Raw genomic sequence first — 72,089 nt, 5'->3', positions numbered from 1 at the left:
CGCCCCAAGAAGGAACAAACAAATATCAAGACGAAACACAATAGCAACACCTTTTTAATACTTGATAATGGCAATACTTAAAATACTTGTCCATAAAGTTCTCCAGATGCTCACATCTTAGACGGCTCCTTACTACGCTTTTATTCGAGCACCTTTCAAGTTCTTTTTTAAAGAATTAATCCCGTTTTTGATACAATATTTAAACCGTTCAGTATAAAACGAATAAAACAGTATTCTCATAAGATGTAGGATTTAGTCTCCTAAGTTCAAAGGTCAAGGCATATCATAAGATGTAGGATTTAGTCTCCTAAGTTCAAAGGTCAAGGCATCAAAGTAAGAGGCACGGTCTAAAATACTTCTAGCTATTATCATCATTAAAAACAAAATTGCCGAGAACTCGAACGTAGTCCTTACACTTACAACAAGCAAATTAAATTTAACGATGTATATATTAACTTTTCGGCTTATGAGGGGACTATATATAGATAAGAATTATAAAATCCCGATACTCACAAATAATCGAACTTTAAAGTGGAAAAGACAACACTGCGACAGACCCAAAGACAGTACGGCCCATGAATAACTTTTTTATGTTTCTGGGGATAACAAACAAAAATGGAATAAATTGCAGATTCCGGCAGTTGGGATCTGAACGGATTTACTTACTTTGCTGAACAATTTGTAAAAAAGATGTTCCAACTCTTCTTTTAGCAAATCATACTTCACATTTACCCTCAAATTACAGCGAGCATTATAGTTCATTTAACTGGCAAATTACCAGTTGATCAGGAGGGTTTTCCGGAATATTGAGCTTAATAATTAGGAGGCAGAGGAGTCGACTAAATGCTCGTATAACCAGTTGATCAGTTTTTAGGAACAGTGCATTTAGCAAGATTAGTCTCTCATTTTCACTCGTTGGGAAATTTCAATATAAAGAAATAATTCTCTGATGTATTTGGGATGGCGCGGTTTTCGTTACCGACGAGCAGCAATAACAGAAGCCTATTATGACAGAAGCATATAGATAGCTCTACCATCAATGAATTAAAATAAAAGAAACACTGTGTCCCGGAAGCGGTCAATGTTCCTAAAAATACAAAAAACCTGTGTCCTCACAGTTTTCAGCGTAGTATGAAATATTTAATGGATAATGAGGTTATTCCTTCAAAACTTTGTCATCTGAACTTAAACACCTGCCTAAATTCCTGCGTCTTATGGAATATATTTTGTATTCGTTTTATACTGAACGGTCTGAATAATGTATCGAATACAAGATAAATTCTTTTAAAAAAAAAACACACTTTAAAAGTGCTCGAATAAGAGGCAGTAAGGAGCCGTCTGCGATATTAGCATCAGGCGCATTTTATGAACAATTTAATTATTCTCATTATCAAGAACCGTATAAAAGTCTATAGTCACAGTTGGCTAAAATGAGAGAAACCTAGTTGCTTTATTCTCGCCATATCATTTACTTATTGATCTTAATTGAATTGTCATCCCTTCACCTCATTGGAAATGTTATAAATAATTTCCAAACGTTTCACCCGTTAACTTTGTTGCCATTTTTAAATTCCATTTTCAACTGAAATGGGATGATAAGGAGTTTTTCCATCTCTATTTCAAACAGAGATGCAAATATGACTAATATATTAGACAGGGCAGCACTGTATCAAAACTCTGTAATATGGTCATTCGCGATTGATTATATATTAGTCGTGATGATTCTGGTCGATTTTCGGCATTTGAAGCCCCAAAAACTAGGTACACAGATCAAATAAGTAAAGGTAACTGAATGCTTGAATCTTTAAAAAAAAACTTGTACCGGGCTTACTAAAAATAAAACAAGAGATACATTGGTATATTATTGAAAATGATTAAACTTGTCACCAAAGCTTCATTTAACTTATTCAACAAGTGATATGGAACGGAGATATAAATAAAGGCATACCAAATTGTGTCAATCTAAAGCGTTATCCTGCTGGTTGATAATCGGCCGTTAAATCCCAAAACACAATCGGTTCAGCAAAACTATTATGTCATAACTTCAAATGTCAAACTGTAAACATAATTTCATTATTTTTTTCAATTGGACCAGCTTTAAGATTTAGCGAAACAATCGTGACAAGATTTGGCAGACTGATAAACGGACAGACATCTATAAAACACTATGTATCCCTTTTTTCAGACCACCCACGGTGGCACCCTTTAAATTCTCCGTACTTCACATGTTAAGTGCATCGTACTGGCAATATCAAAGAGTGTTATTGAATATGTGCCGTCCTCACTCGAAATTAACGTTATTAATATGGCAACTTCTCATGTTCCGAGTGATAGAACTATGAGTAATTACATTGCTCTGACGGGGCCGAAAGGCTATGCCAATCATAGTGTGTCAGGATTGATTTTGCTAATAATCAACAATAAATGTCTCCTTTTACCAAAGATTGAAAATGTTCTGTTTATCTTACACTTATATAATTGAATATGTTTATGCGTTTGGAACAACGTCTACAATTTCGTAAACAGTTAGTTACGTGTTGTGTCATTTGCTCCGAATGCAATGTTCAAATGCTATACGAGCTTGAAAAGTCCACCAAAGCTACGGTGATACTAATTTAATCGGTTTAGAACTTTACACAGTATACAAGTTCAACATAATATACACATGGCTCAGAAAAAACTCACATCCCAATACCTATCCTCGCTGAATTGTTGCCCCTCTCATTAAATTATGACGTCCTATATGACATCCGTAACACGCTTGTTTAATCCGAAATCGAACTTATTCAACTAATACACCCATCAATGTTGTTTTTTTCGCCGGAATGGGATGAAGTGCTTTTAAGGCAAAAGTTCTTTGCAAAATAATCCGACCGCCGCCAGACCACTGGGCTTGAAAACATTTGCCTGACGGTAATGTTTCTCTTTCTCTTAATTTACAATACTCTATTCCAAATCGAGGAAACCATGCTTGAGTCATTGACCTCTGTGTGGAGTTGATGTGTATCCATACTTCAGTACGCTATTGACTGCGTTTTCCAAATTTAAGGACGCTGAACCGATGCAGTGTTTTCTCATAGTTAAGTAGGTTTACTGCTGCGATGATACGCTGTTTTCTCATATTTTAATACGCTGACAACTATGAGGACACAGTGTTTTGTATTCACAAGTACGTTGAAATCTGCCAGGACAAAGTGTTCTTCTTTCATTTCAGTACGTCGATGGTAGATATATGATATTGTTCTGTGATAATAGGGCTCTTGTTATTATTGCTCCTCGGAAACGAGAACCAATGTCATTACGAATACACAATAAAACGATTTCTTTCTGTTAAGATTCCCAACGAGTACAAATCCGAGTCATTACGTTCTTACCTTGTAAGATGCACTGTTCTTTAAAACTGATCAACTGGTTATACGACCATAAAATCGACTCGTCTGCTTCTGTTTTCAGGTTGTTAAATGCAATGTTCCAGAAAAAACTGAACATCTGGTTATTTGCCCATTAAATTGCGGGTAAACGAGACGTACGATTTGCTGCGTAAATATACCATTAGACGGGTTGGATGAAATTATCTGTGAAATAAGTAAATCCTTTCAGATCCCGACTACCTAAATCTTAATAACAATGATATTTGGTTGGGTATCCCCAGAAATATAAAACGGATTGTTAATTGGTCTGACTGTCTCTGAGTCTTATGAGTCTCTTTCCTCGCCTGACTTGGTCACATTTAAAGTTCGGTTATTTGTGAGTTTCGGGATTATATAATCCTATTTATATTTAATCTTACCATAAGCCGACAGTTATTACATCAATTGGCATGTTTTATTTGCACGTGCTACGATCGGGTTTTCAAGAGATTTTTTTCAATGCTGATAATAGGTATATTAGACAGCGCTTCTTATTTTGATGCCGTGAACGTTGAACTAAACAAATTGAAACCTACATCTAATTGAATTGCTTTTATTCCAAGTTTCTGGTTTGTGATTGTTTGTCTGTGTGATCTATGTCTTTGGCGTTTACCCTGTGTCATTAAACGGGGTTAATGTTTAAACTTTCGGCTACTGAGCTTTCTGTAGTTTTTCATATACATATTTAAACTGAACGGTCTTACTAGTAATGGAATCATCATTATTATTCTTGAATGAAGAAAAACTGTAAGTAATGCTCGAGTAAGAGTTGACGTCGAATCGTCTAAGATATGAGCATAATGACGAATTTTATGGGCAATGCTATAATTGCCATTATTTAGAACAAGATGTCAGTATAAAGACACAATTGGCAAAAGGGAGAGATACTGCTTTACGTTGTTTTCGCCATAAACTACACATATTGATCTTAATTGAATGGTAATCCTCGCACCTCAAGGTTAACTGTATCACTGTGAACATGTCTCTTTTATGTCGTTTTATATTTTTGTACGACTTTCAAATATGTGGTCTATGTTAATTGCAGTTATCCGCATTATAGTAATACTACCATGTCTTTTTAACACTAAAATCCAGAGATATTTTCTTTCATCATTTAAAACATAAATGCAAAGAGAAGGAGACTGATTTTATTTGTTTTCAAGTATTAACAGTTACTGTATACTCTGCTCGATATTTGTTTGTTCCGTACTGGTAAGTAGATTGTGAAAAATAGAATTTGAAAACGAATCAATGTGGTATGGCCTAACGACCCAAACTCATAACCATGTATTGTAACATTGACTTTAACAAGAGGAATTTCGATAGGGGCTCTGCACATTTTCTTAATGACGTGAATAATTTTAACCAAAGCTTCATATCAATTATTTAATAGGTGATATGGAACGGATATAAAAATAACATAATATCGAAGTGTGTCTTTATCAAGCGTAGCCTGAATGAGAAGAACATATCACCAAAGCTTCATTAAAAGCATCCAATAGATGATATGGAGCGGATATATAAATAATGACCTACCAAATTGAGTCTATGCTAAGCTTCGCCTTTGACAAAATTATCCAACAAATGATATTGAGTAGACATTTAAATAATATCATACCAAACTGATTCTACGTGGGTCGCCATATTGAGGCTAACATGTGACCAAAGTTTCATTAAAATGCTTCAAATGATATGAATCAGACATAAGAATTAATGCATATCAAATTGAGTCTATGAAAAGCGTTAACTTGCTGGCATTCGGCTTTTAAATTCCAAAACAGAATTGTTATAACAAAACAAGTCCGTCGTAATATTCGATCTTTAAGCATACTTTCATTGTTTGTAAAATGACCAGCATTAAGTTGTATCAGAGTAATCTTGACAAGATTTGTGACAGAGACAGTTCGACAGGCAGGCATCTACAAGACACTATGTACATAATACCCCTGTCTCACTTCACCCACTGTTGTCAGAATCCCCGTCCGGATGACCTGTTATGGGTATTGTACTGGAAACATCAACTAGTGTTATTAATTTGGCAACTTTTCATGTTCCGCGTAATAGAACAATGAGTAATGGCATAGCTCTGATGGGACCGAAAGGTTTTGCCAATCATGGAGTGTCGGTATTGATTTTGCTTGTTATAAGCAATAAACGTCTCCTATAATCAAACGGTGGCCAGTTTTTTTTGCACATATACATGAATGTTAACATGGAAATGGAACAAAATTTGGCATTTCGCTATACTGTTTTTTACTTATAGTGTCCTTTGGTCCGATGTAAAACTCAAATTCTATACTAGCTTGATATGTAAATCAACGCCACGGTTATACTAATTAAATGAGTTAAGGTTTTACAGATTACATCGCCGCGCATCGCTTAACATACATTATAACGTTCAAATGTTTATACACGGCACAGAAAATACCAAATACCTAAATACCTTACCTTGCCGACTTGCTCCCCGTCTTATAAAATGTTGACATCTATCCTCGATGACAACTGCAAACAACGTTTGATCCGAACCCGAACCTATTTAATTAATGCACCAATCCATTTTTTGCCATGGATTTTTTTGGAGGGGGGAGGATGTTAATTGCTTCAACATCTACATTCGTTCTTTTATGATTTTCTGTTCGTATGAAATTAACAACATGGACATACAGCCTCATCTATTTCTGCAGATACATTCTGGCCCAAATGACACAAAACTATTTAAGTCAAATCTCTAACTCAATTCAAACTCATCTTACCACATAAAACTCCTATTATATTTGAAATTTCACTTCATTTTACCACATAGAAATCATATTGTATTTGAAAACCTTACTGATATGAAGATTGTGTCAATATTTCTAAGACATATTCTAGAGCAAACCATATACTTGAGTTATTGTTTAAATACAATGAATTGTACTTGAGTAAATTTTTTGCTGTAAATAATTTCCCCTTGGAATCAATTGTTATTGACATATTCTTTCCTTTTAAAGGCGGAAAACATATACGACGTTTAATTACTTTTACTAAAATGTGGTAAAATTAGTCTGAGATTGAGATTTGACTACAGTATATTTGTGATATTGGGCCTGGTCTTCTCCCATAGCATCTGTTTAAATCATGCCACTGAACGAACTGAAACATATTTTAAAAACAATGAATATATTATATTTGATGAAGCAGATGTACAAATTCTTGAATGTTCCATGCAAATAAAATGATTCAGTCCTACAAGATGAATGTTTATCGTGATTTGTAACTATAGTAAACAATGACAGACATCTACATTGAACTATCCCCTTGTATTGGGAATTAAATTCTTGTTCAGTCACTGAAGCATACGATTTACACATACGCCACGTCTGTAATTGTTCTACAAGACCTGTTAAACATTTGGGAACTATTGTTAAAATCCCTTGAGAGAAACATGTCGGTATAGAAGGGACATCTCTATAATCAGTCTGTCTGCTGAGAGTGTCCGTAAATATTAGAAGAAGATAAAGAATACTGGATATTTCCCATACGCGACGTTAATTAATAAGGAATCCTTATCTGATTTGTAAAGTGCTTTTAGTTCCACAAGTATTTGCAACCTTTTTCACGATACATTTTCCCAATTTGTTTTACAAATAAAAACGAACGCATAAATAGCTGAAAATTGCTTGAAGATCTGTTTAACTATCGGTTTATCACTCAACATTAATTTTGAAGCCCAAATGCAATTAAACGGTTTCAGTTTTCTTATGAACCATTTAAGTGATTAAATTTAAACGAATATGTTAGCGATACGAATAATAAAACATGTCTTAAACAAATGTGTAACAGGATTGCTTAAGGGTTAACGCTCTAAATGAATGAGAGTCCAGTGCATTACACAATACATGTATGTATTGCTATCCTCAATATCAACGTGAAAATCATGAGTAACAGACTTAAGGTTAAGAAACCCTTAACAAGTCATACGAATTCCCTTTTCTTCGATATTAACATCATTTACTCACGAATTCACGTTATTCACGAATTCATGAAATGCCATTTCAACATCATTAGTTCATGACTTCACTTATTCATAATTCCAAGATTTCACCCTCATGCATTCACGACTTTGTTTTCGATTTCAACTTCTCAATTGCACGATAGTAATTGAAAGATTTTACAATTCCACGATTTCAACTCATATTTCATTACAATATCAGTTCGGTGACAAATGATGCTGACAGCAGTTGAAATTACAAGCATGTTATAAAAAAAATGCAATCGAAAGAAAAACAACAACGCTGGTCAAAAAATATGTCTGGATATGTCGTTTATGTGTCCTGGGACCGGTTGACGCAGCATACGTGCGAAAATGTGACTTTATTATAGCTGAAAGTTGCTAGTAAAACAAATAGTCAAAATAACGCAATAGCTTCTTGGTATATTAGAGCCAAGAATGGGATGTTCAAGTATTACTCAACAAAGGAAAGATAACCTTAAACATTTAGGTCATCTGCATAGCTAGCTAGTACTCTCGAGCTTTCTTTTATACTAACTGACAGCCACTAAAGCCCCTCAATACGTAATGCGCATTTCGGAAATACATGCCAAATCGTTTATCATTCGTACATTTTATTTTCAATTTCCAGTTGTCTGAGAGTAGACGGGAATAAATGTAAATTGTGAAACTATGTTTCCCCGTATTTAACAGAGTTTGTGAACTAATTGTTTGTTAGGTCACAGGTGTTTAATCAGATGTACAGATGTAGTGTTCATTTGGCCTCATGGTTTATACAATCTTACAGTCATTATCATACTGTTTAAATATATAGTATGATGTTGTCGTTCCGGCTGGATTCATTAGGTGATTTCTGTATATAGTTAGCTTTGAAGTTCTGCTTGGTAGTGATGACATGAAAGCAAGTACAAATGAAGTCATCGTACTAGGTTCTGACCCGTGTATATACACTCAATGTAGCTAACAGGCTGCCAATGTGCGTACAAGAACCATGGGTCTGGCCAAGGACGTTAAAGGTAAACCACCAATCGCTTCAATACTCTAGTGTCTTCTAGTTGATGCTTGCTCCGATTAGTCTCATATGTTTTATTTTGCTGATATTTATAAATGTTGGGAATAATTTGAGATTGCGTACTCATAAAACAGTGAACACCTGATTCACTGACCTTTTAAAGGGTGTGACCCCAACAATAATCAATTCAAATATTAAATAAAATAATTCATTTGTCCTTGTTATATTGCAAGTGAAATTCAGAGTCTATCGTTGAGTATCTTGACTCCTTTAACTGTGTTCCTATAATCTAGATCAGCGTTAGCAGTTTGGTTACTGTGTTTGTTCCAGTATTTTTTTATTGTATAATTGAAACTAAAAAGGGCCCTTGATTGCTTTTCTGCATATCTCATGACGTAAATACCTTAGTCAATGTAACTACTCATAAATGATTCCTTTAATGTTATGTTTAACATGAGGATGCTAACTAAAATATATGAGACTTACAGTGTATAATGAATGTGGTGTTTATATGTTTCTGCCTTAGCTGTTTTCTGTTAGGCTCTTGCCGTGCGCTCCTAAACCTTTGTTTTTAATTTTCGACTTCTGGCCTTGAACCTGTGGTTTTCTATGTATTATTGCAATTTAAACGAAAATTTGTGGAAAATCATCCATTGTTACTTTTTTAGTAAGAAACCATTAACATACTTATAATAATCATAATACAAATCACAACAAACGAAAATGTACTCTGTATTTGATTCTTTGTTAATGGTATCATAGAAAGATGTTCTGTGAAAATTATGTATTTGTAATTGTTCGTCGTCGTTATCGTGAAGACTTCACATCCCTCATACACACGAAAAATATGTCTTTTGGTGAGAGAAAATTGAAGCCATTGCAGTCTTACCTAGTAAGTGCACTGTTTCAGAGAGCTGATAACTTGTTGAACGCGAATTAAGTCAATTGTTCAGAGTTTTGAATTATACGGATAAAAAACGACGGACGAAATGTCATGTAAATTTATGTCAAGGGAATGGTTGGGACTTTTTGTTACATATGGCTCTCTCAGCATCTGTAAAATGGTATAGTATTCGATGTTGATGTCTGTTATCTGAATTGGCAGTCATTTTGATTTTCCTTCCATATCCCCAGAACTGTAATGGACATGATTGGGTCTGTCTTTGATTCTGTTGAAAACAAATTTGTTTCTTATTTCTTTTCAGTTTTACCAATAGCTTAAGGAACGAGTGTTAAATATATAATTGCTCCTATATAGCTGAAATTGGAATAGTTCAAGAACATTTCATTATGCCGCTAGAAGTATTTTAGGCCGGTCATCATACTAAAGAACTTCGAATGACTTGTTGTATCATGAGTTTTATCATACAATTCTTTTTTATTCATTTTTTACTGAACGATCTCAATACCGTTACCAAAACTAGCTTGAGAATATATGAATATATAATTTTAAAACTCGATTTTTTCTATGGCAAGATGGCTGCATCATATCTTTCAGGATTTGACACAGGTGATGCGGTCGTTGAATACTTGAAATTATTGATTAGTTTTGGTGTCAGTTTTACCTTTTACTTTATTGTTTTTAAGTTGATGCTTCCTCCGATAAGGCTTATCTTTACAATTTTGTAATTATTGATAAAAAGTAGAACAAGTGAGAGGTTATGTGCATATGAAATAGTTAAAACCCCAGTGAAGCTCACTGACCGTTCCAAGGCGGCTATCCCGTCTTTTATTGATAAAGCTGTGTGGTCTCTTTGTGGTGTTTGATCGTTTGTGTCTTTCGTTCTGTGTCATTTGAAATTTATCATTGTGCCTCTCAACAAGGTTTTACCTGAATGATTTACCACTAATCGTGTCCCTGTAAGTGACATTTTATTAACATTTGTCATTGTAAACAGAAACACACGTTAAAAAGACTTAAGATGGAGTAGATTTATGAACTGTTAAAATATATGAAAATACTGCTTATTTTATGGACAACATAAATATTGCCTTACTCAAGAACAAGGTAAAGGTCATCAGACACAGTTGGCTAAACGTAAAAAGGGGCATATTGTTGTTATTCTTGATTGTCATTGTTTTATCACATCGCTTGTACGCTAAGTCCAGATAAAATATATCAATTAATTTGAAAAGTTTCAGGACTTTTTGAACACCTTGATATTGACTGGGGTTAAGCCCATTTAATGAAGACAACGTTTTTTCCATTATTTAAACAAGATGGTTTGTAACATCAAAATTGGCGCAAACCGCTTTTACTGGAACCGAAATTGTCGAAAACGGGTATAAACACATATTTCGTTCTGAAAGTAAGCACGCATTTTAACCGAAAGAGATCAAAATTGGACAAGAAAAGAAAAATCCAAGACCAATTTAGCTCGTAATGTTTTTTCGTTTGTTTTTATTTTTACGGATTAAGGCTTGAGGCTTGTTTTTAATTACAATATTGCCATGTTTACAGCAACGATAAAATGTTTAGCTCTATTGAAATAACTTAAAATTAAACAAAGTTTATACCGAATTCAATAAGCATTCGCTCTAAATATCATGTGAAAGGATAGATTATTATGCAGCAGATCAAGATCGAAGTAAAATGGATAATGACCTAAATGCAAGTAGAAGCAAATACAGATTAAGGCTATTTCAAAGCAGGACAATTTCAGGACATGCTATGCGTGGGAGAACTGTTGATATTGGACAAATGAGTCGTGAAACAAACCCTCTAATGTGATGCTGGCGGCAATAAGGACTTGCTTGGGAAAATTTCGCCTTTTATTTAACCATTTACTGTCAGTGCGTGAATTTTATCCGACTTAAATTGAATAAATCTGAGACTACTGTGAAATGTTTTCGATGTCATTTCTTGAGCAGATATAAGTGTCATTCGTGGTATATAATAGAAGTATGTGTTGCATTTAAATATGGGAAAACATAAAGATGCTCGTGTGAACTATCTTAGATTTGCTTGTATTTTTACTTTCAACAAATATTGCATTGTTCAACAAAATTCCGTCAAGTTGAAATTTTGGCCAATAATTTCAAACATATCTTAAATATTTCACACGTGTAGAAACAGAAAATAGCATAGTATTTTATAGCATAAGAAATAAGGTCATAACTTTTCTGTCAAGAAAATTAGTTTAGAAATAAACGTCACTTACTTGTTTGTTTACATCAATTTTGACCAGTATTTACCCATGTGAAATCTCTGTTAAAGTCACGTGATTCCTCACCCTGAAATTATAACGAAGTATAAACGGAGCATACATAATAGAAATAATTCTGGTTAGAAATGAGCTGTAGCAAAGATATTTAACTAAAACAATGAACGGGAGAAAGTAAGAATGAACATGTCACAATCGCTGTCTCTATGTTAAATTGGAAATTAGTTTATAGTAGGCATACGTTTGATTGGTTTTGGTATTAAAATGGTGTTGTTGGATGTATGGTGCTGCGTTGTGTCGATAGATAAATGTTTTTCCTTAAAATCAAGGACAGTTTGAATGTAACCTTCATAAATACATGTGTAAATCAGATGTGTCTGGGACAGATGAGAATTGACAAACCTACCAGGCAACCACTGTTGGTATCAAATTGTTATAACGTTTTGTTCATGGGGACAGGGATCAAGTATTTGACGGGGAAAATTAACGGGTTAATACATTTTTGTATGGTATTCTCAACAGTTTATATGTTGGATACAGAATTCAGGTGTAATTTAGCAAGATTGTCATTGTGTGGTTTGTATTTCTTTTGTGATCGAAAAACAATTTAGGGAATATGCGTTAATGAATGTTGTCCAATAAACACTAAAAGGTGACCAATATAACAGGTCATGGGCTTCAGGTATGGATCAAACCATTTGATAACCTGAAATCTTAATGTTTCAGACATAGTCAGCAAGTCTAAAAAGCATGTATTTGCCGAATATGCTGAGCACATGGAATACAAGGTCTTAAATTTATTGTAGTACGCTGGTCGGTGTGAGGACACGGTGCTTTGTATTTCTAAAAACTATGACCTACTATCACTAGTATCAGGTATTCTGCAATACTTCAAAACTCTGGCCATCCGAAAGCGTTTCTACATTTTAAATACACTGACCGATGCGACGACATCTTACCTCCTCATAATTATGTTGGCTGATCGCTGCTAAGACACTCTGGTTATAATATTTCAACGTGCTGATCAAGGCGAGAACACAATGTTATATATACTTAATTGCGCTTATCGCAAGCCAGGCACGGTGTTTCCTTGTTTTTTAGTGAGCTGATGTGAATTGCATCAGATGTGCACGTGGTGATAATGAGTGTTGACAGCGAGACCCGTCTGCATCCAAACATTACACGAGACATATGCCCGACGAGGGGAAATGCACTGTTCCTGACCACTCATCAACTGATAATACGTTCATTACGTCAATTCTCCTGGGGTGCGTTTCAGAGACGATCGTTAAGGCGATCGTTAGGTGATTTTGGTAGTACGACCAAAATCACCGATCGGCACCGTTTCAGAGACACAACGTGCACCTGCTTTATCGTTAATTTTGCTCGTAAACCTACGACCGGTAAGAGGCACTCGTTAACTTAACGATCAAGATGGCGGATGAAGATTTTCTCCATATCAAAGTATACTTTTACTTTTTATCAACATTTGAGAGTTTAATATTGCGTGTAGCATGTTCGCTGGTGTGGAATTTTCAAACTATGTCTAAAAATAGCTGAAAACAGTATGAAAATGTTCTATTTCCGCCGTTCTGTCAAAAAAGGATTTTAACTGTAGAAGATGTAAGTTTTTTGTTATATCTGTGTAGTATGATGATATTGTGTACATCTAAAACATGGAATATGATGAAGAATTTGATTTGGTTTCATTGCTGTTAAATATGTCATGTAAAACATTTTCTTAAATTTTTTCTATTTCGGATGGTTTTTAATTCGGATAAATAAATGCCTGTACATATTTTGTTGTAATATTACCGGCCTTTGTGGCATGTAGTCAGTGAATTATTGAACAGTGTTACCATTTTATCATGTCATGATATAACATAATTATTTTTTCTTATTTTTACACATCTAAAACTGATGCTAAATATGTAAATATACTGTACAGTACTGTAAATGGTACCATTTGATGCCAAGTGTACAATAAAAACTGAAATGAAAATTGCCAACAGTGTCATGGTCTTGGTGGAAAATGCTGTGTTCTTCATTGACATCTGTTTAATAATGGTATGGAAAAGGGAATTAAATTTTAATGTTGGTTTTATGAATAATAATGGAGGTATACATATTCAACATTTGAACACATTGTCATAAGGACTTATGTAGAAACTAAACTGCAAAACCATATTATGTATCTGCAGTTAATGCACAGGCTATGTACAGATGCTTATTGATATTCTATGTTTTCATTTTTTAGTGTTTTTACTTGTTAAATATTTGTTTTAGTTAATTATTTCAGGCTGGTGATAGAAAACTATCAGGAATGCTTCAAGCTGGCAATGGAGGGAAATGTAAAAGTAGGTAGGAAATGATAAAATGCAAAAGGATATTAACCAATGTTATGAATAATACAATAAGATGAATTTTATATTGATACAATGTTGGGCATCTTACTTTGAGCAGTTTATTGGTTCAACATACTTGTTATTTAACTTATATGAACAGTAAACAAGAAATAAAATGTGACCAGAATGGTGTTTTTCATGTTTTCTTAAAAACCCTACTTATTTTTTTTTTTAAAAAGACAATAATTTTCATAAAATATGCAAACTATTTCAGTTGAAATATGGGAATGTAAATTATGTGTTACTTGTAGTTTAACCATTAAAAGGAGTTTTCAAAAATGTATTATAATTATTGTGCTGTATTAAACAATATTTTGTAACTTTTTGCCTTTTCAGGACACTGAGATATCACAAGGTTTCAAAGATCTAGAATATGCTCACAGTCAGTCTTCCAGATACTCACCTTAAAGGTTCCAGTGTGTTTTAGGAGTCTTTGTCAGAACAGTACTTTATACCTACATACACTGGAGATACCAGACCAAGCAGATAATTACAGATATATTGACACAGAATCTGAAATTAATTGCATATCCCAACACAACATAAGACTTTAAACTGTTAAATAGGCGATGGGGCATTTGTGTAACCTTCATTATTTGAAATGAAATTTCTTATAGTATTTATTTTAAGTTTGACTTTGCATTTAAAAGCCATTAGCATTAGATTTTTCAAATATATATATATATATAAATTCAACTGTGATGTATATCCAGTTGTACATGTTTGTGAATTATATAGGATTATCTTAATGATACATTTATTCAAACTTATGAATATATAGAAAACACACTACCATGGCTGATCATGTAAACATTCATACTATCTTTTTATAGAAATTAAGTGAATCTTTCGATATTTCTGAATACATTTATTTTTTACTTTGACTGGCTCATTTATAAACACAGAATGCTACATAAAGTGTATACTCCAGTGTATATCATAGCATGATTGAAATAGATAATAGATAATATTTGCATGAACCTCTGAACACTTAACCACTATTGCAATCTGCACCAGTTAAGATACTTTTTGTTGAATAATGTGTTTTGATGAGACGAGCTTGTAAAATAGCTGTATTTCTTTTAGTAATTTTGTGTATTTGAAGCATGTCTGCAAATGTAGACTTTATCATTTATTTTGAATGGATCTGAAATGCTGTTTATTTAACTGTTATTACAACGATTGACACAATAAAGATGGATTTATGAATTGTCTTCATACAAAAAACCCAACCAGTCAATGTATTTTCGAACTGTTTCCCAATACAATAACTCTTAGTCACAGTTTTGGTGTGTATGAACTTTACGCGTTTTCTGAACTAAGGCCGGTTGTTGATGATTGGATTCATCATCATCATCATCATCATCATCATCATCATCATCATCATCATCATCCACCGCACCAACCACAACCACCTTCACCACCAACTTCACACCTGCATCATCATCCACATCATCAATCATCAGCAACATCTACGCATTATCATCTCGTCATGAGCATTGTCGTCATCGTCACATCATAATTAGTATCATTGCCGTCGTCGCATCATCATTATTATCATCATCTAAGTCGTCGTCGTCGCATTATCACTATCGTTGTCATCGCATCATCATTATAGTGTCGTTGTCGCATTATTATTATTAAATCATCATTGCCGTTGTCATTGCATCATCGTGACTATCATCATCAGCACCATGCTGCACGTTTGCATTTACTTTACACAACGCATACTATAATATTTCACTTATCAAAGACGAATTTAAAGTAAAATCACCAGCCTGAAAAAAACAACGTAATTTGTTGTTGTCCAATTTTCATAATAATTACACAAATATTAAAATGGGCGTCGGAACCGCCACTGCCTCCATCACCAAAAATCCCGGATGACGATGTACTTAAGATACAATTGTAACATAAATAGCACATGGTTAATCAGAATAGAGACCACGAGTTTGTATCATTTGTGTTAATCATTATAAAAAGGAGAGTTTCATTAATTGATTCCATTCAAGAGATTATCGGTATTATTATTATTATTATTATTATTATTATTATTATTATTATTATTATTATTATTAAAAAAGACAGGTGCGCTCATCAGGTCAAAGTGACGTAACGACATTTAACTTCAGACTGGGTCACTCGCTTTAACGCTGTGCTTTATCGTTATTTTTTTACGTACGACCGGAGAGTTTACGAGACGTTTCTGAAACGCCTTTATGATTATCGTTAAGTTGGTCGTTATTACGATCGTAAATTTACGATAATGGCAGATCGTAAAATCTATCTGAAACGCACCCCTGATCTCTATGGTGAAAAGACGAACGATATCGTTACAAGAGTTGGAAAATCATAGTACAAATTGCGCTGTAAAATAAATCCTTCCTAATGGAAGTTCTTTGCGACTACCATTTATCTGAATTGGCAATCACTTTGATTTTCTTTAGATATCCTCAGAAACATTATGGGGATTATTCATGAATCTTACTGTCTCTTTGACGGTCGCTCAGTTTTTAGTATTGTTGAGCTCATAACTTCGTATATGATTCTTTTGTCAATATCATAATTTCATGTTCAGTACAATAGTATTGGCTATGCATTTCGACCATTGAACTTGAAGATGACATGCTTTGCTATTATTTCATCAGCTTAGGTTTAGTTATTGCAAAATGATTTAGTAATATTAGATAGGGCTTTTAGCAGTTATTTGAACTGTTCTTAGCCAAGACGTATTAATCATCTTGGACAACAAGTACATCCTTCTATTAGATGGCTTTAACTCGTTAATGCCACTATCATCCGGATTATATGCAATAAAAACATTATCTTCCATTGTCTGGGCACGATATAAATGTCCATGTAAGAGGCAAAAAAAATCTGCCAACAGTAAGTCATTCGTGTTTGTTTTTTTAACTTGATTTTTCAAATGCAGTAACATCAATAACATATAAAAACAACAACCGCAAAAACAAAAACAACAACAACAACAGCAACTACAACGACAACAAAAACAACTTCTGCAACTTTATATAGTTGTAACATTATAAAAAAGCAAGGATTGTATTACAGACTGACTTATATGCTCAATACTTATATCCTTGGTGTGGCAATTGGAATAGTATACCGAAATAAATTTACATGCGAACTGTATTTCCTAATTGAATACATTTAAAAAGTCAATAAACTTCAAGAGATAAAATACATGCAAACTATTGATGCTTCATACAAGCTTCCTTTAAAGTCGGAAGTTAATTGGCAGCATCGCACTTAACCAACCTCTCCAATTACCAGTTTTTTGTTTAAAAAATGCTATACTCTATACTGGCAATCAATGCAGAGTCATCACTGCCACATCACAGAGCAAACCATGGCTGTTTAAAAGTTTGCCTACTTCAGTTTGATACAACTCGTATACCAGTAATGGCATAAACTCGCGACTATGAAGCAACATTGTATGTTAATAAAACGTTTCTTCCCTGATAAATGTTGACGAGACAAATCACGTCAATAATTTATAAATGCTTTAAGGATGATAATCATTTGGTTGCTGGATCAGTATATGTCCGATATTTGTTCTTTACTGCTCGCCTGCGAAGTATTGAGCATTTCTTCTGCCTATGGAATGTATCATGGAACATTCTCAAGGCACGGATAGTCAAATGGTTAAATATGATGTTTTTATTGTCTGAACCTTTTGAAGCCACTAAAACCTTGTTATATATATAGGTTATATTATGAAAACGAAAATGGTACATTCATAACGTCTAATTGAGGTTTAATTGAACACAACATTGTTGGCAAAATGGTTGACCATGTTGGTTTCTTAAATAAACACGTGTTGTGAACTTATTATATGTATTGAAAAATATCTTTAAAGTTCATGTTAAACTTACTCCTGTGGTGACTGGCTAAATAAAAAATCGTGTATTGGAAGTCCCTTTCATCCCATTCTTCTTTGGAAGCCCAAATTCGAAATAAGGTAACATAGTAAAAATGAGGACCGAGACCAAGGCAAAAGAATGACAAATGCCCAAATAGACAAATCAAAATAGGAACATAACAAAGCAGGACAATTCCAGGAAATACTATTCTAGTAAACGCTGTTGATATCGGACTTGAGAGCAGCTTAACAGGACCTAACGTGATACAGGCGGCGGTATTGGCTATCAAAGAAAGACTTACTGGGGGAAATGCGACTTTAATATCAAGATTTACTGTCAATGTGTGGCTAACTATCTTGGACTAGGTTGGCATTTTGATGTATCATGTCTTAAATTGAACTTTGTTCAATTAGCTCGGGATCACGTATAGGTACGGTGCATTTGAAAGAAAACGAACGAACATTTAAATCACTATATTTGAAAAAGTATGGAAATACATACGAAGCAAATATATTAAAAATAATACGAGTCATAAATGTGACAAAACAAAGTTATGTGACGTAACAGCCACAGAACTCTCTAAGTGTTCACTTAAACTGTTGGAAGTCTTTAAGTTATTAAACAACAACCGTTAGAATGTCAGTTTTTTTATTGTTCCACGTTCTTTCTAAGTATAATAATAAGTTCTAAATACAGCATGACATTTAAGGTAATCCCACATCCTAACTGCCGTTCATTAAGGACCCAAGGCCGCTTGCCTTGCCTAACCCCTCTCTGTTTTTACATCCAAAATCATCTCTCTTATACTAATTTGTGGTCTAAATATGACAGCTTTACAGCCCAAGGAATACACGTTTTTGTAATTAACATGACCATTTTGTACATTTGTACCAGGTCGGCTGTCAACCACTTTCATACTCAAATGACAATCAAATATGCCCTACATTACTAAACATACAGTATGTAGACACATATCCATTTAATTAAATAAACGTATTACGTCACATTCGTCCCTTTTTTATCAATATTTTTAAGAAAATCTTTGCTTCAACCCCCAAACAATGGTTATAATTGAATAGATAAATAAAATCGTAAGTAAATATGTTTCTCAACCCCAAACAGGTAAGTTAAAAAAAAGTAATTCCGACAAAAAAAGATACGCAAAAGAAAATCTGTGCCTAAATCTCAAACAATGATGATCAAATTGTATAGATATGTAGATACGTCCCTTTTTAATGCAAGATTTTCTTTTCGTAAGCAAAAGAAAGTAAACGGACACCATATTTGTCAAAATTTCTGACATAATATAGATTAATTGGTAATTAGCCCTCAGGTAATTAACACACATAGTTAACAATTAGTAAATAACACTGCAGATTGAGTCCAAGTAATTAACACTGACAGTACTGTTGTCAAATTTGGTATTTAGTCAATGTTTTATGTAGCGCTGCTTTTCATGTTATCATTCTGAAGACAGGGAATCATCGTTGTTGTTGCTGCTGCTGCCGTGTTGTTGTAGCTGTAGAGTTTATAGCCAAGGGGTTGTTTGATTGTAGAATGTCCCCACCGACTCGAAATGTTCTGCCATTATACGACTGCTAACTCTTGAAGTGTACTTATATAGATGTGTGCAAGTGTTCATGTTATTGAAGATACTAACGATCTCAAGTTGGTGTTGTCCATCACACAGGAATCATCACGGTCCTAAAGACTTGATCATGTGACGTCAAGCCGAGCACAGGTCATACGAGAATGTGTGCTTAGCTCCTCTGGATATTCCGAAGTGTAACCAATTGGTTAGCACATCACATACGCAATACCAGAATATAGTTCGATCCTTTATGAAACACCGATGACCACTTAACACAATATCGCCACTAGGTATATTATCTCGATATCCGCTGAAGAAGTATATTGACATTGACTGTTCGTATCACGTGACATATTACCTGTACTTCTAAAACCTGTCATTGACATAGGTGTTGCTATTACCATGAACTTAATATTTTCAAGCAGGCTTATATTTTGAAAGTGGCCCCATTTATAATTAATTACTGTATCTGCGTGTAAGTGTTTTGTATGTTAGATTTAATGAATGTTTGTCCTAAATTTTCTGTGAACGTTTTATTTTCATGAACAGCGTTTTGATCTTAATATTCAGAACACATTTTCTTTTTATGCAATATTTTACAAAGCTTATATGTTACCTTTACCACACTAAAACACCCTTTCATTCAACATGTGCATTAATTCCGTTCTGTCCTGCTTATCAGCAGATATCTAACACAGTTATTTAGACCCAGATTGAAGATTCGGTATGTTTATCATTTGACAACTTTTAATTTCATAATTATTTCATTATTTTAAAAAAACTAATACGTAAGTGATTCAATTAATTTATTAAATAACTCACACCCTAATGTGACTTCATAGGAGTCCAACAATTTTGTTGAAATTCAATATCTTGAACATATCATCTCCAATCACTTTTAAGAAACCTGGTCTTTCTTGACCACTATCTTTGTACAACTTTGTACATCTTCATAGTTATAAGAAAGCTAAACTCTAGCTTAACATGTTACCATCATGCTTATCATCTGATAACTTACAACTTTATATTTGATTCATTAGTTTTACCAAACTAATCTGTGAGTTACTTAAATAATTTAATTAGATTACTAACTACCTAACAAACAATTTAATTAGTGATTTCGAAATTGGAAATTACTTGCCGTATTTAGGCGATACACTTTATTTAATGACATCTAAGAAATTACTTTTCGTTTTGTACATTTGTACCAGGTCGGCTGTCAACCACTTTCGTACTCAAATGACAATCAAATATGCCCTACATTACTAAACATACAGTATGTAGACACATATCCATTTAATTAAATCCTAATTATATCTTAAATATAACGTATTACGTCACAGTTAATAAACGGGCACAGTGAATGGTTAAAAAGGATTATGACAGTGAGAAGATTGAAAATGGCTTAATTGCTTTTCCTGTGTTAAAACTGAAATCAGTTATTGTAGATTTGAATTTAGGTTGCGTTTGATAATGGTGGTGTTTGATGTATGGTGCTGCGTTGTGTTATCGGACTGGCAGAATGGATAGAGTGGAAAACGGTATACGAGACCTCGTCCTCTGCCCCTCAAGGTGAGCACTCAAAAGTTCTGGAAAGGTAGCACTCAATACTACATACTCTAATTTTGGAACAAAACTGTACATTTTAATGCAGCGCAATTTAGACGGATGGACGCAACACATACTATACTTCAATTATGACGTGGTTCAGATTTAGCGATTAAGTGGAAGTCTCTATTAACAAAAATAACATTTTTTTTATGTTTTTACGTGTCGTCATTTGATGACTTTGAAAACCATTATACATGTTCTTTTTGAAAAGTACAATTATGAATTTTTATGGAATACGTGTTCCTCTCTGTGACACATATGAAACTATTTTAACTAAAAGTTACAATTAGCGTAAATGTAAACGCTACTTTGCTTTGCACTACCTCGTTGCCCAACCCATCTTGTTTTCGTCCCGTCATAGAAACTGCGAAGCCGTATCCCAAAACATATTGAACGTTGTACATACCTGTGCAAACAGTGGAATTTAATGACAGATGTAACCTTTAACAACTTCTTACGTAAATCCATTTTTTCTGCACGGTAAAGGCAAGCGTCCCGGCGAATGAGAATTGACAAACCAAACAAGCAATCACAGTTTGTTCCAGATTGTTATTGACTCTTGTCCTGGGGGATTGATGCTTTATATTAATGTTGAGTTATTACTCTTTGTGTCTACTTTTCATTACTTATATGTTGCAGACTGAATTCAGATGAAATGTACGCTTGCCATTATATATTTTGCATTCCTCATTTAATGTATAAAATATTTAGGCAGTATGTTAAAATTGTATGTTTGCTGTACGAACAGTTAATGGTATGATGTTTTTGTTCCGTTAACGTCTCTATGTGTTTGATATTCAATATTATGGTAACTGGTAGGGCATGTCATCCAATTCTCTTTAGAAATATTGTCACGAATGCTCGGAAAGATTCATGCTTGAGTCCGTCCCCCTGGTAGAAACCAGTACTGACAAGTGTTCATTTTAAGAGATCATTTGCTCTTGCTTGGGATCACACGCATGCTTCCCTTGGCGAAAGCGAGACACCTTTGCCACTTGACAACCTCAACGATTCAGGCGTAGTCAAGAAGTCTTATAAGTATGACTTGTTACCGAAAAACGTGCTGAACACTAAGATCACATCGTGTTTTCTTTATTTCACTACACTGACCACACCGACGGGATGGTGTGTTGTCTGTTCAAACACACTGGCCGCTGGGATGAAAACGCTGTTTTCTTATGTTTTTATGACACAGTGTATTGAGTACTTTATACTGTTAACCACTGCCGGGACACGGCGTTTACTTTCCTTTCAGTGCGCTGTTGATCGATCGTCTGAAGCTTCTTTGATAATACAGTTTAGTTGCAGTTGCTAGTTGGTAACGATAACCACCTCATTTGAGACATATGTCCGATGAGGGAATATAGGAGACAATATTGTTTATCCTGGTTATATGCACTCTTGGTGTCAACTCATAAATTGGCGATACGTCCATTACATCGATTCCTGAATTATTAGTGAAAAGAGACGGACGAATTATATTAGTTGGGACATCAGCAGAAATGGCTCTGTATAATCAGAACATCATTCCAGATGGAGGTAGTGTGTGCCAGTTATTTGAATTAGCAATTACTTTGATTTTCCTTATATACCCCCAGACTAATTAGAAGGAACATTAATGGGTCTCTGTCTGTCGCCTGCTTCGTATGGCAGGCTGTAATCTGTTTTAAGATTATGATTTCTTGTACGTTTATTTTGTCAATACCCTTAATACATTGACTAAGTTATATTTAGTTTTATGTTTGTTGAATGACATTGAATACAGTCGACTATTTAAGAAAATGAGGATGAAATCTAGAAATATTTTAGACATGAAGGATCTTAACTGATTCATTTCATCCTGTGTTTAATGAAACATTTATTTTGTGGCTATATATAATCCAATAGACTGACTTGCCATCCTCCTATTTTATTTTATGAGTTCTAAATTATCTCAATTTTCCTATTTTCTTATTTTAAAACATTGCAGGACTTAAATTTATTAGCCATGTGATGCATCATTTTCAGCACCATAGTATTGACTTTGCATGTTTTACCTTATTGCTGATATTTAACGTATATTTCTATCAAAATATTAGTAAGTTTGATTAAACAAAATGAAAGATTATCTGCACTGGTGCAAACCGCAATGACTAAAACTCAAGTTGTCGTCAACCTTATACCAATTTTAGGCATGAAATACATCACCCTTCTTGTATATCTGGGTGCGTAATAATTGCCCCTAGAAGATAATAGTCTGTGTTGGAAAAGATATTTTTCGTTTCGTTTTTCGTGTTGTTTTGTTCATACCGATGGACCTCCTATGTATGAGATTATGTAATTAAATTAAAACTGAAAACCGCAAGCAACGCTTAAAACATATCTGAAAGTCCGTACAATATTACATTATTAGATTACTTTTGTGCAGAAAATAACACAACAATAACATATTACCACTAAATTGTTGACATTTATTGTATACGCCGTGTTCACAGTGTTTTGAGCCGAGTGTTGTTTTCATTCAATATTTTAATATATCCACAAGCTCTCGTGCATTTGCACTCTTCTTTATATGAATTATTTTGTCCCAATCTGATTAGACAGATCACATTAAGGGGACCATTTTTAACGTCATGATATTGAACTTGATCATTCAATTATACATATTTCAATATCCAATTATGGTCAATAACAATAGACAAGTCTTATTCATTGTTTCTATGCAGAAAATTCAGTCAGCTTTTGAAATTGTGAACATCAGTAAAAGGATCAGAAATAAATATAAAGCAAGCAAAGGCATAGGTTGATTATATATTTTCGATTTTGTGGATGTATGAACTTTCATCAACAGTAAATCAATCAAAATATAGAAATAAAAATTATGTTCTGTTGCCCTTGACATCACATGTAATGGGTTGTGCAAAAGAAACATATAGAAACTGTATACAAAATTAATATAACTATAAATATCTTCATCTCACTGAAATATTGAGATTTTTCTATTTCTGATAAAGTCACAATGCTGATGCAAAACCTTGATGTAGTGTCTGTGACGCTGTAATGACACAGACAACAACTTCTCCCATTATTTATATTTATATTTCATAAACCTATACCGGTCTGGATGGAGATGGTTACAAAAAGTCCTAAAACATACACTATATTATAGTATTTCTTTGTTATGGTATACCAATGTCAGGAACTGGAACGTATTTAGCCTTTTTAAAATTATTTTCTTACCAAGATGTTAAATAAACTGAGAGTGATTTCAGGCCATGCATGAAAGTCTTATGATGCAATCAAACTAATAAGGTGATATCCGAACTTTGGATATAACATGAAACGAAACGTGTTTGTTTTGATATACTTCCTTTGAAAAGGGAAGGTTTCTTAGAACGTCCCTCGTGACATAACCATTTGTATTTGCAAACGGCGTCGCCCAGAATATTAAATTGTCATGGAAGCGTCTCATTGTTTATGTATACCAGCTATAAACAACTATTTGTCTTTTCGAACTTGCCAACATGTTTTATACAATAGCTCGTCATCCAAGGCCATACACACTCAGGGAATAGAGCTGCCACCAGGTAGGAACGACACCTTCATTCGAATTGTAATTGCTAATGGTTTTTTAAAGCTTTTAACAGATAAATATTCTAAACTGTTTGGACACATGTAATGAATTGCGATAATCAGAAAACCCGACTGGACAGACATTTGTGTCTGAAATAATTATATTTTACATATGTTCTGACCGATGGACAACCTAGGCGAAGCAATTTGGCATGATTAGAGCTAAAGGTTGCCCGTAAATTGCCAATAAATCCGAATGTCTTCAGGACAAAGCAAGGACTGTTTCAGAGCGAGGGCTGTCCCATTAAATCGTAGACATTCCTTATTTCTAAAAAAAAACTAATTAACTTATGGTTGACAAAGTTCTCTGACGTTTTATACATCATCTTGGGCAAATATACAAGAAATAACACTACAAAGTAACAATAAATAAAAAATCTACAAAACATTTAATAATTCCATGTACACACAATCGGCTCAAGCCGACTTTATAATTTTGGCGGTAGACGTCATGATAATGTCTTCTCAAAACCTTAATGTGCGATACACTTATGGTGGCGTCTCACCCAATTCTCATAAACGTTCATGAACCAGTCACGGTCTAATGTGCGATTGAATGTTTGTATCGCATGGCTGATTTCAGTTCTATCATTGAATCGTGTTCTTCGCAAAAATGTCTTCAACTTATATGCGAAATCCAAAGGCGCAAGATCGAGGAAATATGGTGGATGGATAGCGAACTGGAACCCTAACACATCGATGTCTAATTGTCTAGCGGTATGGCTTGGGGCGTTGTCCTGGTGCAATACTACGTTTTCAAAACGCATGCATGGGATCTCGGCGTACCGTCTGGAATAAGACAAAATAAATTCCTTAGTTTGATGAATAAGTGTTATAAGAGTTTTAAATATGTGCCACTATTATTCAAAATCAACACATACGAATGCATAACAAAAAATACTTTTGAATGAAAACCTTTATCGTTTTACTAAATAATTCATTTATGGAAACTTTTAATTAATGGTTACTAGATTGTAACCGTGTATTTTATAGCTGATAACGCCAAAATATTAAATGATTGGTGAATGCTAAAAGAGTCACTGCGATCTTCTATTGTCTAATAAGGAAGAAATACCGTGTTTGCTACACCTCTCATTCAAGTTTAACACGGTATGCTTCATAATAACAATTGTTTTAACACTTATTCCACGTGTTTGGTATATTAAAACAATTGTTTTAATTGTGGTTAATTTTATTTGGGAGTAAGAGTGCATCTTTAACAAAATTATCGCGTATAGCCGATACGTCATTGCATACATTGCATAGGCAAGGTCGAGCATTCACGAATCTTTTTAATGCTGGAAATGGCTATAGTAATGACAACTTTCAGCGACTTGTTAAAGGAGATGGCAACGTATACAATTGTTTTTAAAATGAAAAGACTATCAAACCAAATTCATTCGCAATGCATTAGGTTTAAAAAGCAAGGTTAATATGTATTGCGGAAGGCGGCAATTTAAACATGTCATGACATAACCTCGCGAATTATGAAAATTTAATAATCATAAGAAGACAACATGTTATTTCTTAATTTGCTAGTTTCTGTTTGCTATGTGATAGCATTACATAAATAATACAACTGTAAGCTTTAACTTGCAAAGAAACACGTTTATTATTTTACTTGAAATATTTTGGTTTAAAGAATGGCGACTAGCTACTTAAACTCCATTTATATTCATGAATGATTATGAAACTTTAAAGTACCCTAGAATTTCCAGATTCGAGTTCTTCCAGTGTTAAGTTCAGATAAATCATCCGTTCAAAACCATCTGATCAGAACAAAATAAGATTGCAGCTTCCTTTAAATGCAGTTTTTTATGGAAATATTTAATCTGCAATTTAAAACATACAGATCTGCATATTGTAGCAAAAGCAAACAAAAAAGCTGAAGCAGGGAAGCTTTTAAAAATGACAATCTGGCGCATTTCATGGACAACATAATTATGACCATCCTAAACAACATCTTGTCATTAGTCGGAGCTTGGTAAAAGGAAAGATTTTTTTGTCTCTGTAGCACACACACATAGTGATATCATTATTGAATTGTTATTCTCGTATTTCATTGCATCACAATTTAGTCATGCTAATAAACTCGATTTTGTTATTTTCAAACCTTGAAGTCTTACATTTGGTTGCCATGCAACCTTCCCTTTCCAGCATTCTAATGTACTTTTATTAAACTTGCAGATTGCTTCTCCCATTTTTAACATTTTATCTTCAAGTTGGTTTGATGACCCCAGACATCAACAGCTAACTGCAATTGTCGAAAACAGATTAAATCAGGGAAATTGTAAGTTGTTCGGCTACTGTTCCTTATATTAAACATTGAACTATTACTATTGACAACATCGAACACATCTTTCCTCTTATCTGTCTGGACGTGTTGTAAATGCTCAAAAGAGGATACTTTTGGACAAAGAAAAGGTCCAGCAATACAATCACGACTTATCAATCAGCGCTTGTCTGTGATGTTTGCTATAACCGTTTCTTCATTGATATATATTTAACATTAGAATTACATGTCGCTGCTCTAAGTGCTTTAAGCGTAATAATCAATTAGTCTGTGGTTCCGAATACGCCTGTTTTTGGTTATATTCGGCTCACAAGCGGTATTCATCTATGCAGATGTGTTATTGAACGCAGTATTTTTAACATGGTGGATGTATTAATTGTCCCATTTTATGGTATTATCTGCCATGGTCTATAAAATAATTTTATAAACACAAAAGATCCGTTATATTTTATTGTGCAGATCATTGTTAAAACAAAATGAATGGCATTGTTTTGCAAAAATAACAAACCTTCCGATTACCATAGAAATACAAACCACACAATGACAAGCGTACTGTAATTTGCATAATAACATTAACGAGAGTGGAAGCGAAGCTTTGGCATGTTACACATAATAAGATTATTTTTAGCAGGACATTCTCTGCGTGTGTGGGATGCTGATATCGGACATGGGAGCCGTTCAACAGACCCTTTAATGTGAAACTGGCGGCGGTATTGGCTTACAAATAAAGACTTGCTGGGGAAAATGCGCCTTTAATTTCAAAATTAACTGACAATATGAAAATATTTATCCGGCTCAAATAGAAAAAATATAGGAAACTAGTGTTGAATATTTGATGTGTCAGAAATTCGTGCCATTAGATCGAAATCATATATGTAGGATGCATTTAAAAAAGATATAAGTTGTTCATAAAACGAAATTATTTTATCAAAGGCGTAGTATATTTAGGTTTTTGATAAAGGTTGGTGGGTCATGCCGAATTTTTGTTTTCAAAATAATCGTATGTGTTTCTGTTAATGCACAGTTTGGATATGCGGATCAGTACATGACATCGTGACATATAATATATTTCTAGCACACCTGATAGGTATTTCCGGTGAATTTAGCCGTGCTGGAAAACTCCATCTGACACCCCCCCCCCATGCCAGATGAGTCACGCGCTGTGACGTAATAATTTCAATTTCTTTTATAATACACTTTATGTAATCATAATTATGAGATTTAAATAGATGAGTTCCATTAACATTAACTTTACAAAAATAAACTTTAAAAAACAAATCAAAATAACCTTTAAAAGACGTGATGTCGAAGGAACTTATTGACGTATGCAGTGAATACAAATTACTGCGCGTCATGACGTCAGTAAACATCATCGCACGCGCTTTTTGGTGATACGTTCAAAAATGCGCTTTTTTTCTGTATTTTCTTCACAAAAAATGTAATTTAATGTATGCTAGAAAAAATATCTGTCATATGTGTTCATTCTGGATAGAAAAATCCGACCCTCGGGCACGCTGCGTAGCCGGTAACGAGGCTTGCCGCAGGTGCCCTCGGGTTGGATTTTTCTATCTTCTAACATTTATCTAGACAAAGTGTGGCAGGGAAAAAATGTTCATATATCTAAAAATTAGGCAGGCCCCGAAAATAAATACGAGTGAAATTTTGAAAAACCTCTTAAGTTGGATGAGAAATTTGCATATCTCTCCTTCGGCAAAAGTTTGTTATTTTAGTTTAAATACTTATGTTATAAAAAATGGCGATAAGCTTCTTCCACCTAATTAATATTTATAAGATTTAGCGAATACTTTAAATACCCATGTTTTTTTATCGAATGTTGTGATGGATTTGAAAACTTCATTAAGTTCTAAGTTCAGTTTAATCTTCCGTTCAATCAGATCAATTAAGGATTGCAGCTTCTCTGAAATAAGTTTGTTTATGGAAATAATCCTCCTTCAAGTTAATACAGAACGATCTGAATATTGTAAAAAGAGACAAACAAGAGCCGAAAAAGAAGTGAAGATCTTTTAAGATATGAGAATCTGGCTCATTTCTTGGCCAATGTAAATATGTCCATCCTACACAAGATCTTGCCATAAGTCGACGCTAGATAAAAAGAAATAAACCTATTTGCGTTTTCCCACCATAGCACGCACATTTTGAAATCATTATTGAATTGTTATTCTTGTATCTCATTTTTAGTCATGCTAACAAACTCAATTTTGTTATTTTCAAACCTTGCAGGGATTACATTTCTTGGCCATGACATCAGCCCTTTAAATGTTATAATATTGGCAATGCTCTCTTTCATCGCTAATCTAGTACATAGTCTTTTCTCTATTTAAAAAAACAAAACTTAACTGCACGTTAGTTTGGGAACATCGGACAGGGCAAGCAACTGTAATTGCCGAGAAAAGGTTAAATCAGGATCATTGTAAATTGTATGGCAACTGAACGTGTCCCTGTAGTTTACTGTAGCATTATTTCTACTGAAGGCATACGACACATATGTCTTCTTCACTGTCTGGACGAATTATAAATGCTCAAAATGAGAACACTTTTGAAGAAAGAAATATTCCAGCAATACAATCACGACTGATCAATCAACGCTTGTGTATTGTTTGCTAACAAAACGTTTCTTCATTGATAAATATTGACAAGATGAATCACATGTCGCTACTATATGTGCTTTAAGTGTTATAATCGATTGATCTGTGGAGTCGAATACGAATAAGATGCGGCTCACAAGCGAATTGTTTGATTCTTAGGTTGCCTATGGACATATGTCGAACATTTACGGGCACAGATGCACGATGTTTGTATTTTGGGGTCCATTTTATTTTATTATTAGCCATGGTCTATAAAAGTAATGCATTATTACACGGTATTGATAAATCCATTAAGTTGCATTGTACACATCATTGTTTAATCAAAATTTATAATATTTTTTTGGATCTTAAATAAACCTGGATTGAGAACAATAGAGACATTGTTTTAAAATCAATGACAGGAAGTCCGTGTTTAACACACAAAAATAACTGCTATTTGGTCATGACAGTAATAAATATTTCCATTTCATTTTTCGTGCACTTTCATTCACCCACGTTCGTGTCGATGTTTAATCAAAAATAACATGAGAAACATGGTTTAACTCGGGATACAGACAGAGGCAAACGCACCACATGCAGAATACCAATTAACGATACAGGACGCAAAGCTTTTCCATGTTACACATAGTATGATTATTTCAAAACAGGACATTTCTAGGACATTCTCTGCGTGTGGGGAATGTTGATATCGGACATGAGAGCCGTTCAACAAACCCTCTAATGTGATACTAGCAGCGGTATTGGCTAACAAATAAAGACTTGCTGGGAAAAGCCTTTAATTTCAACATTAACTGCCAATGTGGTGATATTTATCCGACCCAAATTAAATAAAAAGGAGAGTAGTGTGTAATTATTTATGTGTCACGTCTAAAAGCAGATATTTGTGCCATTAGTTCGAAATTAAGTAAGTGTATCGTACAATCATTTAAGTAACTATATTTGAAAAACCAGGAACCAAAGAACCAAATTGTTGCGGAATATTAAATCGGCATGCATAAAAACGTTGTTTACTCTGGTGAATCACGATAATGAACGGGAACATTAAAAAACAACAGGAAAATTTAAATGTCATTATACCTTTCCATGTATCTATCTCAAAGGCGTATTTATAGTTGTTCTTGATGATGGTTGGAGTTGCATGCTGCTGTTTTGTGCCGGTGGCTTGGCGGGATGAATAGAGTGGAAGACGGTCTGCAGGACCTCGTCCTCTGCCCCTCTAGGTGAGCACTCAACAGTTCTTGTACGTGAACATACTGTTAATGCACAAATTGGATATGACATCGTAACATACATTATATAATTAAATTATTCCCGGTAGCTCAGTTTCTGCGATATGTTCTAAACAAGTTACAAACACTATTAGTGAAAATTGTCATGTTTTTCTGTTGTCAAAAATCATAAATAAATAAGGTACACTTTTGAAACGATAGGACAGATACCGCCTCAATTTTGCTTTGTCCCAAACATAGTAAGTGAAGGGGATCATTGAGAGCATATTATAGTGCACCGAAATGGCCGTCAGCGAGTCTTATCATAAAAATTATGACGAGTGTATGACTACGGCAGACTATGTTACAGGAATGCATAGAAATGTCAAACGAAAAAAGTAACCCTCAAAGCTCAATATTGTACAAAATTATACCATATATACTGAACACTGTATATGATTGTGTACGCTGAACAATGTAAGGATTATGCGTTTTCTCATATTTCAGTACGCTAACTGGACCGAAGACACGATGTTTCTAATATTTTAATGTGCTGACCGCTGGTTGGACACGGTGTTTTCTTCATTGCAGTAGTCTGGCGCTTGCGAAAACACGGTTGTTCTCATATTTCAGTACGCTAACTGGACCGAAGACACGATGTTTCTAATATTTTAATATGCTGACCGCTGGTTGGACACGGTGTTTTCTTCATTGCCGTAGTCTGGCGATTACAAAAACACGGTTGTTCTCATATTTCAGTACGATGAATGCTGCGAGGACAAGGTGTTTCCTTATTTATGAGTACGAAAACCGGTGCAAGGTCATATTTCTATATTTAAGTTTGCTGACCGCTGCGAGGAGACAGTGTTTCCTTATACTTCTATACCCTCATCTCTGCGAGAACGCGTTTTCCCCCTTTATTTTAGTTTGCTAAATCCTGGTGGAACACGGTGTTTTCTTTATTGTAGTAGGCTGAAGACTGCCAAAACTCGGTGTTTCTCTAATTGCAGTATGCTGAACGCTGCAATGACAATATAATTTGCATATTTAAGTATGCTGACCTCTCCGAGGACACAGTGTTGTCTCATCGTTCAGCACGCTGAACGCGGACCGCTGCGATGACACGGCGTATTATATACATCAGAACGCTAAACGCTGCCAAAACACAGCGTTTTCTCATATTTCAGTAGGCTGACTCCTGAAAAGACACGGGGTGGGCTCATATCTGTGCTCTGTGATTGGATTGTTTTCTATGTTCTAGGCTGCTGGACAAACTGCTTGTTGTGTGCCCCAACACTGACCATTGTGAGGAGGTTCTGCCGCGTGTTGATCTCGAGGCCCATCTCGCACACAGGTAGACATAAGCTCATTATTGGCGCTATATTTATAGTGTTCGGGTAACGGCTTCATGGCAAAACCATATAACAAGAACGAAATAAGAGTATTAGAACGTTGGATTCTATATCTTCTTAGATTTGTGTTACTATGTATTTAATATTGAAATACAATGTTAAAAAGTACAAATTAGCGGGTTTTGCTTAGCTCGGGTAACGATGAAGAACGCATACATTTTAATATAAACATGGGATAGGAATACGGACTCTTAAGCAATAAGGTTTTCATGTATAACAGCAATTAATGAAAAAAATTCTACGAGGAGTTTTTTTTCCAAATCCATTCAATTTCGCATCTTTAATGAACCATAACACATAACTATCCCATTTAACATCAAATATAGGTATATTTATCTCCTGGCGATAGCTCTTCGTCTAATTACCTCTTGATTTAAACCATTTCTTGTCATAAAGAAAATGGCATACACATGTTCGGTCATAATTACTAATTTGTCTAACATAAATTGTCCAACTGTCGGGCTCTTTGATGAGATGGACAACTCACTGTGTATGATATCAAATTGTGAATTAGATGATTCGAACATAAGCAAGCGGAATTTATTTTTGAAGAACCAGACCACTATCATTAAACCCGACCGTTGCATTATTGATACTCCAGACGATTTCATCAATTTCTGTTCCCTACAATGATATATATACAGATCTTATTAGCTGTGGACTTCGCTTAAGTATATAAAAATATATATTCAACGGCATTGCTCTTTAACTGAAAAGCGCCAAGGAGCCATTATTTCCTACCATTGGCTAACGTTTTATAGCTAATTAATTACAAAAAGTGCATGCATGATGTCATCATTTCAATTTCACACTACAGTCGAACTTCGTTGGCTCGATCTCAATGGGACAGGCGAATAGACCTCGAGCCTCGGAAAATTCGAGCCTAGCGGTAATGTTTACATTCGAGCCAAGCGATGTCGAGCCAACGGGGTTCCATTGTATTTAAATGCTATAACAGTGCTACATTATAAGAATTTCTTATTATTATCATAAGGCATGAAATACTTAGTTATTTGATATGTAAAATGCTTGGCCAGTTTTGTTTAGAAATTGCCCCACTTAACTGCCGTATTCCTATAAATGGAGGTGTTTATTTCATGGGTACTGTCAAGATGAACTACAGTTTTCAATATTTTCTTGACGTAGAAATTTTCCAAAAGAATAACCCTTTATTTTGGCAGAAAAATCTTGCAATGAAATCATTTCATAGAAAATGTTAAAAATATGAAAAAAAATATTTCATGAAAAATACTTTCAAAAGATCTCATAATACATGAAATTTTCTGACTGCTAAATTGACGTCGTGAAATTTGCAAATAGTTAACTATATATATATATATATATATATATATATATATATATATATATATATATATATATATATATATATATATATATATATATATATATATAGAATGGTTGTGTGAAGTAAGCAAAACACCGCTTTCAACATTCAAAAGATAAATACTATGCTGACATGACATTGGACATTCAAAATGGCACGACGTTCGGCAATGGACAATTTGAATGTCCAATGTCGAGCACGCTATTTATCTTTTAAATGTCTAAAGTCGAATGTTTAGCTAACTTCACACAGCTCAGATAACTCTCTATATAACTAGAGATTATAAAACGACACTAGTACGTGTACGTACAAACTGTTTTCAAGTCCCACGTTTTTAGAAGGCAAATGCCTGCACATGGTCACAGTGGTGTGATGGGAATAAACTCCTGCTATTTCCTTTATTATCATAATGACCTGTACAATTTTGTGACACGTGACATATAGGTATGCATTTGGTTTTTTGATGTACATGATATGCCACTCCAACCTCCTCAATTTCAATTCTACCAAGTACAATCATAATACGAATCAAAATGCTATACATGTGTTTTCATTCAAATGAATGATACAGCCTACAATCAGTTACATAAATCAATAACAACCCTATTCACGGTGGAGAACCCACGTGACTTATTTGGTAAAGTGCACGGCAACAAATGTCACCAAGTCTCGATTCAGGTAAGGTTTTTAAAGATAACTTTCTTAATATTTGGAGATTTTTTGTGAAATAAAGACCATAAACCCCGCATTTAAGAGCTCTATTCAAGGTAATAAAGAACTTTCTCTAATATTCTATAGTTTTCCTGAAAATCTTGACCAACTGATTTCTCAGAGTTGAAATCTAAGGCAAAGTTTTCAGCGTGTATTGTTGAACTTCTTATAGTTATTTCAAAGGCGAAAATGAACTACTAGTAAAACCAAATTGATAAAGTACACGGACATTTTAGGTTTGATAAAGTACACGGTCGTTTACAACCTTCAGTGTATATACTCATTATTGCACTGACTTGTGCTAAAACGAGTTATTATAAATTTATTTATTATTTCTATTCTTCAAATTCATTATTGAACATTGCTCCATGTTTGAAAAGACGCATTGAAATGGAGTGGCAATGGAAGAATGAACGCGTTTTAACAGTTAGACCGACGGAGTCGCCTTAATGATGGGCTCATTTTCATGAATCATGGAAACATGTGTTATCACACTAAATTCAGTCCCGTATTTTAACAAAGGGCTTGAAGTTTTTGTAAAGGGTGTTCCACTTCTTTTTCGTAACGTATATGTAAAACGTGTTTGTATTCATTATTCATGGTAAACAGTAACACATAACTGCTTAATAACTCTTCATTTTGTCAATTTTGAGAAAAAAAAGTGTTCTTGTACTTTTAATGTCTTCGATTGCTAGCTGATTTGATAGACTTATGATTTTGTGACATTTGTTTCATTTCAGAATATGAAGACTCCGACTTTATGCTAAGAATGCGGAATGGCATTTCAAAATAAAAAAACAACATCTAGTAGACCACGATAGAAGGCATTCTGGTCAATTGCCATCGTTTTTTCGGGAAAGTGTTTACACAGACACAGGTTAGTTTTTAGCTTTATTTTTTTCGCAGAAAAATAAGAATATGCTAACAGTTATACTTTTATTATGACTGTAAAGAGGTTAAGATTTGCCGTCGTCTGACTGTGTTTTCAACGTTTTTTAGGGGTTGCGTTTTTCACATAATAATGTGGTCCGTGTTTCAGTGGACAGGGTCGTTTAGTTTTATGATGCTGATTACACGATCAAACACTCATTGCGTGGCAGTAAATAGTGTTTTTTATAAATTACATTCAAGTACTGACATTGCCAGCATTTCTCGCTAACTTGTGACAGTACATGTCTTTTTAATAGGTGTAGCAATCACGGCGAGACAAAGTTGCACGTTTGCAAATATTGTGGCAAAACTGCTCTTGCAAGACTTGAAGATACACGAACGACGCGAAAGCGGCCAATTGAAGCTAAACTGTGTTGTGTGTGGGTTCAAATTGGGTGACACGACCAATCTCAGTGACCAGATTTCTACTAGACACAGGGGAATGACACGTCACAAATGTCTACAGTGTCGCTCAGCATTCAAGTTCAAATCTGGACTCAGCAGGCACGTTAAGGCGAAACACACCTAATCAGGACACATTGAAAGATCACAATGGTCTAGTTAGAAGTGCATTCCAGTATGTTGCCGAGTTAAAATAACGTTTTGATGAGTTTAACATTTTATTAAGATAAATAGCAAAACGTACTGTTACGGTGCTCTTTCAAAATGTTCGTTTGTCTTACAGTACTGAAAAAAATGCTGTGTAAAATAAGTATGAAAACGGATTGAGCATAAAACATTTTCACAAGGTTTATAGATGCATTGTTGTCATTTTCCCATTGATGTCCTATAAACTCTTAACTGCATGTATCTTATATAATTCAGCAAGCTTTGAAACACAATTATTTTGTAATCACATTTCAGCCTTTAGTCTAGAACATTCTAATGTTCCATGCTCAGCTCTTATCTAGATGTTCAAGTCTTAGTCCTAGCCTGTAAGTTGGTAATATAGTGTGCTCTCATTCCTCCTTGCTGTTTCCCATCTAACTCCGAGCCTCCATCTTTACAATGAGTTTATGTCTGTATTGTTCGAACGACCGCAGTTTTACTGATGTAGATCAGATAATATTTGTTCAGACTAAACCAAATAAAAGATTCAGCGTTACCTGAAAAGTATGAACAATATGCTTTAAATGTGGAAATATATATAAACTAATTGTGATGTGCCTATTTTATTGTTTTATATCACATCTAAATAGGAACATTTATGAAATTTATAATCACCACAAACGGGCCGGGCCGTTAACTACAGAGATGTTTTATTCGCCGTCAGTCAAGATTATAATTTATAAGTAAATCTATCTGATTTTTGAAGAAATGTATGTATGATTCTGTATTGATCTGCATATTTAAAAGGCCTAATCGAACTTATAATGGCAGACTTTCTCTTAAATTATCTCATAGACTATCTTTCAACTCCTCATTAAATATGATTGCTAAATATTTAGTTATTTAGGTGTGCGTTATAATGCAAAATTTATTGATACAACTTAAATAAAAACTAAACACTATACATTCTGACTTCACGAATAGAAAATGCTTATATAACTATTAGTTTATAAACCGCACTCTACTTTCAAACATAAACTAAAATGACCGTGTACTTTATCATCCTAAAATGTCCGTGTACATTATCAATTTGGTTTTATTTCATTTTTACCTTTGAAATAACTAGAAGTTAAACAATACACGCTGAAGACTATAAAATACAGAAAATTTGCATAAAATAAGATTTGGGTATGAATTATTTACGGCTAACATGAAGTAAAGCGATAGATTTGTCAAAAGCCGTGTACTTTGCCTTAGATTTCAACTCTGAGAAATCAGTTGGTCAAGATTTTCAGGAAAACTTTAGTATATTAGAGAAAGTTCTTTATTACCGTGGATAGAGCTCTTAAATGCGGGGTTTATGGTCTTTATTTCACAATAAATCTCCAAATATTAAGAAAGTTATCTTGAAAAACCTTACCTGAATCGAGACCTGTTGACATTTGTTGCCGTGCACTTTACCAAATAAGTCACGTGGGTTCTCCACCGTACTATTCCACTCGTCCTTTTGCATCTACTTCAAGAAATCCATAAACAATTGATGCAAATCTGAAGAAACATGCGTACATTATAGTCACATCTGCGTCAATCTTTATTGTGCTCTTTTGAAAGAAAGAAACAAAAATGACATTGGTTAGTCACTTGTACAAATAGCTATACGTACATGTAGCGTCTTGCAACTTGTCTCAAATTGTCAGATGTCGGGGCACTGTGACGCGGTGTATCAGGGCGGGGCTGGGATGCACGTTCCGAGGGCCGCGCAGTGGCCTGCAGGCTCACCTCTGGGAATGCGCTTACCGGGAGCAGAACGCAGGTACATTATTGTATCGTCATATCTACTTTTTGAAATGACATGATTATGTTTAAATAATTAATGCGCCGGAATCACACATTGGGACGTATGGTGTTATGCGGTTTAAATAGTGCGAAAATTAAAAGACCATTTATTTCAATACATTAATAAGATTGCAACGTTAGTGGGAATATAAAGGCACGCCGAATATTTTTAAAGACATCTTGGTGGGGAACCCAGGGGAATAGATAATTATAGATAATTGTACGCATAAAATGTTAAAATATTCAGTATTACTTTCAGCTTTTCACTTGCGGGGTGCAAGCAATGTTTATATTCCTAGTACATATAGGTGTATGCTTATTTTATAAAAAAATCCTCAACAATAAGGTACTGACAGACACATACCAGTTTGGGGTATTTTTTGTTCGATTTTTACTGCCTGTGAACAGAATTGTAAAAGAAAATCACGCTTGTCACGCCTACGCATTTCGACGCTTTCAACGCTTTCAATTGTTATTATGCTATTAGCGTTTTCATGCATAAATACGTACACATCGAAACAAAAAAGGAAAAAAAATGACCAAATTTGCGCTGAAATTACCTGCGTATCATGTTTGTGCACATGACTGTCATACCAATTTCTGTCTCAAGTTAAAAGTCATCCCTATATGAATATGCAAATCATCTCCTTGGTCGCAAATGTATATGAGTGGTTAAATCTTTATTAAATTGTAAGTCCATGTTTTTAGGCAAAAACGCCGTGATAAAGGGAGAAGTTACAACTATAGAGATTGAGCGAGATCAGATTGATCTTGGGATCTCAATAGTAGGAGGGTGTGACACTCCGCTGGTGTGTGTGGTTGTGCAGGAAGTGTTCCCAGACGGTGCAGTGTCCAGAGACGGCAGACTGCAACCGGGTGACCAAATATTGGAGGTAAGGGACAGATAACTGGATGAGGGGGGCAGTATATCGGACGTAGTACTCGGGGAAACGGGCAGAATATCAGAGGTAAGAAGCTAGAGGAAAGGGGCAAATTATTGGAGGTAATGCTTGTAGTACTGGAGGAAAGGGGCAAAATTCTTGAGTCCGGAATGTTATTGGGCAGAATATTGCAGGAAAAGGGGAGAATACTGGCAGTATTGGGAATAATACTTGAGTTAAAGGGCAGAATACTGGAGGTTCGGGCAGAATTCCCGAAATAAGGCACGGAATGTACTAAGGGGCTACATACTTGAATTTAAGGCCAAAAAGGAGTAGGACATTGAAAGTAAGGAATAAGATTACAGGAAGTTAGGGAACAGAATACTTGCGGTAAGGGGTAGATATCTGGATTGTTGAAATGGTAGTATAGGCCATACCTAATGCAGATAAATGGCCAGAATACAGGGGGCTTAATACAGAATGAAAGAGACATAATATAGTGAAGCTCAGATGGAACTACTAGAGGAAAACTCGAGAAAAGGGGGCATACTACTGCATGTAAAGGAACATATGGTATATACGGGACAAAACAATGGAAGTAAGCGACAAAAATACTGAAGAATTAAGAAATCGGCCCAAATACTTGAATTTAAGGAGCAGAAAATTGAAGGTAACGGTAAGATTACAAATGCTAAGAGAACACTATATGTAAGGAACACAAAACTAGATGCAAGAGATAGATCGATGGAGCAAAGGGAATGAAACTCGGAGTTACGAGCGAAATACTGGAAGTTAGTGAAAACTACTGAAAGTAAGAGACATACTGGAAGTGATTTACGGAATATTGAAGGTATAAGGGAAGAGATATCAGTTGAAAGGAATGCGATCAAAAATAAATTTGCTCTGAGTCTGCAATGTTATTAAGGGATAGATAGAAATAAGGTCACTGGTGCGAAAAGGAGTCGCACATGGAACAGGGAACGCGCATAAGTTAAGTGTTTGACTTCCTTTTCGGAGTTATCGAATGAGGATATTATTTAAAGATGCACTTTTACTCCCAAATAAGATTTAACACATTTAAAATATTGTTTTAATATTCAAAAAAAGATGAATAAATGTGGAAAACAATGGTTCTTATGAAGGATTCCTACCGGTAGTTTAATTTGAAATAAATGGGCATACAACACGGTATTTCTATTTTTATATGAGACTATAGTAGACCACAGTAAATCTTTAAGCATTCACCAATCATTTAATATTTTTGCGCTTTCTGCTATTAAATACACAGTTACAATTTTGTTTTCAGTAGAAGATATTTTCCATAAATGCATTATTTAGTAGTTAAAGGTTTATCAGTAAAAATGTATTTTTGTTATGCATGTGTATGTATTGATTTTGAATAAGAGTGTCTCTTTAAATACCTGTTTGTCCTGCAGGTAAACGGAGATGACCTAAGCCAGGTGAGTCATTACCAGGCCAGGGCGATACTCCGCCAGTACTCACAAGTCTGTACTCTCACTGTGTACAGAGAGGCGGACGATGAGAGACCTATTGTTATGCATGTGTATGTATTGATTTTGAATAAGAGTGTCACTTTAAATACCTATTTGTCCTGCAGGTAAACGGAGATGACCTAAGCCAGGCGAGTCATTACCAGGCCAGGGCGATACTCGGCCAGTACTCACAAGTCTGTACTCTCACTGTGTACAGAGAGGCGGACGATGAGAGACCTATTGAGAAAGAAGGTACGCAATGCCAACCTATACCGATGTAGTTGATGCAGATTATAAGTAAAGAATAATTCCCTGTTCTTAACCATGGAAAAGGTTATCGTACATGTATTATGTTTTACTTACGTTGCCAAAAGTGTTTAGCCATTTTTTTAAGTGATCTTATATAAATATTTTTTTATTAATTTGAAATACATTTACACGTTTCTGAGTCATAGAATAAAATGAATGTGATAAATGGTATATAACATGATAGACACATTCCATAAACATAGCGGAATGTGTCCACATTGATATGTTAAGGTGTATTGTTTATTGCTGATATGAATAACTTAGCTATCGTTAATGTCGACCCACTTCTGTACCAGGAAGTAGGGTAAAAAAGCGGTATGGAACCCTTATTCAACCGGTTATTTCTTTATTCGTTATTATAAACAAAAAATAAACTGCACATGTAGAGAATGTCTCTTAGATATGATCCAAAGAAGGCTTCGATATCCAAAATAATAGCTTTTATATTGCCTATTGGTTCTAATAACGCCCTTGTGACAAGAGTTTTAAATGCTTTTTGGTAAGACGGGCTATTTAAAGCTACATAATCAAGATCAGCATTAAAACACATTTTTTCCATAATGTCCTTTTCCGGTAATTATGTTCCATGGTCAACTTTTTATCACTGAAAACAGGTAGCTGTAAATGCCTTTGTTTGTGTCGATTTGCAGGGGTCAATGAGCTAATATTGTTTGAAAATAAATGAAGTTAAAGAACATTTGTTTATTTTCAAAAATATTAAAAATATCCCTAACAAAGACAAAGGGCAAGCATCTTGGAATAAAGTTGGTTGGGAAAAGGTATGTGAAAAGAAAAATATGTATGTATGTATGATATTTTATAGTAGCGTTTCCGCGAGGCTCGATATTCGCAAGGCTCTAAGTCTTTTGGCCGGTCCCTGGGATATCGAGCCAACGGGTTTTGACTGTATGAATAAGCATACAATACGCTTTCAATGCAACAAAGATTAAATCGATTCACCAGACATCCAAATTTAACATAACGGTTCATGGAACTATCAGAAAATTAACTTTTTGAAACTGATGCAATCGTCTTTTACAATATCGAATTGTTTACGAATATTAGAAAGATATACTTTTTAGTGTGGGTAATAAGATTTTGCACGGGATACAGTCAAAACTGTAATAAGTGGCCACCCTTCGGATAAGGTGAAATTGGGTGCTTAAAACATGAGACCACTTAATCCAGGTGGGAAATTGCTGGCACGTGCGTGACAATTTACAAATTTCACTAACATGGCAGTTAATAAGTGTCTATACGGATTGATGGGATCACAGATTAGTGACTGCAGCCACGTTAAACAGTTGGCCGCTTAATGCAGGTACTTTATATTTAAATCGTACGGAAAGAAATAACAGGAGCCGGATAATACAAGTGGTCAGCAGATGGCCTTACAGCCCACATTACTCTTCAATATTGTTTAAGACGCTGTACTTGTAACTTTAAGAACATTCCTGTTGTTGGTTCAAACGCTTATCTGTTTGATGTGGGCCCTGTTTTAATAAAGACTTTAAAGGGACTCGCTCATGTTGTTGTAAAATACACTTTTTGTATGTCTAAAAAAGTGTGACAAATCGTTGGGAGTGTTAAACTAAGATACCAAAAGCTGGAACCCTTCAGCATATCTTCGTTATTGCTCAAATATCGTCTATGTTTATGCTCTCTGAATTACGGCTTTGTTGTTCCGTGATTGGTTGATTGCCATTAACACGTGACGTCATCAATGTTTTCTGAAAAGGTCAAAAGATCCACAACTTTTGTATAAGTCCTGCTGGCCTAGTTGTAAAGGCGTCGATTTCATTTTTTTCTAAACTTTACCAGCGTGGGTTCGCATTTCGCTAAAACCAAATATTTTTTTTATACTTATATTGTATTGTTTTCCCGGAATACCGATATCATAGAGTAAAATATTGATAAAATAAGTGCGTTCAGATGCATTAATGGGAAATAAAAGGGTCCGAGTAGTTTTATTCGTAGAAAAAAAAGCATAATAAATTGAAAATATAGCAAAATAATGACTAAATGAAACTGAGGTCATTCTAATTTATGAATTAAGTCGTCTTTAAAACAGGGTCCACACCTAAAGTTCGCTTAAATGCTACACCTATAAAACTCTATGAATAAAGTAAAGTTTATTCTTCCATGTTCTGTTCTAAACTGTGAAATGTTCTATTTCCAGACATGCTCCCGGTGTATATATTCTAAATATAGTAAGTAAGTTAGTTTTACAGTTAAAATATAAAATATACAGGATAATGTGTTTTGCCTTCAAAAAATTCGACCACTAGTGTATATGCATAGCGTAAACACTTGCTATTTTGAACCCTATACCATATTTTGTAAGGGTATCAATAACTGTGTACCCACCTTAATATCTTTCTATGACATACACTTAGATATAACTGTAGTTCCGAATAAGGCGTTTAAAACAGTGCACGCTTAAATCTGAATTAGGCGTTTAAAAAAAGCATTCTTAAATCTGATAAGGCAATTAAATATTGCACGGTTAATTCCGAATAAGGCGTTTAAAACATTGCTCGGTTAAATCCAATAAGGCATTAAAATATTGCTCTGTTTAATCCGAATAAAGCGTTTATAATATAGCACGGTTAAATCCGAATAAAGCGTTAAAACATAGCATTGTTAAATCGGAATAAGATGTGTAAAACATATCACGCTAAAATCCGAAAAAGGTGTTTAAAACATAGCACGGTTTAAATCGAATAATACGTTTAAATTAGTTAACGGATAAACCAAATTAAAGCGTTTAAAACATTGCACGGTTAAATCCGAATAAGACGTTAAAATGCACCGTTAAAATTCGAATAAGCCAATCAAAATATTGCAAGGTTAATCCAAAGTATGGCTTAGGCTTTGTTCACAGTTGAATCCATAAAAGGCATTAAAATATTTCACGGTTATAATTATTTCACGGTTAAATCCAAATTAAAAGTTTAAAATATTGGACGTTTAAATCCTAAGAACGAATGTATAATTTTGCAGTGTTAAGTCCGAATAAGGCTTTCAAAATAGTGCACGGTGAAATCCGAATAGGGCAATCAAAATAATTGTTTATGAGCACAATGGTTTAGCAGAGAAACAGATTTAGTTACCCAATAGTTTAGCAGGGTTTCTATTATTTACGGTGCCCGATGATTTAGCAGTGTTACTCTTGATATAGTTGCCCAATGGTTAAGCAGTTTTACTCTTGATATAGTTGCCCAATGGTTAAGCAGTTTTACTCTTGATATAGTTGCCTAATGGTCTATCAGTGTTACTCTTGATATAGTTGCCCAATGGTTAAGCAGTTTTACTCTTGATATAGTTGCCCAATGGTTAAGCAGTTTTACTCTTGATATAGTTGCCAAATGGTTAAGCAGTATTACTCTTGATATAGTTGCCTAATGGTCTATCAGTGTTACTCTTGATATAGTTGCACAATGGTTAAGCAGTGTTACTCTTGATATAGTTGCCAAATGGTTTAGCAGTGCTACTCTTGATATAGTTGCCCAATGGTTAAGCAGTTTTACTCTTGATATAGTTGCCCAATGGTTAAGCAGTTTTACTCTTGATATAGTTGCCCAATGGTTAAGCAGTATTACTCTTGATATAGTTGCCTAATGGTCTATCAGTGTTACTCTTGATATAGTTGCCCAATGGTTAAGCAGTTTTACTCTTGATATTGTTGCCCAATGGTTAAGCAGTTTTACTCTTGATATAGTTGCCCAATGGTTAAGCAGTATTACTCTTGATATAGTTGCCCAATGGTCTATCAGTGTTACTCTTGATATAGTTGCACAATGGTTAAGCAGTGTTACTCTTGATATAGTTGCCCAATGGTTTAGCAGTGTTACTCTTGATATAGTTGCCCAATGGTTTAGCAGTTTTACTCTTGATATAGTTGCCAAATGGTTTAGCAGTTTTACTCTTGATATAGTTGCCCAATGGTTTAGCAGTGTTACTCTTGATATAGTTGCCCAATGGTTAAGCAGTTTTACTCTTGATATAGTTGCCCAATGGTTTAGCAGTTTTACTCTTGATATAGTTGCCCAATGGTTAAGCAGTTTTACTCTTGATATAGTTGCCCAATGGTTAAGCAGTTTTACTCTTGATATAGTTGCCCAATGGTTAAGCAGTTTTACTCTTGATATAGTTGCCCAATGGTCTATCAGTGTTACTCTTGATATAGTTGCCAAATGGTTTAGCAGTTTTACTCTTGATATAGTTGCACAATGGTTAAGCAGTGTTACTCTTGATATAGTGTCCCAATTGTTTGTAGTGTTACTATTGTTTTAGGTGCCAAATGGTTTCGCAGTGTTGGAGGGTGGGCTCCGGGTCGACGACCGCGTTCTGGAGATAAATGGTGTGGACGTGGCCTTCAGCAGCCAGGAACACGCGGCGGCCATCATTCAAGTACTGGTAGTCACCATCATTCTCAAAAAATCGGCGAACGTGTTGTATGCCGGATACATTACTCAGATAATGCCGGTTCTAGCAATAAAAATAAATCAGACTGAATACAAACTTAACGTTAGTTAACCTCAACTGTGTAAACAACGCAAATGGGTTACGCCTGTGGTGAAGGAGATGGCAAAACTGTAGTTTACTGCAACATGTATTTTAAGCCCAAACAGGGCGTGTTGACCTTGGCACAAGTTCACATTTACGATTTGTAGTTTCACTAAACCCTAATAAATTTGAAAATTGAAAAACTTTTAACTATTAAACTGAATAAGTTAGGCATTCTTGTTTCATGTGCATATTTATGTGTCATGTGAGCACTGACACATGTGCATTATCATGTTTCGTGTGAGCACTGACACATGTGCACATTGTCTATTTATGTGAGCACAGACAAATGTGCGCATTCTCGTTTTACGTGAGCACTGAAATATGTGCACATTGTCGTTTCATGTGAGCACTGACACATGTGCACATTGATGTTTCAGGCGAGCCCTGATAGGGTTCAGTTCGTGGTATCGCGGACAAGCCGCCCGCGGACGCCGGATCTGGGCTGGTGCCGGCCCGCCACCCTAGGGGGCCTGGACGCCGAAATGGCCGCCGCCGTCTGGCCTATCTGCCGGAAGTCTCGGGAAATTCTCATAACTATACACAAGGTATATAAAAAGACCAATATACATAAAACTACGTTCGCTCACAAGGTATCATTCTTTTGAAACACAAATGTTAAATTATTTATTCGATGTCAGAGGATGTTTTCTTAACGAAATTTCCTCGTTAGGGAAAACCACGAATAAATAAAAAAAACTACCTCACAATGCCTATTTTATCCGCTAAAAAATCAGAGATGTAAACCGTTTAAGCTGTTTAAATGACATTTGGTGTACATGTTGCCAGTGGCAATAAAAGTATGTTTCTGTGGATTTGAAAATTGCTCAGTTGTTCCCCAGTTTCGACGGATTTCCAACAACAGCAAACAAACGCGCATTGACGTTGACTCTACTGCGCTTTATTATATTTGTTTTATATTTACTGTGTGGTCTTGTGTTGTGGGCGAAACTAAAGCACCCGGAGAGAACCCACTTGTCTAGCTTGCTGACCTCAAACCAAACTCACATGCGTCAAACCGGGAATCGAACCAGGGTCGCCTTGGTGAGAAGCGTGTGCACTTTCCACTGCGCTAACCAGACAGCGCCTATTTTGACTGTACACACTATAACTATGTGGCCATCTAATTAATGATCGTATGAATTAGCATTGGCTGTAACGAGACATATTTTAAAACAGAAACTTTTGCTTGAGATATTTTATTTAATTTATATAAAAATTAATTTCATTTCTTTCACTGGCATATTGGTCAATTGAAAATCGTGACCTTTCGACATTTGTGACATGCTCGTTGTTTCGAAGGTCCCAATTTCCGCAATTCGATTTGTGATAAATGTGATAAGTGCATTTTGTGATCCAGCATTTGTGCCATTGTACCACGATATATTTTTTCACTGCTGTTAGTGTATTTCTTGTTTTCAGGTGTTGCACGAGTCGTTGGGTATCAGTATAGCGGGCGGGGCAGCCAGCCCCCGAGGAGACACGCCCATCTATGTCACTAACATCAACCCCAATGGGTGCCTCGCAAAGTCAGAGCAAGTGCAGGTACGGTGAAAGCAATAGACCTAAGTGTACATCAACACATAACTAGATCCCGTAAACATAGTTTATGATTAGCCAAGAAAGCAGGCAGATTACTTACCAGCCCAGTAAACTTACTGATTATCTGACCTGTTTGACTCAGGGGGTCGTTTTAATTAAAAAATAGTCAAAACTTCAATAATTTCAAATATGTATGAGCGTAACAAATGGCAGGACATTGACTGGTCTTATTTCCCCAACTGTGTGTTTATTTTTAATACCGGTTAAAGTTCAATTCACACAAATATGTAACAAAATAACGTTAACATTACACTTAGATAATTTCAATTTACGATTTTAATCGATTAAGTTCTTGATTCAACCAGCCCTTTGAAAGTGGAATTGGGCCAATCAACAGCTCCAAGTGCAATCGATTTGATAAAGATTACTACTAAGTACATGCTTTAACGCCCTTGTTGCCATGTTTTTGTGTGTTGATAGAGAGGCGATGTGTTGCTGGCCGTGAACGGAGCCAACCTGCTCGGGTTGTCCCACCCGGAGGCTGTGGCCCGGATTAAAGCCAACACGAGATCAAACGTCGTGACCTTGAGAATTGTCGAGGCCCCTGAGGCCTGTAACGGCTCCGGAAACTTCGTACCTAGCTGGCTTTTCTGGCAACAACTACCCAAGTAAGATAAATGAAGTGAACAAGTATTTATTCATTTCTCTTTTATTATAAAAATTAGTTGTACTTATTGAATACGAACATAAGTTGGCCGTATCTAAAAAAGTTCATAATGTTCAAATGAAATTTGGTACAAATTTTGTCAGCAAACAACAGGCGAATTATTTTTATCTGTCTTTCGTATTACTTGTATTGCACGTGTATATAATGCACATTGTCATGCAGTGTAAAACGGAATTGACGTTCATGTTTTACGTTTTATGGCAGTGCTTGCAAGACGGTGAGGACGGTGACGCTCTTACGGGGCTCGGCGGGAGGCAGTCTGGGATTCTCGGTGGTTGGCGGGGCCGACTGTCCACAGGGACCTTTACCCGTCTATGTTAAGTCCTTGGTCGCCGACACCCGCCTTCAACGATGACAGACTTAAGTATGGAATATCATGGTTGATTCTCTGAATACCAATACAAGTTTAGTAAAAGTGCTGTTCATTTACAGCTGAACATTTTTACATGTACGGATATTTAAAAAGACTATAGTTTCATTTTATGCTAAGCTCGATCTTCACTCTCGAGTCCGCTACCTGAGTCTAAACAAGTAATAGTGTACATATTGAGAGGCTACAGAAGAGTTCCGCTTCATGGGATCAAACCCACTCCTCTAGGGTGAGAGGCGGAGACCTGTACCGTGATTTGGTGCTAGTGGGATGGGGCGAATTTGTCCATTAACTGTTATAATATATGTTGCTGTCTAGGTGCGGGGACCAGATCCAGAGTGTGAACGACGTCAGTCTGGAGCACGTCGCCCATAGCAAGGCCGTCCACATACTCAAACAGGCAACCGGCGCCGTCTCCCTCCGTGTGGTATCCTGGCCGGGAACCGTCGTGTAACATCGGGGTGTTTATGTTACATAGAGGATTACATATTACATCGGAGACCGTGTTAGATCATGGACCGTGCAGTCGCCTGGCTGGTTATTATCATATCAAATCAGGGACCATGTCGCCTCCTGACTGGTAATGATCGTGTGATATCAGGGGAAGACAAGTTATACCCGGGACCATTTAATGGCCTCCCTGAGGCAATGATTTAATACCTGAGACCATCAAATTATACCTTGAACCGTCGTGCACTGCACTGCCTAAGATTGAAGAGACCGTCGAGTAATATCGACGACCTTAAAATCACTAGCATGAGGACCGCTGTGTGATATCAATGACCGGGACAGTGAGGACATCCGTGTGATATCAAAGACCGTTGAATAATACCGGGGACCGTGTAGTCCCCTGTCTGAAGCCTGTTATGTAACACCAGAAACCACTGGGTAATAACAGAGGCCATTAACTGCCCTGTCTTATGACAGTCGTGTGATATGATAGAACGTCAAATACCGGGAGCCGCGAATGATCCTGTCTGAAGACTGTCGTGCGATACCAGAGAACGTCGACTAATACCGGGGACCGTGAAGTTTCCTGTCTGAGGACTGTCGTGCGATACCAGAGAACGTCGACTAATACCGGGGACCGTGAAGGATCCTGTCTGAGGACTGTCGGGCGATACCAGAGAACGTCGAATAATACCAGGGACCGTAAAGTGTTCTGTCTGAGGACCGTGGTGTGATATCAGAGACCGTCGAGTAATGCCGGTGCCCAAAAAGTGCCCTGTTTTAGGACCGTCGTGTTATATCAGAGACCGTATTGTGATACCGGAAACCATGAAGGGCACTATCTGAGAACCGTCGTGTGATATCAGTGCTCATGTTGTAATAACGGGGCCTTTGTAGCGCCATTTCTGAAAACCGTTGTGTGATATCAGAAACCGTCGAGTAATACCATATATTACCCTGTCTGGGTACATATGGTGATATCATAGACAGCCGTATAATGACGGGTACTGTGTAGTGCCCTGTTTGAGGACCGTCATATCGGAGAACGTCGTTTAATATCGATGACCGTGAAGTGCCCTGTCAGTGGACCGTCGTGTGATACAAAGGCCGTCAAATAATTACGGGAACCGTGTAGTGCCCTGTCTTGTGAAACTGCCGAATAATACCAGTGACCATATATTTGCCTGTCGTGTGATGTTTAAGGCGGTCGAATGAAGTTGCCTGTCTGAGATCCGGCGTATGGTATATCATAGATCATCGTTTAATTCTCGGGACCCTGTAGTGCCCTTTCTGACGTCAGTTATTTATTTGAAATGGCTACCGAGTAGCACCTCAGACATCTCAGTTTTCATCCTGTGCATAGCCAGGTAAAATCAGAGACTGTCGAATGATACTGATGAAGGTTTAGTACCCTACGCGAGGGTCGTCATGCAATTTCTGAGAACGACGAATAACACCAGGGACAGTGTTTTGCCCTTTCGGAGAACCGTCGTTGGATATCAGGTCGAGTAATACCGCAAACTGTGTAATGACCTGTGTGAGGACCGTCCTGTGATATCAGCGACGGTTGAGATATACCGTGTACCGTGATGTGCCATGTCTAAGGATAGTGATGTGATACCACAGACCTTCCAGTAATATCACGGACCGTGTATTACCCGTTCGAGGACCCTCGTGAGATACCAGCGACCGCGGGAGACCCTCTCGTGAGGTGCATAAGGTTAGTCATGTGATATTACAGATCGTCCGGTTATATCAGGGACCCTGATTTGCACTGTGATATCATCGGCCACCGAGTATTACGGGGGACCTTGTCGTGCCGTGCCTGAGGATTGTCTCAGGAAAGTGGTGTGCCATTTCTGAGGAATGTTGTATGATATAATTTATCGCCAAGTTATACACGGTATATTGTCGTGCGCTGTATGGGAACCGTTGTGTGATATAAGGGATTTTCTTTTCCGTTCAGTAGACCACCGTCTTAAAGTCTCGTGACATGGAACAGATGTGAGCCTCGGGGACCAGTGATCATTTTTCACCAATAGAAATATCGGGGACTGTGTATAAATAGTAACATTGTCATCTCCTGGCTGGAGACCGTCGTGTAATATTTTAATGTTATGAATTTGGTGATTTCATATTGGCCCAGTTATTTGTCCAAGGTTAGCTGTATATGCCTGACCCGAGAGGCTGAGGCAAATACAGCTAACCGAGGACAAATAACTCGGCCAATATGAAATCACCTAATTGATAAGTATTTTATTAAATTAATTAACTATTACGTATGGTTCGACATTTTGGTTAAAAAATTCTGATAACTTACCTAATCAAGACTAATGTTTATATTTGAAGCCTGTTATCGCTTATTCATTCATGGTGTCTGCTTTTCTAGACTTGACTTTGCCGATTTCCACATGCATCCTTTAGTCACATTGCACATACGTATGAATAAAGCGTTGTACAGTCTAAGGGGACATGTCTTTTCATCTTTATTTCGTAAGCTTCGTCGTATATTTTGATGGTGTACAAAAAACCACCAACGGGTTAAGTTCAACTGTAATATCAAACCGTACAGAAGTGGTTAAAGTATTTAATAGGCTAGTTCTCCAAATAGGCATAAACAAAGCACAACAATTTCAAAACAGTCGGAAAAATGGAAAACAAAATGGCTATCTTTTAAAATAATTTCCAGCAAATTTCTCAGGCGAGTTTTCTTATTTCTCAAATCCGATATTTGGCGAGTTTTGTAGCCAATCAAAACGTAGGAGACTTATATTGGCCGAGTTTGCTCGATATTGGCCGGGTTTTGGCATATATTGTCGTCAATGTCTTGTATTGGTACCGCGTTTGTTGCCGTATCGCGCCAATACGTAATAGTTGATTTATAATATAATGTTATTAATTAGGTGATTTCATATTTGCCTATTTATTTGACCGAGGTTAGCTGTATTTGCCTGAGCCCGAAAGGACGAAGGCAAATACAGCTGATCGAGGACAAATAACTGGGCAAATATGAAATTACCTAATTAATAACAAAAAGTGTTGCAATTATTCAATAGGTTTAAGTATTCCAAATAAAATTATACGAAGCACAGAAACAGTCGGAAAACGGAAAACAAAATGGCTACCTTTAAAAATAATTTCGAGCATATTTTTCATATTAGGCGAGTTTCGACAGCCAATGAAAATGGCCCATTTCTCAAATCCTATATTAGGCGAGTTTTGTAGTCAATCAAAACGGAGGAAACTCATATTAGGCGAGTTTTGTTGATATTGGCCGAGTTTGGTCGATATTGAGCGAATTCTGGCGTATATTGTCTCCAATTGTCTGGTATTCAAACCGCAATTGTCTCCGTATCTCGTCAAATACGTACTAGTTGATTAATAAAAGGATATATTTTGGTCTTCTGATCGCTTGACATTTTAATATATTGGTGGTTATAATACTAAAACAAACTTTATGGTGTTTCACTTCTTATATTACTATAAGCAGTAATTAACGAAATAAAGTGTATGGTAGACAGCTAGATGCACTGACTGTACCGGAGTTGTCTTCCGAGCACTAAACAGCAGGTATTTTAATTGTATTAACTTGTGTGTTAAGAAGCTATATACACTGTTCAAACAGTTCAAAGGATTGCCTAAAATACTGTACATATGTAAAAGGTGATAAACCATGCTGTTTTCTATTGCAGTTAAATCAATTAGACAGTGGGCTGGGTATCAGAACTTTGGTAAAGTTAACAACGTTGCTAACGAAATCGCTGTTAACTCTTTTTAAAGGTGATTTCTTATGCCGTTAGGATGCTTACGTTTCAAATGATTTCAGCTACGACGCATCAAAAAGTAATAGTCCATTTCAAAAAACCGTTCGTCAGTTGTGTACGAAATATAGCGATGAGCCTTTAATTGTATCAAAAGATTAAACATGTATCATACTTCAGTTATGGCTTGTGAATAATCAAATAGTTCGCCATATTTCTAGTAAAACAAAACTATATCTGTGACCATGTTTAAAATATACTAATGGGGTTAAATATTTCTCGAACCTTATAATAGGCATTTATGTGAACATATCAGAAGTAAAGCTTGGTGATCCATGGGACATTTTGAGTAGTATATCTGACTTTGTACGAAATGCATGTTCTCAAACAGTATTAGAAGATTGCTCAAATATGTTGAAATAAAAAATGTCGATGCAAATTTACATTATCTTCAGAGTACAACTATCCACTAAATATTTATGTTTTACATGTAAGGTTATTGGAGGTTACAGCCTTTATTTATACTATACGAGTACACTATTAAATACCGTCATACCTGTTCATAAACATAATGATTGAATACATTGTATAATTATATTGGAAATGCAAAAGTATTACTCGAACAGTATTTAAATATACCAGGTTCATGATGATCATAATTTTATAGCTTGAAATTGTGTGTTTGTAAAAGTGTTTGCGATACTCTGGGACACCCCTTTAAAAGAATAAGCAATTTTAATGCTGTTTTTCTACGCTGAGTTTGTTTGTTAACGTGTCTACGATTTTCTTGGACACCCCTGTAAAATGGAATCGCCATTTAAGCTCTATTTCTACGCGCTGTTTGTTTGTAAATGTGTCAATGATATTTTGGGACACCCCTGTAAAATGGGATCGCCATAAAATATGTGTTTTTACACTGTGTTTGTTTGTGAAAGTGTCGGCTATATTTTCGGACCCCTCTGTAAATATGGTATCGCCATTAAAGCTGTTTTTCTATGCTGTGGTTGTTTGTAAATGTGTCAACGATATTCTGAGACACCCCTGTAAAATCGATCGCCATTAAAGCTCTATTTCTACCCTGTGTTTGTTTTTGAAAGTGTCTTCGATTTTCTTGGATACACATGTAAAATGGAATCGCCATTAAAGCTATATATCTACGCTGTGTTTGTTTGTAAAAGTGTCTACGATATTATAGGACAGCCCTGTAAAAATGGAATCGCCATTAAAGCTGTATGTCTACACTGTGTTTGTTTGTAAAAGTGTCTACGGTATCATAGGACAGCCCAGTAAAAATGGAATCGCCATTAAAGCTGTATGTCTACACTGTGTTTGTTTGTAATGGTGTCTTCCCATTTCTGAGACACCACAGTAAAAAGGGTTGACCCATTATGGATTTTACTTAATTAACTCAACTCCCTAGCACACCAAATAGTGTAGTAACGCTTATAATTATATGTTTAACTCGTAATACAGATTTTACCTGAAATTAAATAAAAATAAAGTTTAAGAAGGCAAACAAATTCGGCACTTTTTCCCGCCCATTTTTGTATTGAGAAAGAGTATAAATCCTAAGAAAAAAGGGGCTTTTAATATTTATTAACCATTAATGATTGTGCATACCGGGAATAAAGCATCGACTTGTTATTGCTTGGTAATTCGTTTGATTTGCTGTAAAAAGTATAAGGTAACAGTCACAAGTATGCTTCACCGGGGGAAAAGGAAGACATATACTAACGTTTTCATTATTTCGAATGTGTGTCTATTCAACACATCTATGGCCAAATAAACACAAGGTTTTCTGTTTTGATAATACAGTGGAATCAACAGGGACAAGCCTAGAAGGCACCTGACCTTGTTTAGAGGCACCTGATTTTGTTTAGAGGCACATCATTCTGCTACATGACCTTGTTTAGTCTAGAGGCACATTACCTTGTTGAGAGGCACATTACCTTATTTAGAGGGATCTGACCTTGATTAGAGCCATGTGACCTTGTTTAGAGGCACCAGAACGTAATGAGAGTCACATGACCTTGTTAAGGCCACCTGTACTTAATTAGAGCCACATGATCTTTTTTAGAGGCACCTGAACTTGATTTAAGTCACATGACCTTATTAAGAGGCGCCTGAACTTGATTAGAGCCACATGACGTTGTTGAGAGGCGCCAGAACTTGATAAGATTCACATGACCTTGTTTAGAGGCTTCTGAACTTCATTACAGCCACATGTTCTTGCTTAGAGGCACCTGAACTTGATTAGAGTCACATGACCTTTTTTAGAGGCACCTGAACTTCATTAGAGCCACATGTCCTTGCTTAGAGGCACAGGAACTTGATAAGAGTCACATGACATTGTTTAGTGGCACCTGAACTTCATTAGAGCCACATGACCTTGTTTAGAGGCGCCTGAACTTGATTAGAGTCACAAGACCTTGTTTAGAGGCGCCAGATCTTGATTAGAGCCACATGACCTTTTTTAGAGGCACCTGAACTTTGTTAGAGCCACATGACCTTTTTTAGAGGCGTCTGAATTTGATTTGAGTCACTTGACCTTATTTAGAGGCACCAGAACTTGATAAAAGCCACATGACTTTGTTTAGAGGCGGCTGAACTGATTAGAGCCACATGACCTTGTTTAGAGGCGCCTGAACTTGATTAGAGCCACATGACCTTGTTTAGAGGCGCCTGATCTCCATTAGAGCCACATGACCTTGTTTAGAGGCGCCTGAACTTGATTAGAGCCACATGACCTTGTTTAGAGGCGCCTGAACTTGATTAGAGCCACATGACCTTGTTTAGAGGCGCCTGAACTTGATTAGAGCCACATGACCTTGTTTAGAGGCGCCAGAACTTGATTAGAGCCACATGACCTTGTTTAGAGGCGCCTGAACTTGATTAGAGCCACATGACCTTGTTTAGAGGCGCCAGAACTTGATTAGAGCCACATGACCTTGTTTAGAGGCGCCTGAACTTGATTAGAGCCACATGACCTTGTTTAGAGGCGCCAGAACTTGATTAGAGCCACATGACCTTGTTTAGAGGCGCCAGAACTCCATTAGAGCCATATGACCTTGTTTAAAGGCGCCTGAACTTGATTAGAGCCACATGACCTTGTTTAGAGGCGCCAGAACTCCATTAGAGCCACATGTCCTTGCTTAGAGGCACCGGAACTTGATAAGAGTCACATGACATTGTTTAGTGGCACCTGAACTTCGTTAGAGCCACATGACCTTTTTTAGAGGCGTCTGAATTTGATTTGAGTCACTTGACCTTATTTAGAGGCACCAGAACTTGATAAAAGCCACATGACTTTGTTTAGAGGCGGCTGAACTGATTAGAGCCACATGACCTTGTTTAGAGGCGCCTGAACTTGATTAGAGCCACATGACCTTGTTTAGAGGCGCCAGATCTCCATTAGAGCCACATGACCTTGTTTAGAGGCGCCTGAACTTGATTAGATTCACATGACCTTGTTTAGAGGCGCCAGAACTCCATTAGAGCCATATGACCTTGTTTAAAGGCGCCTGAACTTGATTAGAGCCACATGACCTTGTTTAGAGGCGCCAGAACTCCATTAGAGCCACATGACCTTGTTTAGAGGCGCCAGAACTTGATTAGAGCCACATGACGTTGTTTAGAGGCGCCAGAACTCCATTAGAGCCACATGACCTTGTTTAGAGGCGCCTGAACTTGATTAGAGCCACATGACCTTGTTTAGAGGCGCCAGATCTTGATAAGAGCCACATGACCTTGTTTAGAGGCGCCAGATCTTGATAAGAGCCACATGACCTTGTTTAGAGGCGCCAGATCTTGATAAGAGCCACATGACCTTGTTTAGAGGCGCCTGAACTTGATAAGAGCCACATGACCTTGTTTAGAGGCGCCAGAACTCCATTAGAGCCATTTGACCTTGTTTAGAGGCGCCAGAACTCCATTAGAGCCACATGACCTTGTTTAAAGGCGCCTGAACTTGATTAGAGCCACATGACCTTGTTTAGAGGCGCCAGAACTTGATTAGAGCCACATGACCTTGTTTAGTGCGCCAGATCTTGATTAGAGCCACATGACCTTGTTTAGAGGCGCCAGAACTTGATTAGAGCCACATGACCTTGTTTAGAGGCGCCAGAACTCCATTAGAGCCACATGACTTTGTTTAGAGGCACATGACATTGTTTAAAGGGTACAAGGTTAAATATCTTACTGTCAGCATTTGCTGTCCTCTATCCCTCTATCAAACGTTGTTAAATAAATACGAATCATCAGTTATTATAACTCTTCAATTGTAGTAACTTTTATGGTCTTACACAGTGCAAAAAATCGTTTGAAAGACCAAATATTTAATGTTTAAAAATTTGATATGTTTTATTTATTTTGATAAAAATCTGACAAAACCTTCTTTAAAAACTCCATTGTCACCAAAACATGTTGAAAAGGATGTGATTTGTTCTAGGAAAATAATTTCCCATAAAACTTAATAAAACATGAATTTATTAAACAATTTAATTTTAGGCCTTTCTCGACCCTTTTTGCACTGTTAAATGGAAAAGAACAAACAAGCGCTATTGTTTCGTTTATGCAATAATACAATTGTATTTAATGAATGCAAACGCTATGGTTGGAGTGAACATGTTGGTTACCTGAACAACAATATTTATGCTTAATAACAATGGATAAGTCTGACTTCCCAGCACATCACTTTGTAAGTCAGGGCCTCGATTGATTTAACATAACATATTCATATCTCAGCACTTTATTATTTTGCGTTTGCAAATCAAAAGACGAAAAGTTTTGCTCTTTTTGATTTTCTTGCAAAATGTGTATATTTTCAAAAAAGGCAATGAAAGTAGACCTTCAAAAGTTATCAAGTTTTTATATATGTGCCCATTGGAAAATGATCTTTGTAAGAAAATGAATTAAGATGGTTTATGAATATCGGTCCAGCTGTCCAACGGTCCAGCTGTCCAACGGTCCAGCTGTAGTTTTAAGATCTAAAGCATCAGGTAATAATCCTCGTCGCCAGAGTCAGCGTGCCCCGCGTCTACGCCTTGCAGGATCCTCTTCCAGCGCCGCTGCAGCTCCTCCCCGATGGGCCGCCTAGCCGCCGTTTCGTCCCGGCGAACCATCTCGTCCACCTCAGAGTAAAAGCGCCTTATCCGGTCATTCAATGGATCTCGAAATGCCATCTTGACTTTAAGTAAGGTTCGCATAAGGTCACCCAAGTTCTGTGGCTCGTCGTCTTCATCCTCGTCATCAGACAGACTATAAATCGGTGCCATTCTGTCTTCATTTTCTTTTGCCGTTTTAGGGTTAAATTTCGTTCTTTTATCTAGCCATTCCACGAAGGAGCGTCGCCTCTGCGCCTGTCTAACATTGTTGCGGTCGTTTAAGAACGGGTACGGATCATGGACGGCTTTTTCCTTCTCCTCTTGCATCCATGCAAGGAACGTCTCCTTCCGTTCATCGTCGTCAATGGCAGGCAATCTCATCTGCATGCTCTGTCGCAGCATCATGCGGGACGTCCTCAGCCTCGACGGATCCTCCGCAACGCTGGTCAAATTTGTAGTCGAAACATTGCGATTAAACGCTTTGTCAATTCGTCTCACAATACTGCCTTTCCTAAATGCCACTTGAGATTTCCACTGGTTCATAAACCTCTTCGCGGTATTTTCATTACTACTATACATGGAATCATGGTCAATTGACAAACGGCTATCTCCACGAAAAGAGTCATTAAACTGTTCGCTAGTATTTGACGTGGGCAAATAATGCATCGCGTTTAAACCAATCATTACATCAAGCAACGTCCGTGGGTTCGGTCTGGGTGTTTTTGAACTCGGTATTTCTGGGTACACTAATTCGCTGATGTGCCTCCCTCGGCCGGACAGCTGTAGAAACATGGACTCTTTCCGGTCGAGCTTCACCGCCGATAGAGAATCCCCCGTTCCCTGTCGTCGTAACATGTGCTCACGCTCGGCCTGGGTTTCGGGGCCGGACTTTAAATACTTGCGTTTGCTATCGGCAGCACCGATTCTCCCACCACCCTGTCCTACATTTGCCGGCGCCGTCTGTGCCATTCGCGGCATCCTATGTTGACGCTGACGTTTCTGTTTGACACGGGGTTTGACGTCGGGCGTTTCTTCCTCGTCATCGTCATGTTTCTTCATTAGTCTATAAAACAGAATGAAAGAGATTTATTGGTGTTTTAGCCTGGATTTTGTACAAAAGTACATATAATAAATGTTTTACGAAATTACACTACTATAATGATGTAGTATTAATTTCCGTGTACTATAACATGTACAATGTATATTGTTTGTACATGTACGTATGACATATTTATATACATGTATATAATATTCCATCACATTTCTAGATGATGATGATGATGATGATGATGATGATGATGATGATGATGATGATGATGATGATGATAATGACGACGACGACGACGACGACAATGATGATGACGATGGTGATGATGATGTTGATGAAGATGATGATGATGATGATGATAATGACGACGACGACGACGACGACGACAATGATGATGACGATGGTGATGATGATGTTGATGAAGATGATGATGATGATGATGATAATGACGACGACGACGACGACGACGACAATGATGATGACGATGATGATGAGGAGGATGATGATGAGGAGGAGGAGGATGATGATGAGGAGGAGGAGTCGCTTATATGTAACCTTACTATAATAAAATGGGGCTAATCGTGGCTAAGGAGGAGACGTTTGGGTTAATCAAAATAGCTTACAACGACAGCTTACTAAAACCAACAAACGGTAGCAGTGGTCAACAACGATTAGAACTATTAGAACTAAGCTATACCATATTGATATAATGATTTTGTTATTTTTGGTTTTCATGGCTAAATCGACCGAAGATGCAATGAAAATATGAAAACAAAATGCTTGCCATAAATAGTTTCAACAATAACGTACAGTATGATGAAATACTAAGGCAAGGGTTAATCCTAATAGTGGATTACAGAATACTTTCAACAAACTTAAAATATTCAATACTAATACGGCGTATTTTTTACTTTAATACAAAACGATTAAAACGTTAATCCTGATTAAATGGCGTTCATGAAAATGTGAGTTAAAATTTGGAAGACACCCAAGTATGACTAAATGTACTGTTATAGAACTGTCCCTAGTGTTGTGTTCTACAGGATCTGTTATTTAAAAATGATTAAAAAAAATAATTTAAACATTTTAATTGCTAAAAGTTGTGATGGCATATGTGGTGTAGTTTAAAAGTAGTGTCAAGAATAAAATTTCTTCATCATCATCACCACCAACGTGGCAATTCAATCTTCAACATGGTATTAATAGAAACCATGATTACAAACCTCAAGATAGAGACAATTGATGATGATGATGATGATGATGATGATGATGATGTTGATGATGATGATGATGATGATGATGTTGATGATGATGATGATGATCATGTGGTAGACACGAATAGGGCACTCGACCACTGTTGGATAGAGGACTTGGCACCTCCCTCTCTCTGTGATAAAAACAAATAGGGACATTCCTCTCCCATTATGCCCCCCCCCCCCCTCCCCGTGAATTAGACACAAGGTTGCTCCTCTCTACCGCTGTGATAATCCTAACAAGGCCCTCATCCCTACCACTGTTTTAAAATAAATATGCCCTCCCTATCACTGTTTTAAACTAGTCTAGACCCCTCAATCCTGCTGTGTTAAACATCACCATGACTCTCAATCCCACTGGGGTAAACACGACTATGCCCCTCCATCCCAATGTGGTAAACACGACTATGCCCCTCCATCCCACTGTGGTTAACACGACAAAGCCCCTCCATCCCACTGTGGTAAACACGACTATGCCCCTCCACCCCACTGTGGTAAACACGACTAAATCCCTCCATCCCAATGTGGTAAACACGACTATGCCCCTCCATCCCACTGGGGTAAACACGACTATGCCCCTCCATTCCAATGTGGTAAACACGACTAAATCCCTCCATCCCACTGGGGTAAACACGACTATGCCCCTCCATCCCAATGTGGTAAATACGACTAAATCCCTCCATCCCAATGTGGTAAACACGACTATGCCCCTCCATCCCACTGATGTAAACCCGACTATGCCCCTCCATCCCACTGGGGTAAACACGACTATGCCCCTCAATCCAATTGTGGTAAACACGACTATGCCCCTCAATCCCATTGTGGTAAACACGACTAGACACTTCCATCCCAATGTGGTAAACACGACTATGCCCTTCCATCCCACTGGGGTAAACATGACTATGCCCCTCCATCCCATTGTGGTAAACACGACTATGCCCTTCAATCCCATTGTGGTAAACACGACTAGACACTTTCATCACAATGTTGTTAACACGACTATGCCCTTCCATTCCACTGGGGTAAACATGATTATGCCCCTCCATCCCATTGGTGTTAAACACGCGACAATGCCCCTCCATCCCACTGTGGTTAACACGACTAAGCCACTCCATCCCACTGGGGTAAACACGACTAAGCCACTTCATCCCATTGGGGTAAACACGACTAAGACCTTCCATCCCACTGTGGTACACACGACTAAGACCCTCCATCCCACTGTGGTAAACACGACTAAGCCACTCCATCCCACTGGGGTAAACACGACTAAGCCACTCCATCCCACTGGGGTAAACACGACTAAGACCCTCCATCCCACTGTGGTAAACACGAATATGCCCCTCCATCACACTGTGGTAAACACGAATATGCCCCTCCATCACACTGTGGTAAACACGAATATGCCCCTCCATCCGTGTGTGATGAACACGACTATGCTCCTCACTCCTACTGTGATAAACATGACTATGCCCCTCCATCCCACTGTGGTAAACACGACTTTGCCCTCAATCCCAATGTTGTAAACACGATAAGGCCCTCCCTCCCAATGTGGTAAACACGACTATGCCTCTAAATCCCAATGTGGTAAACACGACTAGGCCCTCCCTCCCAATGTGGTAAACAGGACTAGGCCTCTCCCTCCTTCTTTTATAAACACGTCTATGCCCCTCCATCACAATGTGGTAAACACGACTATGCCCCTCCATCACAATGTGGTAAACACGACTATGCCCCTCAATCCCAATGTGGTAAACACGACTATGCCCCTCAATCCCAATGTTGTAAACACGATAAGGCCCTCCCTCATAATGTGGTAAACACGACTATGCCTCTAAATCCCAATGTGGTAAACACGACTAGGCCCTCCCTCCCAATGTGGTAAACAGGACTAGGCCTCTCCCTCCTTCTTTTATAAACACGTCTATGCCCCTCCATCACAATGTGGTAAACACGACTATGCCCCTCCATCACAATGTAGTAAACACGACTATGCCCCTCAATCCCAATGTGGTAAACACGACTATGCCCCTCAATCCCAATGTGGTTAACACGACTATGCCCCTCAATCCCAATGTGGTAAACACGACTATGCCCCTCCATCCCACTGTGGTAAACACGAATATGCCCTTCTATCCCAATGTGGTAAACACGCTATGCCCATCCATCCCACTGTGGTAAAGACGACAATGCCCCTCCACCCCAATGTGGTAAACACGATTATGCCCCTACATCCCACTGTGGTTTACACGACTATACCCCTCCATCACGCTGTGGTTAACACGATATGGCATTTTCCTTCCCTGTTTTAAACACGCGACTAGGTCCCTCCTCTTCCCTGTGATAAACACGACTAGGGCCCTCCCTTTCCATGTGTTTATCACAATAAGGCCGCTCCCTACCACTATGGTAATCACGACTAGGGCTCTCCCTTCCCATGTGTTTAACACGACTAGGCCGCTCCCGTCCATTCTTGTAATCACGACTAGGGCCCTCCATTCCCCTGTTAAACATTACAAGGCCGCTCCCTACCCCTCTGGTAATCACGAATAGGGTCCCCCTTCCAATGTGTTTTACATGACTAGGCCGCTCCCTACCCCTCTTGTAATCACGAATAGGGTCCCCCTTCCCATGTGTTTAACATGACTAGGCCGCTCCCTATCACTCTGATTATCACGACTAGGGCCCTCATTTCCCATGTGTTAAACATGACTAGGCCGCTCCCCACCACTCTCGTTATAAAGACTAGGGCCCCCTCTTCCCATTTGTTTATCACAACAAGGCCGCTCCCTATCACTCTGATCATCACGACTAGGGCCCTCATTTCCCATGTGTTTAACATGACGTGGCCGCTCCTTACCACTATGGTTTTCACGACTAGGGCCCTCCCTTCCCATGTGTTTAACATGAATAGGTCGCTCCCAACCTCTCTGGTAATCATGACTTGGCCCCTTTCCCAAGTGTTTAACATGACTGGGCCGCTCCCCACCACTCTGGTAATCACGACTAAGACCCCCTCTTCCCATTTCTTTAAGACGACGAGGCCGCTCCCTACCACTCTGGTAATCACGACAAGGGCCCTCCCTTCCCCTGTTTAACACAAATAGGCCCCTAACTCTTTGAGGCTTTGACAACAAAGCCCCGCCATATCACGCGCATCCCCTACTTTTGGTTGACACGTACCGCTCATCTTCCTCGTGCTCCAGGTAGCGAACGCGCTTTAGGAAGAGTTCCGTGTTGAGGCGGCGGCTCTCCATGTTCGACATCGTGATCGTCTTTTGCCGCTCATACGCGGCTAGCTGCTTCCGGAGCGACTCGGCCGCCATGTTGTTTTTATTGTTTAGGAACTTGAGCGAGCGGCCGTTCTGGTTGACGCCGACCAAATACGTACGCTGTGTTTCCGACTCCGACATGGCGGCGCCGGGGCCGTAGGCCGGTGTCGGATGACACAATCAGTTATTTCTATTTACTCCAGTTAATCTGCAATTATTCACAGAATATCACGGAATTTCAAAAGAATGTATAACAGGTCCCATCGTAAAAACAATGTTCAGCTTAATGGCTACACTATAAAAAAAATCCAGTGTCCACTAAAAGTGGTTGTTATGTAACATCAATATTGTTTTCGGATATTTTCAGCACCTCTTTCGTTTTATAAAGTCTAAAAAATGAGAGTATTAAGAATACGACCCAAGACTTTAAATGAACAGTACGTTTATGAATGAATGAAGCAAATCACTCATTTTCCTTTCCGAATCTAAGGCCATTATAAATTAATTCATAGATTTTCATCCATATTTCAAATGGGGGCGGGGGTTATATTTTATTTCCTTTTTATTGTATTTTTAGATTATTGTTTCACCGTTGAATATGTGTTTATGCTCTTTTTTATTGCATAAGGGACCATGAGTTTCTAGACGAACCGCTCGATCGTAACATTTCTCCTTTATTCACATGTGAATGTTAAACAACGCACCGTAGGTATGAATAAACGCCGGTTTGCGCAGTGATTAGCGCACACGCTTATCACCTTGGCGACCCGGGTTCGATTCTCGGCTTGAGCGCATGTGAGTTTGGTATGTAGTCACCAAGCCGGACAAGTGGGTTTACTCCGGGTTCTCCGGTTTCCGCCACAACACAAGACTACACTCTCGCGTAAAATCGTGCCAACGAGAGTGATTAATATAATGTTCTAAAAACTTGTTTTTACAATCGTTGTAAAATAAATATGTTTTAACTAATAAACGCCCTTCCCGGACAGTACAGGACAGATTCGCAAATACAGACACTACTTAAACATTTTTATTTGAGTCAATACAACGTAAGGGGCGGTGATGAAAATCTAGCAATTAATTTATAGTCGCCTCAAAAGCCAGAATAATAGGTCTTAATCTTCAGAACTAAGTTTAAATAGTTACAGTTGTGTTGATTTGTTGATCCTATTGTAAGTCACATTGTTTTGGAACTCAGGGCATAACTTCAAACTTAATCGGATTTAAACAACAGCTTAATTGTTTGTGTTAAATATTGATTTATGAATGTCGAATTTTAATCAGTTTTCATTCTTAAACAAGTGCCCCCTCCCCTTGATCCGCTATTGTAGGTGCGTTCAGTAACTTAAACACACACGTTCTCTCAATTAATATAGGCTATGAAGGTGCGTCACCAAATGTCATCAAACGTATGAGTAACATAGATTAATACATTAATTTTAATCAAGATCTACTTCTCAAAACATGGGAAAACTAAAAATCAAGATCGCCGCATAGCGAACACTCATTCGATTTTTTTATTCCAACAAAGGGCCTTAACACGACAATTACTAAAGTTGGGGTGATTGGCTTTGCCCAAGTTTCGTTCAAATATCTTCAACGTATTTAAAGTGATACCCCACGTTCAAGTTTCTTTACGCGACACCAATGATCATATCAAAATATCTTTTTTTCTATTTTCTTAAAAAAACGGACGAGCCAAATAATTAACGCAAATCTTCATCAGGTGCTCGACCCGAATAACACGGTGGAGAATCGAGCCGTAGTATTCATCAATATAACGGAGCGGTTGTGTTCCAATTCTAGAAGAAAACTAAATATTTCTAAAAGAAATCTTTAATTACCTTACAAATATGCTGTGCGCGGAATGTGCATTTCAAAACCCTTCAAAGCTGCACTCTCACAGATATACCATTTTTACAACTATTTTATTTTTTATCTTGGAAAGAGTAAATCTTTGCGTTAATATCTGTAAACCAATGATATAAGATCGCTGACAAAACATCATATCGTAGATAAACATCATATCGTAGATTTTCATATTTCCGTTCGAAAATTAATGTTTTATGGCTTAAACTGTTACTAACTGTTTTAGAATAATGTATAAATTTAAATATAATTTTTTGAACTAAAATAAATAAAATCTGCGATCTAAGTTTTTGTCAGAAGTCTTATATAACTGGTTTCCATGGATTTTCGCAAAAATTGGCTCGTTCCAAAACAAATAATAAAAACGTTGTCAAAGTGTTCAATCTGTGAGAGTGCAGCTTTAAATCAGTATATTTTTGGTTGTTGTGAATAGTTTCATTAGTTGCTGAAAGTCGAAACAGTTTCTTGACCCTCAGTTCGTGAATTGTACTTCTTCAAGACACTCGTTTCGAGTCTGGCTGTTACTAATGGACAATGTTTCGAGGCCAACAGTTGTAATGTCAAAGGTATTGAAAATGACCATTGAAAAGGACAAATGTATCATCTTCCCGTTGCTAATGACGAGTGTATCTACGCTGACCGTTACTACTGTCTAATGTATCGCCTTTGGTCGTTAGTAATGTTTAATGTAACAACAACTTATCGTTAGTACTTTTTACAAATATCTTGAACGGTTTTCGATTTATGGCCAAGTCTTTGCACAACACAACCAACGCCGATAACACCAACAACGCCGACAACGACACCAAGGCTACCACCACCAGGTTCTTTCTTCAAAGCAACAAATGACCAATTAAGGCATCGGGACTGACCTTTGCTAAATACGCAGCGTGTTTAAACTGGTCGTTGCTTATGGCCAAGGTATTCAGACAGATCTTTGCTAATAACGAAGATATCTAGAAGGGACGTTTCTAATAACCAAATCATCAAAACTTACCGTTGCTTTATAATCAACTTCTGGAGACCGACCGAGGCAGGTGACTGATGAATTGAGATTGACCGTTGCTAATGACCGACGTTTTTCAGATCATTAGCTACAATAATTGATATCGGGCAAAAATACTTTCCGCAATGGACACAGATGCTGATCAAATAATCGAGGCTGGCCGTTACCGGTCGAAAAAATGGCATAGGCATGGAGAGGTTTTGAGACAGGTCGATACTAATGACGAAGGCATCCAGACTGACCGTTGTTTATGACAAATGTATCGAGTCTGGTCTAGAGCGCCGCGAAATGAACGCAAATAGTCGTTTGTTCGTTTTCAGCCAAACAAGGGGAATAACTCGACAATTATTAAGCAGAAGTAAGCAAATCTATGCAAGCGCGTATTCTGGCAACATAAGTTCCAACCTTGAACGTTTTACGAGTTATGGCCAAGTCTTTGCATAATACCACCAACGCCGACAACGACATCAACGCCGACAAAGACACCAACGCCGACAACGACACCAAGGCCGGCAACACCACCAACTCCGACACCAAGGCCGGCAACGATACCAAGGCCAACAACACCTCCAACGCCGACAACAACTTCAACGGAGGACAACACCTCCAACGCCGACAACGACACCAAGGCCGACAACACCTCAAACGCCGACAACAACTCCAACGCCGACAACACCTCCAACGCCACCAAGGCCAAGACCGACAACGGCACCAAGGCCGACAACGACACCAAGACCGACAACACCACCAACTCCGACACCAAGGCCGACAACGATACCAAGGCCGACAACACCTCCAACGCCGACAACAACTACAACGCCGCGAACACCTCCAACGCCGACAACGACACCAAGGCCGACAACACCTCAAACGCCGACAACAACTCCAACGCCGACAACACCTCCAATGCCGACAACGACACCAAGGCCAAGACCGACAACGACACCAAGGCCGACAACGACACCAAGACCGACAACACCTCCAACGCCGACAACGACACCAAGGCCGACAACGACACCAAGACCGACAACACCTCCAACGCCGACAACGACACCAAGGCCGACAACACCCCCAAGGCCGACAAAGCCACCAACGCCGACAACACCACCAACGCCGACAACACCTCCAACGCCGACAACGACACCAAGGCCGACAACACTTCCAACGCCACCAAGGCCGACAACGACACCAAGGTCGACAACACCTCCAACACCGACAACGACACCAAGGCCGACAACACCACCAACGCCGACAACACCACCAACGCCGAAAACGACACCAAGGCCGACAACAACACCAACGCCGACACCAAGGCCGACAACGACACCAAGGCCAAGACCGACAACGACACCAACGCCGACAACGACACCAAGACCGACAACACCTCCAACGCCCACAACGACACCAAGGCCGACAACGACACCAAGACCGACAACATTTCCAACGCCGACAACGACACCAAGGCCGACAACACCTCCAAGGCCGACAAAGTCACCAACGCAGACAACACCACCAACGCCGACAACACCTCCAACGCCACCAAGGCCGACAACGACACCAAGGCCGACAACGACACCAAGGTCGACAACACCTCCAACGCCGACAACGACACCAAGGCCGACAACACCACCAACGCCGAAAACGACACCAAGGCCGACAACAACACCAACGCCGACAACAACACCAACGCCGACAACGACACCAACGCCGACGACACCAAGGCCACCACTATACCACTAGGTTCTTTTTTTAAAGCAACAAATGAGCTAAAAAAAACAAAAAATATTTAAACGACAGACACCAATTTATACATTTAATGTGCTATAGAATATGTATAACAAATGTTTACAAACCGTATACATATAAATGAATAATGAAAATGGAATTCCAGGAAAAATCTACATGCCCCTTTTACTCTGAACATCTTAAGTCTCTTATAACAGGATTAAGCTATTTTCGCTATTTTGATTTGGTATAATTTGTGCTAGTGATGAAACGATTATCGATTAAAATCGATTAATCGTCGCTGACAATGCTATGTCGGCGACAATCGATAGTGGTTGTCTAAAATCGATGTCGCTAATGTTACTTCCGGTAACTACGTATTTTTTTGTTTTGTTGTAAAAGTCGAGTAAATGTCAATTTTTTTTAAGGTAAATTCTCGTTGAGTTCATTTTAAAAAGGAAGGTCATTCTCCTACACAAATGGGGTGAATGTAAACACCTTTGCTTAAACACTTATAAACTTTCCCAAAATTACAAACTATTTTTAATTGTTGATATATTTCATAAAACCTTCTTCAATAACCTGTCTCTATGGTGAAGAGGGTCCGGTCTTACCTGCTAATACAGGGGATCCCTACTTGATGCATTCCGTTTTTGAAACCGTTTTTGGTATCGTTTGTAATGAACTAATTTACTTTTTTGTGAATATTTTATGAAATTAAGATATTCTAATGAAATGTTCAATATGACAGGTTATCGAATGTTAAGCTGGTTCACAAATATTTAATATGCTTTTACATTGATATAATGCTAAGATGACTTACTTGATGCGGTGTGCATCATTTTGCAGTTGATGTGCAATTATTAAGTATGTGTTGTGTTATGTTTTTTCGTTAGGTTATTAAACACAGAATATGGTTATGGAAATTAACTTACTGTTGTAAAAAGCATGACTATATCATCACACGTACTGATTCCTGGTTTAACCATTTCAATGCTCATTATGATACTATGTATAAGGAATGTATTCCTTGCTGATATCATGAACTTTCGATTATTGTCCGATAGTAAATCGATATGCCTGGTCCAATTCGATTCGATTATCGATAGCAAATGGAGTCCGATTTTCAAACACTAATTTGTGCAATTATTACATTCTTAACACTTTTTGGACTTCAAAATGAAAATATTTGTATTCTAAGCTATTTAGAGAAATTGGGGACAGATGCCGTATATATATATATATATATATATATATATATATATATATATATATATATATATATATATATATATATACACCCCATATGTATTTTCATAATGTATTTACATAAACATCAATAAATGAAAAGAATAACTTGAACTTAAAATGTTAAGTAAACCTTGCACAGAATGACATTTACATGTATCATATATTTACAGCAAGATAATAGCAATAAACTGAAAGGTCCCTAAAATGTGATATTAAAAAATAAAACATTTTAGAATACTTCACAAGCATAAAAGTTAGAGATTAAATCTATTTCTAAAGAGCTAAAATAACAAAGACAAACAAGATAAACGTGATAGATCGGAAGCAGAATTCGATCCCTAGCTTAAACAAATCCTTTTAACAATGATTCTGAAATGAGTTATAACAACACCATATGAATCTGTCTCGTTAGCACAATGTTACACAAGGATGTAATATTGTGGTGTGGGGGAAAACAACCCATTTGTGGATTTGTGGATTGCTACACGATGAATTTACCATTGACCAACTGAGGCAAAGATATATTACAGGTGTTCAACACTACAAATACAATTCATGATTTTATCGGAATGTGTCGATATTGCACGGAAAGTAGCCAACATTCAAATACATGTGCATGTTTTACAGGTTTTCCATAGCTTTGAACAAAGTGATTTTCTTGGTCGACATTTTTCTCAATCAGCCAGACGGCTTATAACAAACCGCAAAATGAAAAGGGAAAACGCAACTTTCCCTTTTCAGCATGGTAACATTTTTATTCAACAGAAACCCTTTGTAATGTTCTCAAAGCATTTCTGTAGGATTAGAAATATTTTTATGGAATATTACCAAACACTTTATAGTATGGTATTGAAGAGTTATAGTGTGGTTTTCAACATTTCTGGTAATATTCCCAAAAGTATCCATAGTATGCCAGGTTTTCTGGGAATATAACCAATTTGATCTTGAAAATTTGGTAACATTACCAAAACATTTTGAAAATATTTCCAAACACTTTGTAGTATAGTATTGAAAGTTGTGGTGGGGGTTTCAACATTTGTGGGAATATTCCCAAAATAATCGATACCACGCCGAGAGATTTTCTAAAATATTCTTCAACTATGAAAAGTTACAATTATTTGGTAATATTCCCCCAAAAAATGATGAACATTTTCTGCTAGGATTCTGAATATAATGTCCAGGTTTTCTGGGAATATTACCAATTTGATCTTGAAAATTTGGTAACATTACCAAAACATTTTGAAAATAATTCCTAACACTTTGTAGTATAGTATTGAAAGTTGTGGTGGGGGTTTCAACATTTGTGGGAACATTCCCAAAATAATCCATACTATGCCGAGAGATTTTCTAAAATATTCTTCAACTATGAAAAGTCACAAATATTTGGTAATATTCCCCCCCAAAAAATGATAAACATTTTCTGCTAGGATTCTGAATTTAATGTCCAGGTTTTCTGGGAATATTACCAATTTGATCTTGAAAATTTGGTAACATTGCCAAAACATTTTGAAAATATTTCCAAACACTTTGTAGTATAGTATTGAAAGTTGTGGTGGGGGTTTCAACTTTTGTGGGAACATTCCCAAAAAAATCCATACTATGCCGAGAGATTTTCTAAAATATTTTCAGCTATGAAAAGTCACAAATATTTGGTAATATTCCCAAAATAAGTGATGAACATTTTCTGCTAGGATTCTGAATATAATGTCCAGGTTTTTTGGGAATATTACCAATTTGATCTTGAAAATTTGGTATCATTACCAAAACATTTTGAAAATATTTCCAAACACTTTGTAATATAGCATTGAAGAGTTATGGTGGGGGTTTCAACATTTGTGGGAACATTCCCAAAATAATCCATACTATGCCGAGAGATTTTCTAAAATACTCTTCAACTATGAAAAGTCACAAATATTTGGTAATATTCCCAAAATAAGTGATGAACATTTTCTGCTAGGATTCTGAACATAATGTTCAGGTTTTCTGGGAATATTTCCAATTTGATCTTGAAAACTTGGTAACATTACCAAAACATTTTGAAAATATTTTCAAACACTTTGTAATATAGTATTGAAGAGTTATGGTGTATTTTTAACATTTCTGGTAATATTACCAAAAGTATCCATAGTATGTTGAGAGGTTTTCTAAAAGTTAATAAAAACTAGGGGGTATTTTTCTGAATTATGAACATTTTCGGCTAACATTCTAAAATTCGTCTTGGAAATAACGTCCAGGTTTTCTGGGAATATTACCAAAGTTAATCTTGAAATTTCTGGTAACATTACCAAAACCTTTCTGGAATATTACCAAACATTTCATAGTATTGTATTTAAAGTTGTAGTGGGCGTTTTAACATTTTTGGGAACATTCCCAAAACTATCGATATTATGCCCAGAGATTTTAAAAATATTCTTCAACTATGAAAAGTCATAAATATTTGGTAATATTCCCAAAATAAATGATGAACATTTTCTTCCAGGATTCTGAATAAAATGTCCAGGTTTTCTGGGAATATTACCAATTTGATCGTGATATTTGGTAACATTACCAAAATTATTTGAGAATATTACCAGATGAACTGAAACAAACTAATTCAACAAAAAGCCTTTGAAAACTCCACAAATAGTTTTTGTAGGACCAAATAGTTCATAGTATAGTATTGAAAACTGGGGTTTTCAACATTTTTGAGAACATTCCCAAAATAATCCATATTATGCCGAGAGATTTTCAATATCATTCTTAAACTAGGAATAGTCACAAATATTTGGTAATATTCCCAAAATGAATTACGAACATTTTCCGTTATCGTTCTCAAATTCATCCTGAATACAATTATATTATCTTGAAATATTTGGTAACATTACCAAAACTTTTTTGGGCATATCAAAAGATGAATTGAAATAAAATAATCCAAAAGAAAAAGCTCCACGTGGGCTGCTGTAGGACATGAATTATTCTGGGAATATTACCAAAATCTTCATTGCATAGTATTAAAATTAACAGCAGGTTTTTCAATTTGTTTGTAATATTCCCAGAATAATCTATAGTATGACTAAAATTGTTCTAAACATTTCTAAAACATGCAATATTCGCAAATGTTTGATAATATTTCCAATAAAAATATAAACATTTTATAACAAGAGATGTTTGTCAAACATTAATCCCCACCACCCCCTGAGCGCCATGTTGTCAGGATTATTTGAACAATCGAAATATGCATGGACTTAAATGACAGCTGATTGGTCATGGCCATTGGATGACTTTAAGGCAGTTTAAAGATTATGACCATTCAAAGTGTGAGGATAGTAGACAAAGTGTTCAATCGTGTTCAGATGATAACAGATATTTGCAGATAAAATGTGTCCTCTTAGAAGGGAATAAGTAAATACGACAACATTTTATTGGCGAATATGAGATATGACCATGACGTTTGACTCTTATAAGTGTTGATTGATAGAACGACATAGATTACATATTCCTGGTTGTTTAAACCTACTAGAATGTTATTTCAGTAAAACAGGTATGTCTCTTGCAATTTTACAATTTGACAATAATTATTTTAAATACAAGTGTGGAATTTCACATATTATGATTTAAAAAAAAACAAAGAAAAAAACAGAACAGATGTTTATAAGTCATATACATCAGAACATTTTCTAAACACATACACTTAGGTTTTTGATATCAAATGCTTGTACATGGTTAGTGCTATGGTGAAAGACACAAATATGTTGACGTAAAGGCAGCAGTATCAGAGGATGAACTAAATTGATAATAATAATAATAATTATTAGGAATAACATTACGAATACATACTGATTCTTTAACATAATGGCAGAGCTTAACCAGCTCACATTTATTGACAGAGTTAAATATATTTCTGGGAATATTACCAAC

General features: G+C 36.8%; 2 protein-coding genes, 1 long non-coding RNA gene and 1 pseudogene across 4 annotated transcripts; 3 read left to right on the top strand and 1 right to left on the bottom strand.

The window, feature by feature from the left end:
* The first annotated feature begins 13,135 nt into the window (after window positions 1-13,135).
* Window positions 13,136-14,410, top strand: LOC128230546 (uncharacterized). Of its 2 annotated transcripts, none has more exons than XR_008260254.1 (3): window positions 13,136-13,200; window positions 13,877-13,934; window positions 14,319-14,410. It is a non-coding gene; the product is annotated as an uncharacterized LOC128230546 (long non-coding RNA). The 2 variants fall into 2 exon arrangements; XR_008260255.1 differs by lacking the exon at window positions 13,136-13,200 and adding an exon at window positions 13,597-13,644.
* A 16,677-nt stretch (window positions 14,411-31,087) lies between these two features.
* Window positions 31,088-47,912, top strand: LOC128230629 (ligand of Numb protein X 2-like; annotated as a pseudogene).
* Window positions 47,913-56,654: 8,742 nt separating this feature from the next.
* Window positions 56,655-62,482, bottom strand: LOC128230628 (uncharacterized). Its single transcript, XM_052943070.1, has 2 exons — window positions 62,253-62,482; window positions 56,655-57,834 (listed from the first exon to the last, which is right to left on the bottom strand). The coding sequence occupies exons 1-2, from the start codon at window positions 62,480-62,482 to the stop codon at window positions 56,655-56,657; spliced, it is 1,410 nt and encodes a 469-aa protein (XP_052799030.1).
* Window positions 62,481-68,370, top strand: LOC128230627 (clumping factor B-like). The gene is made up of 5 exons (XM_052943068.1): window positions 62,481-62,497; window positions 65,650-66,142; window positions 66,185-66,547; window positions 66,590-66,956; window positions 68,363-68,370. The coding sequence occupies exons 1-5, from the start codon at window positions 62,481-62,483 to the stop codon at window positions 68,368-68,370; spliced, it is 1,248 nt and encodes a 415-aa protein (XP_052799028.1).
* The last annotated feature ends 3,719 nt before the right edge of the window (window positions 68,371-72,089 follow it).

This window comes from Mya arenaria, chromosome 4 (assembly GCF_026914265.1).
Source record: "Mya arenaria isolate MELC-2E11 chromosome 4, ASM2691426v1".
Lineage (NCBI taxonomy): Eukaryota > Metazoa > Mollusca > Bivalvia > Myida > Myidae > Mya > Mya arenaria.
Note: the sequence above shows the minus strand (reverse complement) of the source record. Positions and strands in the feature narration are given on the sequence as shown.

Coding starts and splice junctions, on each gene's coding strand:
- LOC128230628 (XM_052943070.1), bottom strand. CDS start 62,482: ATGTCGGAGTCGGAAACACAGCGTACGTATTTGGTCGGCGTCAACCAG. Junction 57,835..62,252: donor GAGCACGAGGAAGATGAGCG/GTACGTGTCAAC, acceptor TCTGTTTTATAG/ACTAATGAAGAAACATGACG.
- LOC128230627 (XM_052943068.1), top strand. Junction 66,143..66,184: donor ATGCCGACAACGACACCAAG/GCCAAGACCGAC, acceptor AACGACACCAAG/ACCGACAACACCTCCAACGC. Junction 66,548..66,589: donor AGGCCGACAACGACACCAAG/GCCAAGACCGAC, acceptor AACGACACCAAG/ACCGACAACACCTCCAACGC.